This window comes from Capsicum annuum, chromosome 1 (genome assembly GCF_002878395.1).
Source record: "Capsicum annuum cultivar UCD-10X-F1 chromosome 1, UCD10Xv1.1, whole genome shotgun sequence".
Taxonomy (NCBI): Eukaryota; Viridiplantae; Streptophyta; class Magnoliopsida; order Solanales; family Solanaceae; genus Capsicum; species Capsicum annuum.
The window spans coordinates 199,291,981-199,356,604 of record NC_061111.1 but is presented as its reverse complement, the minus strand read 5'-3'; the positions used below and the strand labels follow the sequence as shown (position 1 = coordinate 199,356,604).

The window sequence follows — 64,624 nt, the reverse complement described above, 5'->3', positions numbered from 1 at the left end:
AATTTTTTTACATTTCATTTATTCGTAGACAAAATAAAATAAATCAAAGCCTTCATAAATTAGCTGAAATAAGTCAACGAATAAATGAAATGTAAAAAAATTATTATGGGTACAGATCTCAATAAATACATCAATAAAAATTTAAGTATATTGCCAATGATTTATTTAACAGGCTCAAGCTATAAAGATCTACTCAGTATGGACAAGTTGTTCTTCATCCGGTGCTATGGAATTCGGCTTTGCTCATCGTGGATCTTTATTGTCGCTTACGTACGGTTTCTGCGCTTTCTGTTCTTCGTATTTCCATAAAAAGAGTAGCATATTGTCAATGATGTTCAGTAGTAGCTTCTTCTACATTCACCTGGAAAGCCAGAATTGGTCAATGTTAATCACGGAGATATAAAAAAACGGAAAAGGATAACTCATCTCTTCTAGCAAATCAAACAGGTCTTTCTCCCATTTTAAATTGTCCCAAACATATTATATCTCTGTTGCAATAATGAATCAACTGTTGGGACAAATTTCTATATAAGAAAGACCCTGTGTGATAATTTTCAACGGATGAACCATCCGTTGCAACATATGAATCATCTGTTATAGCAGATAGGTCATCTGTTGGTACAAATAAAAGCGGTACGAAGAGTTATTTGATTTGCTAAAGCAGACGAGACATATGTTGCACCAGATAAAGTATCTGGTACAATAGGTTAGTTAATTGTTGCAACAGATATATATATTTATTTGATAATTTTCAGTAGATGTGTCATCTGTTGAAATAGATATATGTTTGTTTGTTTTGTCAGTTGGAAGACATATAATATATTCACCTTCTTTAGCTCGTGCTGCTCTTCTTTGGACATTGTACGTTGCTCAGTGCAACACACAGACAGAGGAGTTACAGTTTTGTTTTTTTGGATGCTTGATAATGCCTTGAAAATCACTCTCCTTCTCTTCTTAGCCCTAATCTCTAATGGAGCAGATAGAAATAAAATCCTCTTTGATGGAATGATAACCCTCTTAGATGTCAATTCCTTTACAGAAGTAGTTAATGCATTAATAGCATTAATCACTACATCATATTTCGTCCTGCAGTCTTGACATTTGTATGCAGAACATTCGCTGGGAGAGGCAAAATCTGTATAACCAGTATGATCATACTCATATTGGTTTGCTTTAACCACGAAATCACCCGTTAAATTTGTGGCACCATCGCACTGCATTCTCACAGGATAACGATCAATGTTGAAGGCTTTAACCAGCTCTTTAGTGGAAAGGCTATTAGCATCTGCATTATCTCTTTTGAAATATCCCTCCTCCCCGTGTTCATCATATATTGCTTTCGATTGAGATAACGCTTGTAAAGCAAGCTCATAGAGTGGTGGATGTAGCCTAGCTGCTTCACTTGTTTCTTTACTTGGACTTGATTCGATTTCTATTCTTTTGGGAACCATATTATCTAAAATTAACAGGAACATAAAATAATATATTATTGTTGATTAATACATCGTTAAAAAAGGATAACAGTAAATCAAACAAGCAAAATAGTAAAATAACAGTTGCAACAGATCATCGAGCTGTTGCACCAGGTAGTATATCTGTTGCAGCATATAACCAAACTATTGCAGTGGATGAGTAATCTGTTGCAATAATACAAAACATATCACTCATCTTTTAAGATAGATGAATGGTCTGTTCAACAGATCACATAACTGTCGTGACATCATCTATTGTAATATATGAGTGATCTGTTGGAACAGTTAAATAATCTGTTTGATAATACAAAATATATCACTTATCTGTTGAGAAAGATGAATGGTTTATACAACAGATCACACATCTGTTGCAACATATGAGTGATCTGTTAGAGCAGTTAACTAACCTGCAGCAACGACTGAGTAGTCTGTTGCGACAATACAAAATATATCACTCATCTATTGAGAAAGACGAATGGTTTGTGCAACAGGTCACACATATGTTGTAACACATGAGTGATTTATTGGAACAGTTATCAACAGTCAATATTATTTAGATTTTTTCTAACATAGGGTTCTCTATCGCGGCAGATGAATGATCAGTTGGAAAAATCAAGTCTTGAACATTTCCTGTAGGAAGAGTTGATAGGATTTTATCCAACAGGAGATTCATCTGTTGCATCAGATCATTAATTTGATGGTTCTACCATTGCACCAGATGGTTAATTAGTTGTATCAAATTTTTTATTCGATGCTTAATCTGTTGCAACATATGGTAAAACTGTTGCATCAGATCATTAATCTGATGGTTCTACCATTGCACCAGATGGTTAATTAGTTACATCAAATTTTTTATTCGATGCTTAATCTGTTGCAACATATGGTAAAACTGTTGCATCAAATAGTTAATATGTTGCATCAGATTATTAATCTGTTGTATCAGAATTATAATCTAATGGTTCCTCTGGTGCATCAGATGGTTGATCTGTTGCATCATATGATAAATCTGTTGCATCAGATAGTTAATATGTTGCACCAGATGGGTAATCTGTCGGAAGAAACAAAAAACAGTAGCACGATTTTGTTCGACAAAAAATAGCAATTTCACCATTTTTACCAAGAACAAGAATAGAACAAATCAAACCAAATTATCATTTTATTTTTATAAACACAAACAATAAAAATCAAACTTCAAAAAAATGCAACAAATAACAAAATATCATAATTTACTTCGAAAAGAGAAGAGAAGAAATACCAAAAATTAGGATTTTATTCAGACCGCATTTCAAATTAGTGCAACAAATATTGAAATTGTTAACCAATACTATAAAAGAAGTTGGCTCAAGTTCCTCGTTTTCTTCAAAACTAAAAAGGCCATAAATTTTTACCTGTGAAAGAAGAAAAGGAACGATGAAAAATTCGAAGTTGTTGTGGCTGGAGAGCAAGACTATCACGTCGATTGAAGGTTGAAGTCGAAAAGAAACTCGAAGCCCAACTATTTGTAGTCGGATGTTGAAGTCGCCGAGGATTAAAATGAGAAATTTGCAGAACAGTTGGTTGGGAGAGAGTTGAGAGAAGCTGTCGAGAGAGGGATGCGAGATAGGTTGATTGAATTGAAGAAGGGAACTCGAAGCCCAACTATTTATCGCCGGAGGTAGAAGTCGCCAGGGGTTGAAGGGAGAAAAGAGGGGAACTCAAAGCTCAACTATTTGTCACCGGAGGTAGAAGTCGTCGGTGGTTGAAGGAAGAAATTTTGCAGAACTGTTGGTTGGGAGAGAGTTGAGAGAAACTGTCGAGAGAGATGAGAGAATGGTTGATTTGGATTGAAGAGAAGTGTGGGTTGGGTTGATTTGTATTTTTGAAAAGATTAAAAAGTTTTGAAAATATTAATCAAGTCTACAATTAACTTAATCAAGTTTCCTAATGATGTTTGACCCTATCTGTTGGTAAATGTCACCAATCCTTCATTCAAAACTTAAAAGACACTTTTCCTTCAATTTTCTCCAATATCTCACACCTTTATACAATATATATCTGTACATTTTTTTTTGCATATCTAAATAATTTCAATTGCACTTCTCCATCTCATCCTTGAGGCAACTCCTGTCTTATTCTGAGTATATTTATTTTAAATTTCTTAATCTCTCTTAATATTTCATACGTCTACATCAAAATCCTCATTTTACATACCTTTCTAATCAAACGTAAATATTTATAAGACACAATATATAAATATGTCCTTTAACTTGACTTTAGATTATATCTATAACTTCCAATTTTGAATACGCATAAATATACACTTAAACTTATATAACATTGAACAAATAGACACATATGTCCTATATAGTATTCTATATGGTCAATTCTCGTCTTACATCATGTTTTGAGTATATTATACTTCCTCCGTTTAAAAAAGAATGACTTATTTTTCTTTTTAATTCGTTTTAAAAAAATGATTCCTTTTCTTTTTTAGTAATACTTTAATTTCAACTTTTCACGTGATATGTTTAAAACCACAAGATTAAAAGATATTTTGCTAATTTAACACAACTTTAATTTAAAATCACAAGATTAAATTTTTATTTTATTTTATTAAACTTTGTATCAAGTTAAAATAAATTATTTTTTTTTAAAATAGAAAAAATAACAAATAAAATATATATATTTACTTATTTAATTTTATATAAATTTAAATATCTACCTGTATACGTTTAAAATTAAAGATCATGGGATGTAATTTTAAACCAATTTAAAAGGACACGTATGTATATTCATAATTAACCAACATTGTCATTTTGGCTCCTGCCACAGAGCCGATCTAACCGCCGGAAAAACTTACCTTTCCCCAACATTCCAAATAGTTCCAAATAAGACCGCTCCTTATACTGTTGTTCGTCTTTGGTTTGTATAATACACACTCTACTTCGATGGTTTCATACAATAAGCTTTCTGCTTGTTGTATATCTCACGAGTTCTACAAAGTTGCTACGAACAGCCCAAACAAAATTGCTGTTATTCAAGCTTGTGGGGGCCTCAAATTCGCCAAAGAATTTCAACTTTTTTGCAACGAAAATGGCGATGAAGAGACCATGGAGAAGTTCAAAGAGTATATTTCCTCTAAAAGAACGTCGATTAATCCTCCGGTTTATGAAGGTGATCAGTGCTTCACGTTTTCTGATGTTCTATCCGCCGTTGATTCTCTCAGTTCACGGCTACGACGCATTCTTGATGGTCATGATGATGACCCCAATCTTGTGAAGCCTTCTTCAGGTATGTATATATATATATTTATTTGATGAAGAAAAAATGGTGTAATATGTGTGTGTGTTGGTAACAGAAGTTTGTGACTTTGTGGGGGTATTAATGAATTAGTTTCTATTTTGTTTTTGTTACTGTTTCCTTATTAGTTGCCATGTTTCCTTCACTGTCGTTTTCCCTTTTCATATCTACTTTGCGTAGCTGTATTTGAGCCTGAGGGAGTGAGGGTCCTCTGGAAACGGCCTCTACCTCCATGAGATAGGGGAAAGGTCTGCGTACACTTTAGTCTCGCGAGAGCCCACTCGTGGAATTTCACTGGATATGTTGTTGTTGTTGTTGTGGGGTGTTAATGAATTAGTTGCTATTTTGTTGTTGTCTTCTGTTTTCTTATTAGTTGCTATGTTTTCGTCACTGTCGTTTTCCCTTTTTGTTCCTACTTTGATTTGCTGTATTTGCGCTGTGTCCTCCAAAAACAGCCTCTCTACCTCCACGAGGTAGGGGAAAGGTCTGCGTACACTTTACTCTCTCTCGAGCCCACTTGTGGAATTTCACTGTGTATGTTGTTGTTGTTGTTGTGGAGTGTTAATGAATTGGTTGCCATTTTTTTGTTGTTACTGTTTTCTTATTAGTTGCTTTCTTCACTGTCGGTTTCCCTTTTTGTTCCTACTTTGGTTTGCTGTATTTGAGCTGAGTTCTTTCGGAAACAGCCTTTCAACCTCCACGAGGTAGGGGTAAGGTGTGTGTACACTCTACCCTCTCTAGACCCCACTTGTGAGATTTCACTGGGTATGTTGTTGTGGGGTATTAATAAATTAATGTAAAGATTTGTTGAACTAGTATCCATGGAATAAAAATCAAGTCTTTCGTTCTCTAGTAGTTTTTGAACTATTTTTATAGACTGATTCTTCTTTTCTGATATTCTTTCTATATGATGAAGGAAAGACAGTGTTAATTTGTGTGTTAGCGTTTGAAATTTGTGATTAACTGCGGTTTTACTGAATTAAGATATAAAGATTTTTTATTTCCTGTTTATTTATGGAGTATCGTTCTTATTTCGGTAGTAATCTGTGTACATCTGCATTTTGTTAGTTTGGATAATAGTTCTTACTTAATTGTTTCCTTCCCTACCATCTCAATAGGTGAACATGAATATCTTGTGAATGTTGCTGCTGTGCTTTCTTGAATTTTTTGGTCTTTCTAATTTTCCTTTAGAATAAGGTCTGTGCTATCTGAAATTGAGCAACTTTTCCAAAAGTTTAACATGGTCCTATCTTATTTGTCATCTGGAAAAAAGTCTCTTTTTGCCCTTGGCTTTTGGCAGAGCTCAAATCCGAGGGTAATTTTAGACAACACTCAGTTCTCGAAGAGTTTGGACACGCTGAGTCCACCCATTTTACGAAGGAGTACTCGTTAAGGGCTAGGGAAAATACGAGAGAAATTTGCCAACGACAAGGGGTATGACTGGACCAAAAGTATAATGGAGGGAAAATTAAGCAACATCAGATAGCACTACGACAAATTTGGACCTTTTTCCTTAATCTATGTTTTCTAAGATTTGTAAACAAATATGAAATTTTATACCCTTTTCCGTGAAATCTTTTGGTTTTCTATTGTTAGCTATACAATCCTTCCAGATGTTGTTGAGCACTTTATGAGTAAACTAATTATGCATTACATCTTTTCCTGGCTAGTAGTTAATATGCATCAAACTGCAAATAACTGCAGTTCTAAGGACCAGATAGTCGCGGGATCTTCCAATCAAGGTTCAGAGCAGTATACACAGCTCCATAAAACATATAACCCAAAAATAGTTGGAATATATATGGAACCGTCAGTTGAGTACATTGTTTCTGTTCTATCCGTTTTGAGGTGCGGAGAAGCGTTTCTGCCATTAGATCCTTCTTGGCCAAACGAAAGGATATTATCAGTAATATCTTCTTCAAAATCTGATCTTATTGTGGGTTATGGAGCTTCAGTTGACAGAACTTGTCATCAACTTGATAAATTACAGAGGCTCATTCATAAAGGTTGTTATTCTGTTTTTTATATGTCAATGGAGGATTTCAATCAAAACAAATCTGACTCATTGTTAGTCTGGCCTTGTGAAAGCGAAAGGTCGAGATCATTCTGCTACTTGATGTACACATCTGGATCCACTGGAAAACCTAAGGGGGTATGTGGTACTGAAGTAGGTGAGTTGTACTTCTTTGAGAATGTTTAACCGTTTGTCATCAATTTATATTCACCATACAAAATTCTGTTTTGATCGTTCAGTTCACTTTACCGAGGCATTAGTTCAATTTATTTTATCATACACTTGCAGGTCTTTTGAACCGCTTTTTGTGGATGCAAGGATCATATCCCTTTGAAAGAGAAGAAATCCTTCTTTTCAAAACATCCATAAGCTTCATTGACCATCTGCAAGAATTTTTAGGAGCTATGCTTGCTAATTGTACGTTAGTCATACCTCCTTTCAATCAGCTGAAGGAAAATATATTTTATGTAGTCAATCTCTTACAGGTATATGCGAAGGGTTTATTTACCCTTTGATTTCTGTTTACTTGGAGGTGTATTTCAAAGGGTGTGCATTCTTTTCTCATTTGATTGCCAACAATAGTAAGGCTTTCCTATCCATTAGCCGATTGCAAACTGAAAATTGAGCCACCATTTTTTTTCCCGTGATGTAGAGGAAAATTTTGCCATAACGGGAAAAGGGTCCGATTTGCTGTTGTATTATTTAAAATTGAGCAACTTCCCTCAGTTATACTTCGGGTATAATTTTATACCCCCTAGAAAAGTCTCGTTTTTTCCCTTGACAGGTAGCTCCAACTTGTATCTAAATGAAAACATAGTATCTAAATGAAAACATAGTCGAAAGGGGTAAATTTGGACTTTCACTTATAGTATCTTGGCACATGGTGTCCACCCATTTTCATGCTAGAGCTTCACTAATGGCAAGGGAAACTACGAAATGATTTGCTAACAAGGGTGTTAATGGACCCAAGGTATGACGGAGGATCAGATTGAGAAATTTCGGGTAGTGTAGGGGCAAATTTGGACCTTATCCCTTTTCTCTGTTCTTTTCCATTCTCTGAGAGCATCACATCTTTAAAAGATTCCATTATTTATCTTCAGGACTATTCTATTAGCAGGCTCGTGGCAGTTCCATCTCTTATAAGGGCGATTCTTCCTGCTCTGCAGAGCATGTATTCTTCTACAACTCAGATTTCCTTAAAACTTCTAATGCTTAGTGGTGAAATTTTTGATATGTCGCTGTGGAAGTTGCTTGCCAAGTTGCTACCCCAGACTTCTGTTCTTAATATATATGGAAGCACAGAGGTAGATTTCTGTCACAGTGATTTACTTTTGAGTTAGTTATATCCTTGCAAGTTCTAATATTGAAACGATTGGTAGGGAAAAGATTCTGTCCATCTTTGTGAGTTACTTTTTGGACACTTATGTTCTTGTAAGTTCTAATGTTTGGACTGTTTGAAAAGAGAATCTTCCAAGTAATGCTTTCTCATATCAAACAAGATGCCAATTTTAAGATTGCTCTTAACAAAAAGGTAGCTTACATCACCTATCATTTTAATTCACTATCTTCTCTGAAGTCTTAATTAGAACTTTTGATGTTTGAAATAGGTTTCCGGTGACTGCACATATTTTGACTGCAAGTGGTTGCCCACAATGCTGAAACAAGATGCTCTGTGCAGTGTTCCAATAGGCATTCCTATTGACAGTTGTGATGTGGTTCTTGTTGGAGAAAATTCTCCTGATGAGGGAGAGATATGTGTCGGTGGAAGTTGTGTAGCTTCTGGATACTTTAGTCATCCTTCTATTTTGCCATTGGATAATGTGGTATTATTTGAAGAAATAGCTGATGCTAAGAACACTGAAAATGAAGCGAAGTGTTACTCTAGAACCGGGGATTTTGGCAGAAAGCTTTCAGATGGAAACCTGGTTTATATTGGGAGAAATGATCGTACTGTAAAGATCAGTGGCCAGCGTATTGCTTTAGAGGAGGTTGAAAGCGTTCTGAGGGAACACCCACAAGTAGCTGACTCTGCTGTGGTTTCTCGTTGTGTTCAAGGAGATATTTTACTTGTTGAAGCATATTTACTGCTCAAGCAAAAGGAAAACAACCTTGAGGTCTTCAGGTCCTCAATTAGATGCTGGATGGCCAGCAAACTTCCCCCAGCTATGGTTCCTGCACATTTCTACTTTGTTGAATCTTTTCCAATGTCTTCTTCAGGGAAAGTGGATTACAAGATGTTGACTACTTCTGTAGCGTCTGAGGCAGGCAACCATATTGAGATTGAAGAAACTCAAGATATCGATCTCATTAATGTTATACAAAAGGTATTTAACTAGACTTCAGTTTGATTAAGGGTTGTGATTCTGTTATGAAATGGGCTTAGCAATCTTGGCTTCGATTTTCATTCAGTGCAATGTTTTCCATGATTAATGTGAATTTTTTAGTTAAATATAATAAGATGTATTTAAGCAGTGCCCTAATCTCCATCATGCATTCTTTGAAACCATATGCAATATGAAGGAAAATCACGCGCAGTCTTTTAGAGTTCATTGCTGCATATATAAGTGGGTAAAAGTTGTTAGGTTGTCTTTGGTATTCCGGATCCATATGCTTCTTGCTTATGGGAATTCATTCCCTTTTGAGCAATTTATTAGCCAATGTCGCAAGAAGGAAATTGGGCCGCCTAAACTGAGACCTAGGGACTTGGGAGTGTTATGTAGTTTGGCATAGTCTTGGGGTTGGAGAAACTTATCAGTGAAACAACTATACAGTTAGTGAAGATATTTTTCTACAAAAAATTGTTAGCTTGGTACAAGGGTGTATCCAAAAGAGTAAATGAAAAGGTGTTACATATCAGTGAAACTTTTTGTTTTTCAGACATTTTTGGGCACTTATGATATTTCAGTTAGTATAGGTAATGCTCTTTTTGGAGAACTACCTTTTGTATAAACTTCTGTACCTTTTGTATGCAACCTGTCGTGCTGGGGTTTCTTAGCATGTTAACTGGATGACGTTTTTTATTATTGATTTATACTCTTGCAACAAGCACTGGGTATGCTGTTGTTGATACTCTTGCAACAAGAGAGCTGGCTTGCAATATGGTAGCTGGCTTGCGGCAAGGTATTTCGAATATAATTTCTTATTTGGCGAAGACTAGCTTCCAATCTCTTGATAGCATAATGTTACGATGCGTACAATGTTTTTGAAATTCCTTTTGTTATATTTATAAAACTTCATTTGTTGATATCTGTTAAGCATGTAAACATGGCAAGTATCTTTAGATAAGGGTAAATATGGCAAGTATCTTTAGATAAGGGTAAATATGGGCAAGTATCCTTATATTGTAATAAGTCGAGGACTCTGAATGCCCAATTTTGTAACGGGAAGGATACCAAAATAAAAATAAAATATAAAAAGTACATGAGGGAATATCAGGTTGTGTATTCACAGAAAATCTGTTCTTTATCCATTTTCTACATCACTCCGAGGTTGTGTCGAAAATATACACAAGATGTGCAAATGGATTAACCACATATATCTATCTAGGTGTCCGAATTGTCTATGTTTCCATTACTGCCAAAAAAAATAAACAAAAAAGATGTCTTTTACTCCCTACTTCTCATTGCTTTCATGGGAAAATGAACTGTAAATCCTCTTTCGCTAATTTGAAGTTATTCCTGCTGTTTGGCTAATATATGGTAAAGCTGGAGAGATCTGACAGCTGATTTATCTGCTGGGAAAAGGGTGGTATAGAATTTATCTTATCCAAAGAAAAGGGTGGCGGAGGCTTCATATATGCCTTGAGGGTGTTCTAGACTCAAACTGGGATGCCGCAGTGAACGTATCATGCCTGACAACAACAACAACAACAACAACAATAGCAACAAACCCAGTACATTCCCACATCATGGGGTCTGGGAAGAGTAGAATATACACAGTCCATATCACTACCTTTAAGGAAGTAGAGAGGCTGTTTCCGATAGACCCTGGCTCAAGACAAAGGACAATAAACAAAAAACATCAAAAGCATGGGACATGATAAAATAACATAGGCACGACATCCACGAAAATATTGTACATTGCCAAACAAATGACACCAAAGCCCTCCTAACTACGGACTACGACTCACCCACACACCTTAGCCCTCTATTCTAATGTTTTTCCTCCATACCTTCCTATTTAGGGTCATGTCCTCAATCAGCTGTAACTGCTCTATGTCACGTTTAATCACTTCCCTCCAGTATTTCTTCGGTCTACCCCTACCCCGCTTGAAACCATCCAAGGCCAACCTCTCACACCTATGAACCGGGGCATCCGTACCCCTCCTCATCACATGCCGAAACCATCTCAACCTCACTTCTCGTATTTTATCCTCCACCGACACCACACCCACCTTCTCTCGAATAATCTCATTCCTAACCCTGTCAGCCCTGGTAAATCCACACATCCAACGCAACATCCTCATTTCCGCCACCTTCAACTTTTGAATATGAGAATTCTTAAGCGGCCAACATTCCGCTCCATATAACATAGCCGGCCGGACTGCGACTTTATAGAATTTGCCTTTCAGCTTGGGGGCACCTTCTTATCTCATAAAATCCCCGAAGTGAGCCTCCATTTCATCCAACCTACCCCAATACGGTGAGAGACATCCTCATCTATCTCTCCATTCCCCTGAATCGTGGACCCAAGATACATAAAACTATTCCTCTTGCAAACCTCTTGGAAATACAACTTCACTACCACCTCCTCATCTTTCCTTGAGTTACTAAACTTGCACTCCAAGTACTTCGTCTTGGTCCTACTCAACCGGAAACCTTTAGACTTCAGGGTTTGTCTCCAAATCTCCAGCTTATCATTAACACCTTATCGCGACTCATCAATCAAAACTACCTCATCCGTAAAAAGCATACACCAAGGCACCTCGCCTTGTATACTCCGTGTCAACACATCCATCACCAAGGCGAATAAAAACGGACTAAGAGTTGATCCCTGGTGCAATCCTGTCAAGGCCGGGAAATGCTCGGAATCTCCTCCCACTGTCCTTACCCGAGTCTTCGCTCCCTCATACATGTCCCTAATTACTCTGCTGTACGTCACAGGGACCCCCTTCGCCTCCAAGCATCTCCATAGAACCTCCCTAGGGACCTTGTCCTACGCCTTTTCCAAGTCAATAAACACCATATGTAGATCCCTCTTCCTCTCTCTATACTGCTCTACCAGTCTCCGCACTAGATGAATTGCCTCAGTCGTGGAGCGACCAGGCATAAATCCAAATTGATTCTCTGAAATAGACACAATCTTCCTCAACCTCCGCTCCACCACCCTCTCCCAAATCTTCATCGTGTGACTCAACAACTTAATACCCCGGTAGTTGTTGCAACTCTGAATGTCACCCTTGTTCTTATATAAAGGAATCATCGTGCTCCATCTCCACGCCTCGGGCATCTTTGCGGACTTGAAAATGTTGTTAAACAAGTTGGTCAGCCACCTCAACCCTGCCCCGCTAGAAAACTTTCAAAAATCTATCGGGATCTCGTCGGGCCCTGTCGCCCTGCCCCTTCAGATCTTGCGAATAGCCTCACTGACCTCCTCTACCTTAAAACGCCGACAATAACCGAAATCGCGACACTCCCCGTAGTGCTCCAACTCCGCTAGCACAACACCTCTGTCCCCCCTCCCCATTCAAGAGCCTATGAAAATACGACTGCCATCTCTTCTTAATGTGGGCGTCTTCAACCAATACTCTGCCATCTCTTCTTAATGTGGGCGTCTTCAACCAATACTCTGCCATCCTCCCCCTTAATGCACTTCACCTGATCCAGATCCCGCCCCTTCCGCTCCCTAACCTTGGCAAGCCTAAACAACCTCTTTTCCCCGCCTTTATCCTCTAACCCCTTATACAAACTCTCAAAAGCTGTTGTCTTAGCAGCCGTAACCGCTAACTTAGCCTCCTTCTTAGCTAACTTGCATTCCTCCCTGCTCACCCGCTTCTCCTCTTCATCCTTACTCTCAACCAACTTAGCATAAGCCACCTTCTTCGTCTCCACCTTCTTCTTAACATCTTCATTCCACCACCAATCCCCCCGATACCGGCAAGACCAGCCCCTCGATACACCCAACACCTCTCTAGCAGACTCCTTGATGCAACCAACAACCTTATCCCACATACTATCCACGTCTCCCCTACACTCCCACACCCCCATCCCCTCCAACTTCGCCCATATCTCCAAAGCACTAATCGGAGTCAGGCCGCCCCACCTAACTCTAGGTGGACCCTTCCTACCCCGCCTCTTCTTGCCCTTCTTGATAGCCAAGTCCATCACCAGGAGTCTATGCTGGGTCGCAAGATTCTCACTCGGGATTACCTTACAATCCTTACACAAAGCTCTATCCCCATTCCTAAGCAGCAAAAAGTCAATCTGAATCTTGGCTAACCTACTACGGAAAGTAACCAGATGCTCCTCCTTCTTCGGAAAACTGGAATTCACTACCACTAACCCGAAGGCCCTCACAAATTCCAAAAGAGCAGCTCCCTCATCATTCCTAACCTCGAACCCAAAGCCTCTATGCACATCATCATACCCTAACGACAATGACCCGATGTGCCCATTAAAATCCCCTCCTATAAAAATATTCTCTGAACTAAGCACGCCTCTAACCACCTCGTCTAAAACCTCCTAAAAACTCTTCTTCTCCTCCTCGTCCAGACCTACCTGTGGCGCATACGCACTGCAGATGTTCAAAGTAAACCCTCCAAAGACCAACTTGATAGTCATCACCCTATCACTAACCCTTTTAACCTTTACTACCTTCCCCCTAAGCTCCTCGTCCACTAAGATACCTACGTCATTCCTACGCCTCTCACTACCAGAGTACCACAACTTGTACCCATCAACATCCCTAGCCTTAGAACTTACCCACTTGGTCTCCTGGACATACGCAATATTAATCTTTCTCTTCCTAAGAATCTTAACCAGTTCTATCGACTTCCCCTGCAGGGTCCCTATATTCCACGACCCTACCCTCAACCTATCAACTTTCTTATCCCCTCCCTTAATACCTCGCACTCCGTAAGACAAACCTAACCCAACACCAACCCCCGAACCCACTCCTAGCGCCTCAAGACATGACCCTATTCCACCATGAGTCACCCCAGCCACTACTCCACAAAAGGCACAGCAAAGGGTAAACACAGCAGTAACTATAGAAGGTACACTCAAAGCACAAAATGCAATCAAGATTTCAAGAGCAACAGACGCTAGACACCAATACTCAGAACAAACAGCCCACAACAAATTAACCCACACAAATTATAAACAGTGAAGATATCGGAAAAAGTGCGGTACAATAAAGTGCGATAAAATAAAGTTCAGGGGTTAGAAGTCACCGGGATACTTCTGCATGTTGTTGGTTCCAACACTTTTGATGTCGAAATAGGTTGCCGATGCGTCGTCGGAAATGTCGCCGGGGCTTCGTCTGGTTATTGCCGGAATCTGGACGACGGAATCTATACGCCGGTGTCTTTGTATCAACTTGTTACCGGTGCGTCTGTTATTGTAGTCACCGGAATATTATCACTGGAGTTTCGCCTGGGGGACGCTGGGCCGGTTGTGGACAGAATCTACTGCTCCCTATGGACGGCGCGGTTCACTGTCTTCCCGTCGCCGGAGTCAGACGGTGGTAGCCTGCCCTCGCCGGCGAGATAGATGGGACGGCGGTATGGGGAGAGAGCAAGACGGGAAGGAAGAGAGAGACCCAAGAGACAGGCCAAAGGAGAGAGAAGGGGATGGCTTACTTACCTGCCGCCGGCGGTGTTAAGCTGCCGGCGTTTGTGTCACTGGAGAAGGGCTTGTCACGTCAAAGGAGACGTTACAATGAGCAGACGTACGTTGGAGAGAGAGAGTGTATTTTGGGGAGAAGCGAACATATCATGCCTGACAGACTCCAAAATGTCTAGCCTTCAAGTTACTCTTGAAACATGGCCCAGAATCTACTCATGGAGTGTGCTTTGATGATGTTGTAACTTAGCTAGGTGTACAAATAATGAAACTAATTTATGGGAAGGACGAGTGGATAGTAGACTTCTAATAATACTGTGAGTTGACTGTTACTCTTGAACATTACTTACATGCTTGTCGCTAAAGTTGACCAGTAACAGACTCATCATTGTTAAGTTTAGTTGTTGAACTGTGAATGATTTTATGCATACGTGCTGTCATATTGTCGTGGGTCACTTGCTCTCTAGTCAATGTTGTGCTTTCTTACTTTATTTAACTTTTATTGCGCAGGCTTTTTCTGATGCTCTGATGGTTGTTGACAAGATCTACCTTGATGATGACTTCTTTGAGATGGGCGGCAATTCTCTATTAGCAGCTCATGTCTCCTATAATCTAGGAATTAATATGAAGGACTTGTATGCTTTTCCAACTCCATTAAAACTTCACAAGGCCATTCGATATAAAAAAGTGTCCTCTAGCAATGAACTTATAGCTGATGCTTTAGTGGGAGGGAAATTGCAAGTGCTAGAAAAAAACAAGCTTCCTTCTAATAAATCTTGGATATTTGGTCTAGATAGCAGAACCTCTTTGAGTTTAACCAGTGATTATACCGTTAAACGTTTGAAAACGGATCCAGATTTGGATCTTTATCCCAATGATGTTAATGGAAGAGATATGCATAATTCAACTTCACCACAGGTTTCATGTTCTTACAGCCGATGCAACAAAGTAAGGCATGATGCTGGTTGTAAGGGTTACAATTGCCGTTCGGTGTTGTCTTGGGAAGTTCCACATGATAAAAGAGGTTTCATGCGAGAACAGTGGATGGTCTACCTGGAGTCTTGTGTTGATGCATCACCACTAGTTGTATTTAAAGAAAGACGTGTTTATCTGTTTATTGGAGCTCACTCCCACAAATTCTTTTGCATTGATGCAACAAGGTAATGCCACATGTTTGTCTATGGTGAATGTAATTGTGAAAAATAAGAAAAGATAAAGAAAAGCGTGCTAAGGACAAATTTCTTACACTTTTGAGTCCTACATCCACTTGGTTTAGCTGAGGATGGGATTTGCTGTGCAATCAGTAACCATCCACTGTTATCTGGGCTGTGACCCAAAATAGTCCTCTTTGGATTGGAATGTCCGAATATGAATTCATAGACGAAACTTGTAGGTCGGACTGTGGAAAATTTTTTGCTGTACAAGTCAGATCGCTGCAATTTTTCGGTAGTATTACACTTGCCAGGATAGAATACATCTTCTGATATTGGATAATCGATGTACTTCTTTATATTACACAAATTTAGTTTGCTTAAATAGCTTGTCTAATACTCCCATCCAAGTTGGTGCATATAAATCGTGCATAATTAGGTTGATACATACTTCCGCCATGCCAATAATTGGGATACTTCCTTTTTTGCATCATCCCAAAATGTTTGACACCATTACATATTATGCAACTTTTACAGCTTAAAAGTTAAAGCCATTGAATCATTCAAATTTCTACATGATGTGATGTTTCTTTTATCTGGCTCACTTTTCATCTATTTTTTGATAATGGTAACTTCTTGTTAATAGCAACATAAACAATTACAGACTCAAAGAAAATAGACAATTACACATCTAAACAAAAACTTACAGGGGAGCTATGACTTCGAGCATGGATCTAACTTTTCATCTATTATTTAATGTGGTTCTGGTAGCACTAACATAATAACCTATAAGTCACATTGACATCTTAAACTCTATGTCTAGTTAGTAAGATAGGACAAGGCGATATTTAGGATTTTGAGGGCTGGAGAGGGTGTTGATGATTATATCTCCAAGCTGATCATTTTATTTTATGAATGTTGTGGTGATATCACATGTGAATATATAATAAAGTGACATTTGATTTTTATGTATTTTCTGATATGGGATCAAGCACAATTTTTCAGTAGTAGCTAGTATCAGCCTCTGGAAATATTTTGTTCTACCTACCGTTATATATACTTGGTGTTTTTGTTTATCTTTGCCATTGTTACTTGAGTTGTGAAGTATGTGACTTCCTTGTGGACTAGTCCAAACCAATGCTTACTGGATGGCTGCATTGTTGACTCAGTTTTCTTATTCCTTGAACCTAGCATTCTGTTCTTTATTGATAAACGAGCAATTTTATGCTTAACTTGAGATGGTTTTTAGGCTTCTGTGATGAAAAGTTAACTTCACTGCAATTGTGTTTAGTGGTCTTGTTTTGTGGGAGATCAAATTACAAGGGCGTGTTGAGAGTTCTGCAGCAATTCTAGATGACTTTTCTCAGGTTATAGATAAGTTTTTTCTGTCGTAGTTTTCTAGTTTGTAAGTTTTACATCAGCTGAAAGGGATTTCACCTACAGGTTATTGTTGGATGCTATGACGGAAACATTCATTTTCTGAATTTTTCAAGTGGCATCCCTTGTTGGAAGTTTCAAACTCATGGAGAGGTATGATTTGATTTACTGTGTCAGGAAGTTATACTGTCTTGATTACCTTTTCAGTTGAACTTCTTGATAATGATTAAAAGATACCATAATTAGAGTATTATCAAATAATTTTTCAGACGCTGCCTTTTTCCCGTCTCCAGATAATAGCATGTGATGTTCTCCTGTTTATCAATGTGTAGATCCTTCTACCTTGTTGTTTCCACTCTCTACCATTAAATCTAAGGATAATGGAGAAGTGACAGAAATGGATATGATTGCATATTGTCTAAAGTATTTGTTTCCTTTGAAGTATTTCATGTCCAGGAAGTGTGAAGGGATCAATGAGTTCACTTGCCCTGCCAAATTCATTCATTTTTTTTGTTGAACCTGCCAAATTTGAATTTCTGCACAAAAGATGTGACCTCCACAGGAATAGTCTAAATGTAGTTTTGTGAAGTGGTCTTTGATTTTGAAAAACACTGGCCATAATAAACTGTCTAGACAGATTGTTGTGAAGAATGATTAGCTTTATTAGCAAATATATATATTATAGTGCCAATCATGACAGTCATGGTCCTTGAAGTTTTGTAGGGTTGGAAAATGTAAAATATTTAGTGCCAGTCCATGTAGCTAGTACTACTACAACGACAACATACCCAGTGTATTCCCACAAACTGGCGTTTGGGGGGGGTAAGATGTACGCAGTCCATACCACTACCTCGGATGAAGTAGTAAGGCTGTTTCCGATAGACCCCTGGCGCAGGACAAATAACAACTTAAGGAAAACAACAAACAAAAAGGGATACCGCACCAATAGCAAATAAAAGTAACAGGACACCCGTAGAGTAATGCAATATGCAGTCTATCCAGAAATCCCAAACATCATCAAAACACCATGAGCGAGGAACTACAAGCCAGACGCATGACACTACGACTACATACCTAGAAGCAAACAAAGCACACCTTTCTACTAGCCCGGACACACTCCTAGCCACTAACCTTCTACCCTAATCTGCTCCCTCTACACATTCCTATTTATTGTCATGTCCTCGGTAAGTTGTAGCTGCTCCATGTCATGATTTATCACCTCCGTCTAATATTTCTTTGGCCTATCTCTGCCCCGTCTGAAGCTATCCATAACCAATCTCTCACACCTTCGTACTGGGGCATCCGTACATCGCCTCATCACATGCCCTAACCACCTTCACCGCACTTGCCACTCCACCTTCTCCCAAATACTCTCATTTTGAACCTTATCTCTCTTAGTAAGACCACACATCCGTTGCAACATCCTCATTGTCGCCACCTTCAACTTTTGTATGTGGGATGCCTTGACTTGCCAACACTCCACTCCATACAACATAGCCGGATGAACTGCTACTCTGTAAAACTTGCCTTTCAATTTAGGAGGCACCTTCTTAGCGCACAAGACTCCCGAAGCGAGCCTCCATTTCAACCACCCTACACCAATATGGTATGTGACATCCTCGTCAATCTTTCCACTCCCCTGAATCATAGATTCAAGATACATGAAACTATCTCTCTTCCGAATGGCCTGGGAATCCAGCTCCACTACCACGTTAGCCTCATGCATCAAGTCATTGAACTTGCAGTCCAAGTATTCCATCTTGGTCCTGCTCAACTGAAACCTTATAGCTTTAGGGTTTGTCTCCAAACCTCCAACCTATCCTTAACTCCTTCTCGGGTCTCGTCAATTATAACTACATCATCAATAAATAACGTACACCAAGTTATCTCCCTCTAATATGCCGCGTCAAAACATCCATCATCAAGGCGAATAAAAGCGGACTAAGCATCGATCCTGGTGCAACCCTAATTAAAAAAGTGCTTCGAATCTCCTCCCACCGTCCTCACATGGGTCTTCGCCCCGTCATACATGTCCTGGATTGATCTTGTGTACGCCATTGGAACACCTCTAGCCTCTAAGCACCTCCACAGAACCTCCGTGGGGACTTTGTCACGCGCTTTCTCAAGATCGATAAACACCATGTGCAAATCTTTCTCCCCCTCATGTAGCTAGTACTAGTATAAATAATTTTAAATGGTAGAAAATGCATTTTTATTACCTAGTTTATAGGGGTCATGACTTTATTTTCTTCTTTTTTTGAGTTGTGCACTTAATACACTAACTTTAAGAGCCCGCTTGTGATTGCTATTAGAAAACTGCTTATTTGAGAATCACTTTTATAGAATAGTTTTTCAGAAAAGTGCTTTTTAAATAAAGCAAGTTGTGTTCGGTAAATTCATTTGAAAAGTGTTTTTGATAAACAAATTGTGTTTGGATAATCTTTTTCAAGAAGTGCTTTTTTGAGACGGATGACCAAAAAGGATATGTATTAATAGACTTTTACTACTAAAATCAATTTATAGAGGAAATTTATTTTAAATATCTATTATGATATTTTTAATTAAAATTTTAATTTTTATTTAATTAAAAAATACGTACTCTAAAATTTTTTAATTAAGATTTATATACATAAATTCATTAAAAATATTAAATAATGATATATTGCTTAAATAATTTAAATATTAATTAAAAACATCAAACAAAAATGAATATAAAAGTTTTCATAAATTAAATCACTACATATGAAAAGAATTAACGACAAAAATAATTAGTCTTTCATACATCATAAAAATTCTCAACAATTTCATCCCTAATTTTATCACGTAATGTCTCCATATTAGTAGAAGATCTGACTTGTATTTCTGAAGGTATACCAGAAGGTTGATCTCCTTCTTCGATCTTTGTGATGATGTCTTCATTAGCATAATAGTTAAAGCCTTTATCAGTAGTAGAGCGCTGTCGTATGGAATTATGTATAGTCCTAGTAGTTGTAACAAAATGAACTTGAGTGTTAAATTTAAAAGATGGCATTGAGCGTAAGAGAGCAAATCTATTTTTTCAAACTCCAAATGTTCTTTCAATTGTACATCTCAAACTGGAGTGAAAGAAATTGAAAGTTTCATTTGAATTTCTGAAGTTAGAATTACGTCTGAAATCAGAGAGATGATAACGCTCTCCTTTATGTGATCCTAATAAATAACCAATCGTTGTTGGATAATCCGAGTCTACTAAATAATATTTTTTAACACCACTATAAAGAAAATTAATTAATTAATATAAAAATAATATAATTTATAAAATAATATATATTGAAGTGTCAAACTCAAATGGTTGCTCAGATTGAAACCATCTACTCCCTTGTATACCATCTGGTAACACTCCAGATGATGGTGCCCACACATGTTCGCCAGTAGCAACATTCTTAAAACATATCTCCATTTGAGTTCGATATTGTAAACCTTTTTCTTTAAATTTCTCTATATCTGGAGTTTCCTATAATGATAAGAAGAAATAAGATATATTATTAGTGACCAAAATAACATAATAACTTATCAAGCTTAAGTGAATAATAAGTAATAAGATTAAAAGTACCTTTATTTTTTCGTCCACCATTCGGCACTCGCTTGAATGGTTTTCTTCTCGCTATCCCATCCTAAATCAATTTCCATTCCAACTAACACATCCCATTTTTTCCAAGTGGTTTTAAAAGTATCCCATTTATTCTTCAATTTGAGTTTATCATACTTTTTTTCGGTTCTAGCATTGAACTTAGTCACCAAATTAGCCCTTCCAGTTTTATTGAAGAGAGTACCCTGACGATTTCCGGAGATAACTTCATCCACACATAAATTTAAAAAGAACTCTATGTTCTTTGTACTCTATTTAGCCTTCTCAACATTACTCATTTTCTATGCATTAGAGATATATGGTTAATAATAATAACATTACACAAAATAGTGAAAAAAAAATATTATTGCCAAGATAAAAATTAAAAGAAAAACTAAGAATTTCTTAAACAACGATATTATCACATTTGCTCTTATACGTATGCACATAAAAAATCTAGTTATATCATGTCAATTATTAAAAAAGGCATACCTTAAAGTGAGAAAGTAATCTTCATTCAAAACGCAACTTATTAATAATAGAGATGACTTTATATTTTAGAGAGCAGTAAAGTATATGTATATATGAGAAATATTACTTATATTTATAGATAAAGGAGTAGAAGTGCAGTATGATAGACTCGTTAAATAAATAGAGGCTTGAAGAAAACATCAAAAAAATATTTAAAATTAGATTCTATCTGTTATTTGTTACCTTATTTTTTTGGATACATTTTACTATGTCAAAAATATCTAAACTAGATTATATCTATTATTTGTTACCTTTTCTTTTGGATATATTTTTACTGTGTCAATACTAAAATTAAACAACCACATTCATACACGTAAATTACATGATAACAAATATTTAAAATAAGATTCTATCTGTTATTTTTTTTTTTTTTTGGATATGTTTTTATTGTGTCAAAATTTATTAAGAATAAGCAATCATCATATTCTATATGTACACTACATGGTAACAAATATGTCATTTCATGAATTATTTATTTAAAATTGAATATTCGAGAAAAAATTTACAAGTACTGCCAAAATATCATTTAATCTTGTAACAAGATTCATCCATCATTTATTATCATTAATAATAAAAAGTAAAAAGTTATATATTCTTTGGTGATCATCATCAATGATATTTTCAAATTTATTTAAAGCAAATGAGTGAAAATGAATTAATAATAATATATAAATCATAAAATAAAATAAAGAATTATGATGTAACTATGAAATATAAAATTTTAAAGGGAAAAGACATCGTTTCCACCCCAAACTATACAACAAAAGTCGAGGTCACACCTAAACTATAATAGTGACTTATTACCCACCTAAACTATCAAAAAGTGATATTTTTTAACCCCTAGATTTGACGTGGGAAAAACATAATTAATTAAATAAAAAAAGCCGCGTCTACATTAAAAATTAATGCAAAAAAAAAATAAAAAAAAAAATACTCACTCTACCCAACCCCCAACATCCATCTCCCCTCCCCCACCCTCAAACCATTATCTTCTTCATCACCCCCACCCCCAAACCATCATCTTCTTCATCATCCCCTACCCCCAAACTCCAACCCCACCGAATTGATGTCAATTTCACTAATTTCAAAATCTCGAAATGAAATTTGAATCACTAATTTTTAACTAAGCTTAAACAAGCTCGCCAAAAGTCAAATTGAATTTGTTGTTTTCACTTCGATAACGTTCCGACGAATGCAAACGGTGACGAATATTGACAGATGGAATTTTGGGATTTAAGTGATATACCGAGTCAGTGGTGATATCACTAGAACGACAGCGACGACGATAGAGGTTAGTTCGCCGGAGGAAGTATTTCTAAGCATGACTTGCAACCTGTGTTGGTGTGCGAGTCTTGACAAGTTTCTAGAGATTTCTCTCTAGTCCCCTTTTTACCTACTTTCTCCAATCCTAGCTTGTGCTCCTCCTCCGTCCATGCAACCCCTAAATACTGAAATCCAAAAGACAACCAAATTGATCAACAAAAACAGTACTACTATAACAACATAGAACATCAACATAAAACTTTAAAATATGATCGATTAACACATTGATTTTCAAAACAATCAATAGACAGAAATATGAGAGAAACAGTTATTCCATAATCCATATGAACAAAGAAATAGAGCAAAATAATTAGAGATCTGATAAGGGTGCTGGTACCACCATCACTATTCCTTCTTCCTCATCGTTGCCAACGAACGTCATCACCACAGAACTTAGCAATTCAATTCCAAATATCCAATCAAAAATCACAAAACCCAGATGGGTTTTCTCTAATTACTAAACAAATTGATCACAATTTCAAGCAAACTAACAAAATTCAGATGAATTTTTCTTAATTACCCAACAATTTGATTACAATTTCAATCAAAAATCACAAAACCCAGATTGATTTTCCTTAATTACTCAACAAATTGATCTCAATTCCAAGCAAAAATCTCAAAATTAAGAATTTGATTACAATTTCAATCAAAATCACAAAGCTCGGATGAGAAAACCCAAAAATAATCGTTAAATATAGGAAAACATAATAATTCAAGCCTTAACAAAGGTGAATTGAGGAAAAATTAAAGTGATTTTGATGAGTGAATGATGAAGAAGAAGAGAAATAAATTGGATGTTGATGAGTGAATGATGAAGAAGAATAGAGAAAAATGATAGATGACAAAATTAAAAATAATAAGGGGTTTTTGATATTTTTTATTAATTTTTTTGTATTATGCTGACGTGGCAAGCACGTGTAATACACCACACCACATGCAAGTGGTATAATGCTTTACATGGTGTAAAAAGTATCACTTTTTTTTAGTTTAGGTGTGTAATAGGTCACTAGTATAATTTAGGTGTGACCTAGACTTTTCTTGTATAGTTTGGGGTGAAAACGATGTCTTTTTCCAATTTTAAAATTAAACTTTAATCAAACTTATAAGATATGTTAGTTAATTAATAAGGGATATATGTGTGTGTGTGTGTGAGAGAGAGAGTGTAAGTGTGAGTAATAGGGATATTTTTGTTATGAAAGTTTTTTTTTTTTGCTTCTACTTTTTTTGAAAAGTAGAAATTTTCTGCTTCTTCCCAGAAGCAGAAAAGTTGCTTCTGCTTCTTTTTAAAAGCATTTTCGAAAGTTTACCAAACACCCTTCTTTTAAAAACAAGTGCTCTTTTTTTTTTTTTCAAAATAAGTGTTTATTATGGGAAATAAGCAAATCCCAAAAGGCACTAAGTCTTCAACATTACATGCAAAAATGTGGAGTTAATAACTTAAATGGTCACTCAACTTTGAATTTTACTCAGAAAATCATTCAATTTTAAATGTTTTACTCAAAAAGTCACTCAACCCATTTTATTATTTTTTAAACAAAATTTTGCTTATGTGGATTTTATTTTAGTAACAAAATTCTAAAAAATACAAAATATCCACTTAATGACCCTTTTATCCTTTCCTTCATTCCTCTAAATTATCACCACTTCTTTAGTTCTTTCTCATATTTTGCTTCTCCTTCTATTGTTGTTTCAACCATTTTTGTTCCATATACACCATTATCCAAAGTATTGACTCATGAATTTGTAGCTTTATTCGTCACTTGATAAAAAATAATCTATAAATTACTATTCAAATGTCACTGAATAATCAATATCCTTTTAACAAAAAATACTACTTATAAGATAACACATGCAACTAATGAGTAAAGGTCATACGAAAACAAATTTTTACAAAATAAGCAAAATTAAGTGATTTGATTTTTGTATTTTGTACTAGTACGTTATTCGTGTTTTTTTCAATGTTCAAAACTGAGATTATTCGAAGTTGAAGAAACTCAATTTCCTTATTATTATACAACTCGGATCACTGATTCCTTTTGTCTTCTACTATGAAAATATAAGAACATAGTAATGTTCTCTGTATTTTGTAATATACTATTATTAATGAAATAGTTTTTAGTTAACTATGATTTTGATTAACACCTATAAATATTTATATAATGAAGTGATTTGTCTTTTGTATTTTGTACTAGCATCAGTAATTTTTATCATCCTCTATATTACCCTCCATATTACTTTGGACAACTCCTAATACATTATCGCTTAAATTTAGAACATTACCATCCTGAACTTCTTCGGCTAGCACCATGCTTAAAATTTTTTATACAGGAATCAATATTTTGGATAAACAGTTGAAATACTTGTTACGTTTAGCTAGCAAGAAGGAGAAGCAAAATGTGTAAAAAAGATGGTAAAGATAATTTAGGAGAATGAAGAAAAGGGTATAGGGGTCATAAAGTGGATATTTTATATTTTTCAGAATTTTGTTATTAAAAAAATTTCATTTAAGCAAAATTTAGTTTAAAAAATAATAAAATGAGTTGAGTGACTTTTTGAGTAAAAGATCTTAAGTTGAGTGACTTTCTGAGTAAAGTCCAAAGTTAAGTGACTTTCTAGGATAAAAGTTTAAAGTTAAGTGACCTTTTAAGTTATTAACTCCAAAATGTGCTATCATCTTAATGATTGCTAACTTTTGGATGAAAAAAGAGAACTAATCTATTTGTTAATTTTTCAATCTGTTTTCACTTATACAATCATTTTTGGAGTCATCAATTAACGCCAAACCTCTGATATGCATACAGTTCCTCTTAGCATATTATTATACATTAGGTTGTGGTCTTCATATATTCACAATATATATCTTTTTAAATGTTCTCTTATATAAAGTAAAATTCTATCTCGACAATAGAAGTCTTTAATTTCAATTGAATATTAATCACAAACCTGTAGAACTTTTCTCTGTTATTTAAGAGATGTGTTATCATTTTATTATGATACAATTTTGATTAAATAGCACAAAGTTTTACAAGAATGAGATTTTACTGATTTCTTCTCGGGTATTTAGTCATTATTTAAATTTTTAAAAGGTTTCACTTAATTGAGATAGGATATCTTGTTACATTAAAATTAATTTTATCGTAAATAATGTAAAATAAGACTAAGGTTTAGTAGAAGGTTAAGGGGATTATTTGCATTATTAGAGGTTTAACATTAATTGAGTGGTGTTCACAACATAAAAGATAAGTAATTCAACAACCTTTGAATGCTTTAAAAGGTTAACAAATGAGGTCCCTAGGGCTTGTTCAAGTAGCAATGATTGAGGTACGTGTGACTTAGGTCATAGGTTTGAGTTCTGCACCGTGCTAATTAAGCCTGGTATTTCAATGCACAATTGTTGAGTCCCACATCTTTGGGATGTGGATTTTCTGGCCTCCTCATATGCTCTTGGACAATTCTCACCTCTAGAGCTAGATTTTGTGGTTGAGTTAGGCCCAAAGTCGATTTTTAACATGGCAACAGAGCCAAACCCATCCCAATTTGCTTACCTGACGTTGGGCTCCATCTTGTATCGTCCACGCTCCTTCACTTCTAGGGCAAGCTTTCGGGGTTGAGTTGGCCCAAGCTCTATTTTCAACACCTACACACTAAAGATGCAACTTTCCTTTAAAGTACATTGGACACTTGGTGTTATTACAGGAGATGACTCTTGATCATCCAGTGGTGTTTGTAGCCCAATTGAAGATTAGTTAAACTAGGTAGTTGATTGTAGTCTGCTGGAAATTGGCCTTCTTTCCTATTTACTAGAGTTTTCTATTTTGACTGTTGTTTGACATTTATTTTTGTGCTCAATCTCTGGATTTAAGGTCAAATCACAGCCAGTCATTGACAAAGAGAGGCACTTGGTCTGGTAATTTCTTTTCTTTATCTATTGTTGTTTCATGCAGGAAATTACCTAACTGGTTGATAAAACTTGTCAATTTTCTCTGTATTTGAAGCTTGTCTATTTCTTCTCTGCTTTTGGAATGTCAGTGCATATATTTATCTGTTATTTAAAAATCTTTGGCGAGGGGGCTTGGGAAGGGAAACCACAGTTAAATACAGGTAAAAGGATGCGTATCATTACATTGGCTTCTTCCTTACACTTTTTGGAGATCTCATTTAATTCTATATTTCATGAAATGCCTCATGTGATATGTGTTCTTACAATGTCCCAATGATCTCATCTTCCAAATTCATTTTGTTTTATCAGCAACTGAGTGCCACTACCCATCACAGGAAAGATGGGTAGAACCAGCTGGGTTCCATTGTTTCTGATCAGCCCATGATTGCTCTGTTCAATGGTCTTAAGTGCCAGTTAACTTCATAGAATTACTGAGAGCCCCTGGTGCTTTTATAATGAAGTGTTTGAACTGTCGAAGTGCTAATTGACTACACAATTACGGAGAGCTTGTGTTGAGATGAGGTTTTTTAGTAGTCCAGTACCCGTTGACATTGTAGAATTACACAAGAGCTCATTAGTCTGCGTACACTTACCCTCCCTGGATCTCACTTTGTGGGAATATACTGTGTATGTTGTTGTTGTTATTTTCTGAAGCAGTGTTGAAGATGGCCTAGCAAAGCTGTACAGTCTGTTATTGCTCATCTTTGCTGCTGCTTTTTTTTTTTTTCCTTGTTGCTGATAAGTATGGTTTATCAATTTCTTCGTTTTCCTTTTGTCAACCACTTAAGTATTATTGTTATCTCATTTTTGGTTTTACAAATCACCCTTCTTCGGACAATGATGCTGCAATAAGATTAAAAACTTGATGCATTCTAGTTATTAGCAATTGTTAGAGGTGGTTTGTTTCACAGACAAACTGTGTGTGGATAATACCAGAGGTATAATGTGGTGAATAACAATTACTGATTATTTAGTGCATTTGTATTTGTCGTCTAACATTTGGTTCATCATAATACAAACTTACGACATCTTTGACTTCAAGTGGATAGAAATTTGTTTTCTATTAAGGCAAAAGGTCCAAATGGATAGACCATTTTTGCATAGTTCAGGGGCAAATTTGTCCCTTTTCCCTTGTGAAAAAGGCCCACCTGTTGGGAAGCTTCTATCATTAGAAAAATAATGGCATATCCAGCAATATTGCACCGACATGGTATATTTGACCACTCTTGGAGTATTTACCTTTCTAATAATAAATACTCTTGGAGTATATACCACTCATTTGTTACCAGAACAACTATGCCTAGATAGAACTCTACTAAGAATGTTATAATAACAATTAGGTAAATCTGTTTCCTTGCTAGAAAAACTACCTTTGTGCCCTCATGTTTTTTTTTAAGAAAATGTTCTGGTACCAAAACCAAAAGTTTACTTAAATGATTATTGCACACGTACACATGTTACATTCAGAAATGTTAGAAATCCTTATTATACAACGTTATCATGATTTCATTGGATTCCTTGCATTAAATAAGACAGCTTACTTTTGGGGTGTCTTTTTGTCATTTTAATTGTTTTTCCTATGTCGTGTTAATATGCGTATTCTTAATTTATCTTCTAACACGATCTAAAATTAATTCATCATATCCTGATTATTCCGTTACTATTTATGTGTGATATGGAAATGGTGACGAGAACTTGATTAATAATGCAGAGTATTATATAATGATTATTTTTCTCTAATGGATGTTATGAGACAACCCTTTAGTGTATTTTGAGGATTTGCATGAACATAATCCCTATTTGACAGGAGTATGTCAAGGAAAATGTAGCCATGCAATGTTGTTGCAAACATGGCTTGCTGTGTATGAGACTACGAAGCCTTATATGTTGAAGTTGACGCTCTTTTTCCTTTAGAAAAATATTTATTTAAGTGCTAGATCAAAATTTAAATGCTATATATATAAGAATAAAGGGATACATGTGGTGTGTGATCTAATGGTTTTTGTTGATGTAGTCAAGTTTCTTGCCATCTTGATCAATAGATTTTATTTACTGCAACTATAACTCATTGTATTGTCTTCATATAATTGACTGCAGGTGTGGGTCGCATGATCATAATCTCTATGCCCTTGATTATGAGAATCACTGCTGCATTTATAAAATTCGATGTGGCGGTAGCATATTCGGTGCTCCTGCACTTGATGAGGTGGTTCTGAGTGACCTTCTTTGTGGATAGACTTGCCCTTCTGGAAAATTTTGGCATTTTTAAAATGTTAAAGAGTTTGGCTGTACATTTCTATAAGGGCTAATTAGCATACCTTCCTTGAGATCCATGAGACTGAGCTTCAGTTTTGCCCCTCATCTTATGAGTTCCATGTCAATAAAATTGTACACAGCGAAAGCAATTTTTATCAGATATCTGATCGGAGATTACCGTATATTGCATGTTTTTTTTTTTTTTGAGCTAAAGGTAACTACCATATATTGCATGTTATTATATGCTTTTGCCGTGTACTACATTGCTTTGGAAAAATTATCCTTATCAATTCTAACATCTTAGTTCCAGTCATGGATATTCTGCCTTGTTTAAGCAACCTTTCTCTTCTAATATTCTTAACCTTTTTCTTTAAAAAACTTTTTAGGTACATGAAAAACTCTATGTAGCATCCACTAGTGGCAGAGTAACAGCACTATTTATTGGGGTAAGGAGTTGTATTTATATTTCTTTGAAGTACATTTTTCTACTTTTCTTATGGAATGTAATAATGATGGACCAAGTGGAAGAAAAGTTATTCGGGACCCTCCTCATGTCACAACTCATACCTCGTGAAACAATTTGCATGTTTAGTAGATCTATAGGCAAATGTGTTTCTTGACATTAATCTTCTTTCCTGTTGGTGGTTAGAGTTCTCCTTATCTTCCACTAGTGCTAGCAACCTTTTTCTGTGTCCAGAAATCTCATACTATCATCTTAGCTCCATACAAGTTCATACGGTCTTATATGACACTGAGTAGTTACTTGTTTTTGCCAACAAAGTAGGGAGTATATATAACATGTCAAAGCAGATAGTTAATGCTAGTTTTAAGCTGTACAAAGAAACGGAATATTATGCTGGCTGCATTTTTGGCGTCTGATCTCTGTGTTACAATTGGTATCTAATTAAGATGTGAGTTAAGACCTTACCAGAATAATGTCATCATTATGTGAGGCATTTTGTTTTTTGGCTCTTGGCAGAGTCTGGGCTAATGTGATTTATCATTATATCACTGAAAGCAATCAGTATGGAGATATAGCTTTTCTCTTTCCTTTATAATTAAATTTTCAGCGGAAAAGGGGATACTAATTTTATCCTAGTCAAACATGTAGATTGTTAAGAATCTGAAGATATTGTAAAAATCTCTTAAGAATCTGTGATTGTGATAGAAGTTTATGTAGTTGTAAAGCATATGTAAAAGGTAGAATCGTGATAGCATCTGAATAGGACAAAGCTTTTACATTTAATCAATTTTCTTGTTTCTTCATTATGCAACAGACGAGTTTCTCGTTTGTTTCTTTATCAGATCAAACCCCATTTCCCCTTCCTTCACATTTGTTTAGGTGACCAACTTTGTTCAGAATCTCAACTGGGGAAGCTATTGTTTCAAAATTTTGAGAACATGTTTGTTTATGAATTACCAGAAAGGCAGCGTTTGTTTCAAAAATTTGAAGAACTTGTTTTGGAATAGTTTTTCAATCTTTTGCAAAAACTACTTTTTAACCGAACACCAGGAAAGAATAGTTATTATAGCTTTTTCTTTTCTTTAAAAACTGAAACTCTTAATTTTTTGCTGTTTGGTTGAGAGATATTTTCTGGAAAAAAGAAAAGAATGAATATTTGGTTGAAAATTCAAACTTCTCTTCAAAAATTTGAAGCAAACACTTACTAATCCCAAAATTTATCAAAAATTGTTTTCCCTTGGACGTTGTCTCCAGAAAAGTTACAAATGTTGTGACCCGTTACAGATGAATATTTTATTTTAGTGATAGTTTCTTCAGCTTGTGTCTTATGTGACCTTCATATCTCACCAAATTCACTAAATGGAACTGCCATATATCACTCTCTCCATTGCTTTACAAAAATTAATCAATGCACTCCCAAATGATTATTTTACTTGTAGTTGCTTGAGTTATCACCACGTCATCACATTTCCCTCAAAAATTTATCCATTATCTCAAATTCTCAATACAAACTGTTACAAAAACAGCAGCTCAGTACCATTCTCTACATAGTAATGGTATCCAAGAGATAACTCATTTACCATATGTTGAATCTAAAGTTGGATGTTGTTAAATGTTTACTGCTAATTATCACAAGACAACAAGATTGGTCGTATTACAGCTCCGCTGGTTACTAAAAGAGTTACAGATATGTATGTCTTAAATATTATGGGACCTTTTGATTATCAAAAAAAATAAATTATGGTACCTTTATCAACTGCCTATTTATCTCTATGGCATACTAGGCCAGTACATAATAGAATTCGTCATAGAATATCTCTTTAATCCTAATACTTTCTTGCCGTCTTTGGTAATCTTTTCTTTGCCAACCCTCCACTCAAGGAGAGAGATGGAATGATATGTGTTGCTCCATGGTATCAACAGCATACACGTACTTTTGTTTAATGTGTCAAAGCATTACCTTCTTGTACTTTGCAGTATTGTCAATATTTGCTTCTTTGCAATCCTGCTAAACAAATTTTGATCTGCAGGCTCTGCCATTTGGTCAACTATGGGCACACGAGTTTGGAGTTCCTATTTTTGGGTCACTTTCAATCAATCCATCATCTGGAAATGGTACTTGTTGTAGCTTGCTATCTTTTTGTCCGTGACTAGATATTAGGCTGACTTTTAGCCTGCAGGTGTTGATATACCACATTCCATATTCACGCGTGAGGGCTTTCATAGTGCAACACTTGGCTAGTCCATTTTCTCACCCGTAGGTTGACTTTTCGCCTGCATGTGAACCCTACATTGTGTTACCTGTGGTGGAGGGTGTTAGAGATACACAAAATATAGGTGTATAAAGGCATCTAGAGCAGTGTCTAAAGGTCTAGGACTACAACGATTGTCTTAAAATTTTGATTGGACCCTCAGATTTTCATATTTCTTATGTTTTTTTTTATGATGTTATGGACCGTTGTCCAAATTTTAGATGGTTGGTAGTATGTGCTGTTATGGTGTGTTTTTTTTCAGATGTCAATTTCAACATAGCTTGTGGTGTTGCAGTTATATGTTGCATGGTGGATGGAAGTGCTGTTACGCTGGATACTGAGGGATCTGTCATTTGGAAGGTAGAACATTAATTTTATTGAATTCCATGTATTCCACCTTGTTATTTGGATATAAGGAGGGTATTTTTCGGTGGTAAAACTGAAATTCTTAGAAGCTGCATGGAAGAGGCAAATCCAAATATAGAAGAACGAACTCCTCCACTTGACCAAAACACAATTGGACGAATATTCACATTTTGACTCACCAAAAAACACAACTTATCATTATATAGTTACTTTCAAATTCAATAACTCTGTAGAATAATTTTTTTTTTAACAAGGTTAACATTTGTATTGATGCAGTATTTAGTACTGTAGTACTGAAAGCCCATATTTACAAGGAAATAATTGCAAAATCTACCAATAGAGAGTCAGACCTAAATGGTGCTTAAGACATCTAAGATTGCTTCAGTGTCACTAGAATACAATTTGGTACACCAAAAATAGAATAGCAAAATAAAGTTAAGTTTAATACTTTGAACAGAATTTCTTCTATCTTCAAAGCATCTATCATTTCTTTCCTTCTAGATGGTCCACCATATATATGATGGAATAATCCTCCATCTCTCTTTATTCCCTGCACCACTTCCTGCCTCCTCCCAGCTAAAAAGAGTGTCAGCAATTTTGCTGGGCATTATCCATGCTATGCCTCTGAGATTGATGAAAATCTTCCATAGTTGGTCTGTTATGCTGCAGTGTAGGAACAGATGGTTAATTGTCTCCAATTCTTTTTCGCGGAGGAAACATCTAGAGCACAAAACAATATTCCTTTTGACCAGATTTTCATGTGTTAAAACTTCTTTAGCAAGAAGCCAGGTGAAACAAGATACTTCGTAAGGTATCTTGATTTTCCAGATGTGTTTCCAAGGCTAGTAATTGAGTTGTGGCTCAATCTGATTCAAGATCTGGTAGCCATAACTAACCTTGTATATTCCACTTGTGTTTTCGCTCCACCGTAGGCGATCAACTCCGTTTTGTGTCCCCTGAAATTTTTTCAGCTGATTAAATAGTTCCAGAAGTCTAGGTATCTCCCAGTCATTTAAATTTCTTCTGAACCTCAAGTCCAACCATGTTGTGTCCACATCTCACCTACTGTTCTTTGTCGATCTAGAGCCAAGACAAACAAATCTGGGAACAGGTCTATGAGACACCTTGTTCCAATCCATTTGTCTTTCCAAAACTTGGTCCTGTTTCCGTTAAACACTCTAATGTGAGAATGATCTTTGAGAAAGGGCCAAAAACATCTTATGGACCTCCAGAGAATGATTCCATATGGAGTGGTGACCTCCTTGGAAACTCAACTGTCTTCCTTCCCCATATTTGCTCTTAGTGACTCTGCTCCATTAAGTTTGAGGTTTATGTGAATATCTCCAAAGCCATTTAAGCTTCAAAGCTTTGCTTTGATGCTTCAAATTTCTGATGCCAAGTCCTCCTTGTCTCTTGCTTAGGCGATCTCAGGTTACCGACTCTCCGGCCTCGTGGTGATATCTTTCCATTTGACTAGGTGAGAAGCTCTTTTTTCTTTGTTCCCTTGTCTCTTGCTTGTGGTGATATCTTTCCATTTGACTAGGTGAGCAGCTCTTTTTTCTTTGTTCCCTTGTCAGAGGAAAGTTGTCCTGATTTTGTCCAGCCTTTGAGCGATTCCAGATGGGATTGGGAAAAGGGAAAGCATGTAGGTAGGCAAAGCATCCAGGATAGCATTAATTAAAGTGAACCTACCCCAAGGACAAGTATTGTGATTTCCACCTTGACAATTTCTTCTCACACTTCTCCAAAATAGAATCCCAAATTCCGTTGGACTTTGATTTGGCTCCCAGAGGCATGCCAAAGTAAACAGTAGGTAAATTGCCCACTTCACCTCCTAGAATTGTAGCCAAAAGCTCTATATCAGGTACCTGATTTATGGGAGATCTTCTTCCCATTGATGTGAAGACCTGAAATAGCCTCAAACAAAATTAGGATCACTCTCAAAAACTTTAATTGCTCCTCTTCTGCTCCGCAAAATATTAGAGTATCATCAGCACACTGGAGGTGAGTGATTTCCATTCTTTGATTATTGTTCCTAGCCACTTCAAAACCTTGGACCCAGCCATTAGTACTCGCCACCTGTATCATGCTATTAAGCCCTTCCATGGCTAAAATGAACAGGAATGGGGACATGGGATTCCCCTGTCTGATCCCTTTCTGAGAGTTGAAGAAACCTTCAGGCTACCATTGACTAAAATTGGAAACTTCACTGTGGTTATACAAAACTTTATCCTGTTAACCCATTTGTTACCAAAGCCTATCTGTCTAAGGATTTCCAGGATAAAATCCCAGTTGACATTATCATATGCTTTCTCAATGTCGAGTTTGCATAGAATACCATGTTTTCTTGGGAGATTCTAGAGTCTACTGCCTCATTAGCTATCAACACAGCATCCATAATTTGTCTGCCTTTTATAAAGGCCATTTGTTGAGAGTCTACCAGGTTTTCCACCACTTTTTCAACCTATCTGTCAAGACTTTAGAGATTAGTTTGTAGAAACTCCCTACCAAACTAATTGGTCTAAAATCTTTCAGCTCCTTTGCCCCCTTCTTCTTTGGAATCAAAGCTATGTAAGTAGCATTGAAACTTTTTTCAAACACTTCCTGGGAATAGAAGTTGTGCAAAGCTTCCATGATGTCATGCTTCATAATTTCCCAACACTTGATGTAGAACCCCAACGTGTAACCATCTGGTCCTGGAGCTTTATCTTCTGCACACATCTTGAGGCAATTATATACTTCCTGCTCTTCAAAGTCACCCTGCAAAAATTCTTTTTCAGCTTCTGTAATGGTTGGAAAGTTTCTGATATTCACGGTTGGTCTCCATTCTTCCTGCTCTGTATATAGATTACTGTAAAATTTAACTATCTCTTCCTTTATTTTTTATGGTTCCATTATATTTTTCCCTTGCACCACTAGTTTATCAATGTGATTGTACCTCTTGTGGGCATTTGCTACTTGATGAAAAAACTTAGTGTGTTTATCCCCTCCTTGAGCCATAGTGCTCTAGATTTTTGTCTCCATGCACTTTTCTCATTCCTGAGGACTTCTTTAAGATCCAAAAATAAGCCAGCTTTTTCAGCCACTTCTTCCTCTGTAAGGATCCTAGTTTCCAAGATAAAGTCCAGTGCTTCCATTTGACTATGCAATCTTGACTTTTGTAGATTTAGATTTGTTGTATCACTCCTACTCTGTTCCTTGAGCTTCCCTTTGAGGGCTTTGAGCTTGGAGGCTAAAATGTAATCAGGTCTTCCAGAAAATTCAAAAGAGTTCTACCAATTTCTAACTTTATCCACAAAACCCTCTTTCGACAACCATCAGTTCTGAATTTGAAATACGATTTTGGAGCCTCCCAAGTGCCACAATGAAGAGCAATAGGAACATGATCAGAAACCAATCTCTGCAGAGACCAATCTCTGCAGAATAATTTTTCAGTGAAAATATTTTGTATCTTTGTAGATTAACTTTTGTACTATGAATTTATGCTAGCATTTAAGTTTTTAAAGGCATGGTGTGTTACTCCTCTTGAGCTAATGTGGGTTATTTGGAAAGAGAGGAATGAGAGAGCTTTTGACGGGGTGGAGATGAGCTTTACTAAGCAGTCTTCGATCCCTTATTTTCTTTTGGTGCACCCATGCAGTTCTTGTTTGTGTAGAGGATTGTGTGTCTTTTGGAGAGAACCATATTTTATGGATTTCTCTTTTTTGGTATACCTCTTGTATACGGCCATGTTGGCCTTGTTATTATCAATGAAATCTTTTACGTGATTAAAAAAAAGCATTTAAGTTTTCCTTGTTGAAAGAACATACCAACACTTCACTCTTTAGCTTCTTGGGTCCATTCTTTTGTCTGTTATGCATTTATTGAAGATTGAGTATAATGTTCTTATCTCATTACGAGGATGCTTTTTTAGCTAGCTCTACATATGTATCCCATAATCACTTGCTCTCTTCTTCTCCTTGCTTAGTTCAAGTCTGCACATGGTCTCAACTATAATCTGCTTCGGACCTTGCTTCTTTTTCAAGTATCACCTTTACTCATTTGATCGTATTGAAAGTCAAGTTGTGCGTTTAAATTTAGCCCATGAGTCAATAAATAATGGTTGTAGCACCTTTCCATAATTGTTGCATACTCTCCAACACTTCTTCCTTCATTGGAAAATCCCCGTCAATTTTGCAACCTGGTTTTCAATGTTTTGAGCATTAAATTTTGCATGCAAGAAATTTTTTAGAGACCTGCTTGCTTGCTTGACGGTAGGAAAAGAGTTCCTAAACCTTCCCTTCCTACCTGGAACACTATTTCCGTCACTATATGCTGGATCACTTGGAAAGAAAGAACTGCTAGAACTTCTAATTTATTTTTTTCAAGAATGACATTGTACTTTTTTTTTATAACCGTAGTGTCTAGACCAGCTTGCGCGCACCTCGACTAATTCCAGGGATACTTGCCACCAGCAACAGATGCCAGGCAACTCTGCCCACCAAGGCTAGAACAGATGGGAAGAAATCACCTAATGTTTGTCTCTGTTGGGAATTGAAACTGAGACCTCATGGTGTTCAACTTAACTTCATTGAACCACTAGGTCACACCCTTGGGTGCAGAATGACTTTGTACTAAGCTCACGTAAATTTATATTCTGCTTAGTTTTTGGTGCAACGCTGGTGGTGAATTTGTTAAGAGCCTAAAGCTATGTTTTACACTATGTGTTCATTACATTCTATGTGATTCACATATTTTCTGATGTACTATTTCAACCGTCAGCTGGCTTACATCAATAAATTTGACCTTATCAGGAACAAACTCGCAATTCCTTTCCTCTGAAACATTCTCCCCTTTCAGGGTTAATTTTCCTGAAATAACCTAACCTCTTACACGATCTGAAAGCCAAACCTTTAGTGCTGAGATAAAACCATTTTCTGATTGCCATGGTTGTAAATTTGAACATCTGTAAATAGGATGATGTGGTTGTAAAACAATTGGTGTTGTTGAAGTGTGTGACCATCTCATCTAAAAGCATAAGTTGTTAGAGTGTATACACATTTATGTACATTATATTATATCTCAACATGCCCCCTCACATATTCTTTTTGTCTTTATGAGCCAAGCACGGGAAAATTCCTTTTTTTGATAATGGGTGGCAGTAAGACTTGGAACTTAGACTGCTTGCCCGCTCTGATACTATGTCAAAGTGTGTGACCATCTCATCGAAAAACTTAAGCGGTTATAGAGAGCACAGGTTTATGTATGCAATTGTATTATGTCTCAATAAGCGCAAAAATTTACTAAAGCATTAATACAGTCTGGTTGATTGAATAAGACTATATTCAATACCAAATGAAATTGGGCATCCGATCTCTAAGTTGATGCACATCTGTCCATTTCTTGTGAGATGTCTTTTTTTTTCCCCGATTTTCATCAATTATTTATTTATTTATGTTTTTATTTTTTTGTGAAATAGGTGAGTACAACTGGCCCAATATTTGCTGGGCCCTGCATATCTCGTGCACTACCTGCACAGGTGATTATTTCTCTCAATAATATCTTCTATATTTATAAATTGCATCCAACCACACTTCTATTTTAAGGTAACCATTCACAAGGAAGCTAAAACACATGCTGGGATCACACAGCCTACTTTCTTTATTCTGCGTAGCTGAGATGTACCGAACTTTTTTGGTGACAGGAACAAGCATGAAAGTCGTGATGTTGTAGATTTTAAGGGCTTATGCGATATTCCTTTCCTTTATGAGGGTGAGGACGTAGAGTTTTAGGTACCAAAAGTCACATTTGAATTTCCCTTGATGGCTTTCCTGCTTCCTGCCCAAAGTTCTGCTTCAAATTAGTAGTAGGGTGTCTACCTGTAAGTGTAGACCTTAGTTTGTGAACCATAGTCCGATTTCTTGATGACTCTGCCAACCTTTTTGACCTACTTTTGTTTTTGACATTCATCTATACTTTCAGTTTATTGTCTGCTTCTATTTTCAACAACAACAACAACAAGAAGCCCTGTGTATTCCCACACAGTGGAGTCTGGGGAGGGTAAAATGTACGCAGTCCATACCGCTACCCCCGAAGAAGTAGAGAGGCTGTTTCTGATAGACCCCCGGCTCAAGATAAAAAATTGTAAACAAAAGTCGTAATGAAACGTGAAGCAGGATGAGTGGCTTAACAGGAGTAAAGGAGTAAAGAATCAGAAATAGTAAAATAGAACTCAGAGCAATACAGGATAGGGGAACTAAGAGCCATAAGAAATAAGAAAAACGAAATCTGGAATAGGGTACCCGCCTAGTAGTAACCTACACTCACAGACCAAAGCCACCCACCACACCCAGTCTCTCCTGACTAGTGGCTCCTACCTATCGACACAGTCCTACGATTACTGCAGTTAGCGTAAAAGTTTCACCATACAAGTAAGATATCAGCTTAAGTAGGCCTTTCACAAGTTTATTTTTGCTGTCCTTACTATTCCATTCTTTGCATTCCCAAAGCCTTTCTAATTTTTTAGTAAGTAGTATCTCAATATCCAAATGCTCGCGAGTATGAATATTCTCCTTTTTAAATCTCTACAGGTAATTGTTTGCTCAAGAGATGGCAGTGTCTACTCCTTTGATTCGGTAAAGGTCTTGAACTTCAGTTGTTCTTGTGCAGCATATGATTATGACATTAATGATTATTGACTAGCTTAAAGAACATACTAAGCTAATGGTGCATTCTCCGTACACGATCCGAGATTCCAAGCATACTAAGCTAATGGTGCATTCTTATTACCAATGTGTACACAATCTGGAAGAAGTTTTCCTCAATCTTTTAAGGAGCTTAGAGCAAATTTTGGCTGTTCTGTCTGACCGTCGGAACAAGCTTTTTAATCTGTCTCTTTTCTTCATTAGGCTCCTCTTGCTCCAAAATCACCTGCACATAGGCTCCTCTTGAATTTTATTCTTGTTACAAAAATAAATGTATTCTCCTTTCAACCTTAAGCTTCATTTTTGGATACTTTTGGACTGTTGAGTTCATACAACAAAAGTGGCTTTCTTGTTTACTTGATTGATGTTAAGATGCATTAGTCCAACAGGAAAGAAGGTAGGTCAGCCTCGGAAGAGCACATGTAGAACTTCCTACTTGTTATTTTCTGTCATAATGGACTCCAACTCAAATGCTAGTCAAACATGCGTCTGATGTTGGATACTATGTTGTTTCCTGCTTCTTTCTTCGACATGTGAATCATGAATCTCCAAATGAATAATATTGGTCTTTTATACAAGCAAGAAACTTGTAGACAACGAAACCTCCTTTTCCGTCTATGCAACCAAGCACTAAATTTTATAGGCACAGGAAATTTTACTGCTAAAGTTGAACATTGCATGTTGTATGCTTTCTTTAAGAACTTCAAATTTTTTCTTAATCAGATGTAGATCTTTAAACCTCTTGTAGTGATTTTTTAATCTATGATCTGTATAACCTATAAAATTGATGAAGTGTGTAATCTGCATTTTTGCTTATAATTATTTTTATATATAAGAGCTATTTTGCATTCTATCTGTGTCATGCATGCCAAATTGTCAGTCATTTTTTCAGCTTTTCTCTCCTTGCCCATGCTCAATACAAGGTTCTGGCTGTGTCTACACTACATAATTATCATGCTCCAAGATTGATACAGTTATTATACTAAAATGAGTCCCTAGTAGATGATAATAGTGTTATTATTGTATGTCGCTGTTCTTCCCTTCTTTTTTCCTTTTGATGTAGTATATTGTACTTTTTTGAAAGCTATTTTCGTTAATCCTAGACGTCCTACGTGTTGTTGGATTCACTAGTCGTCCTACGTGTTGTAAGATTCACTTAAGAAAAAAGTGTGTCAAAATGACCTTGACTCGAAAACGTGTATTATTAGAGAGATTTTTGTTGTTTTGAGAATATAAGATAAATGAAATATTTTCTTTAATTGATGCCAAATACAAATTACAATATTTAGAGACAATTGTCCTTCTTGATAAGTTATGAATTTCTACTAAATGGAAAGGATCTTGCTTATCTCCAGCGATCTCTCTATTTTGAAGTTGGAATTTACAAGATAAAGAATCTATTTTATTTTTCAAAATTCAGTGATAAATTCTAACCAATAATTCCTAAATCAAAACCGCCCCTCTAATTGGTATCATTAATCATGTCCAACGTGCTGATAAGATTCTCTTAGTTAGGCTTAAGAATATTTGCTATTTGTTGTGATATAGGAACAAATGACATACAAAAAGATTCAGATTCTACCTTCTCTGTTATAAAATTCTGTCAATATCGATATGCTTCACTTTGTGATGTTGAATTAGAGTGTATGTGATACTAATGACTGTCTTCTTGTCTTAGTACTACTTCATAGGTAATGTCCAAAGGTATTCCTAGTTATTCCAAGAATTGTTTTAGCCATATTATGTCACCAGCACTTCCAGGCTCCAGCTATCTATTTTGAATTACTGTGAGATTTATTGCTTTGCCATGTTACTATATGGCCCCATACAAATGTTCAGTACCTTGATGTTGAATTCCTGTCAATAATGGATCCTCCTCAGTCTGCTTCTGTATACATTCCTCTTTTTTCTTTTCAAGAAATCCTTACCCTACAGAGATCTTTACATATCTTATAATGCAATGGACTGTTTCAAGATTCTCTTTTCGAGGAGAATGCATGCAAATGCAATAGTAGGTCGTTTGTGTGACAAGTAAATTAGCTTACCTAGATGTGTTTACTGGTCCTCTCTTATTCTCTGTGAAATTGTGTGATCATCTCATATAAGTAAACCACATGTTTTGTTGGCTTGGTGTGTTATCAAATCAAATAAGGATATAGGAAAATAGAGCCGAACAATCCCTCGGAGCAACACTGATAATAACGAAGTAGAAGAAGTCCTTGGGGTAAAAGCAAATTGAAGGTCAACAAATCAAGGCTAAATTGCTAACCTCCCGTCTTTTTCTTAATTCTAAGATGTTAAATCATGGAAGCAATATAGGCATTGAGCCATGGCATCATCCCCTTTATTTTTGATATTCAAAGAGCTCTTATAAAGTCTGATGCCTCTTTTTCTTGTGATCTCTTGATGCTGAATAAAACAAAAGTCTGTAATTTAATTATGTTAAGTCTCTGGGTATCATATTTTCTAAAGCTTCTGACTATGGATTGATAATGCACATCATTCAAGTTGTACCATACACAAGATTATCTTAACTATTATTACAGATGCCGGGCTGACATTCCCCATGTGAAAGATTGAGATACATTTATATAATATTGGCACATCAATGCATCAAATCTTTGATCATGTTGATGTGGTTTCATGTTCTGTTAGGAAAAAGGTGATTTATTCTGGAAGCATGATATTGGACATCCAATTACTTCGTCTGCCTATGTTGATGAACACTTGTTATTGGCATGTATTGATTCTTCTCTTTCTCATAGGTGATCTATTGTAGTTCTATCATGCAATGAATTATTCTATGGAGCTTATAATAAGTAAATAAGAAACTTAATCCATGTGTGTATATATGACATTGCCAGGTTACTCTGTGTTTGCTCCAGTTCTGGAAGTTTACATGTTCTTCAAGTCAGCTTGAATTCTGACGTTTCAAATCAACCATGTAATACGGTGCGGGAATTTGCGAAGTTTGAACTTGGAGGAGACATCTTCTCCTCCCCGGTGATGATAGGTGGGGAAATATTTGTTGGTTGCAGGGATGACTATGTGCACTGTATTAGACTCCAGGAAGAAATACCAATATGATCTATTACATCTTATCTTTTACATGCTCGATCTGTGGGTATACAAACTCCTCATTATCAAATCAAATATTGGGAAAGATGACATGCGAATTATCTGAGGGTTGGACGATGGAAGAATCAAGATCATGAGGAAACCACGAGCATCCTTCTGATGCAGGAAATGCTATGGTGAACTTGAGAAAAGATCTGATGAAGTGTGCTTCTTGGTGCACATTAGGTGCCCTATGAGATTTTGTCGAACGTTTTGCATAGAGAACGGATGGCTCACACCCAGAAAGAGAAAAGGGGTCGGTGTTTCCTCGGTGAAAGGAATGGTTAGTTTTTATATATCACCAACAATTTGAATTGAAGGAGATACTCGGTGCAATATCATGAAGATTGTTTGGAAGGACTAAGTAATGAATCAAGTCTCTTTCCATCGTTGTCGCAACACTCATTGGTCTTCACCTCAAGTGCTTTCTTCAATGAATCCAAGTCTACATTCGCGGATAAGAAATCAAGGACTTGTCAGTAGTTTCAGCTAATGTGCTCACCGTCCAGCTTCATTATGACAGAAAGGTGCTCCACTTAAATCCTGATGGATGTTGCTGCCACAAGGCAATTTCATTGTTCTGAGATAACAATCAAGTCTTTTTCCAACTAATGTGCTCACCACCCAGCTCCATGATGATCAAAAAGGGGCTTCACTTAATAGCCAGATGGTTGACATTCTGCTCGTCTTTTGGTTAAGAAGTTCCAAAAGCTAGCTCATGAGGTAGCAATTGTCCCAGATCATAAAAGTAGATGATAACTCAATTCTCTGAACCAATGTGGAACATACTAATAGCTTCTCCTTCGGCCCGGGGCTGGACCGCTGGAACGTAAACAATATTACACGGGGATCCAGCATTAGGTAAACTAAGAAAGGGATGGTTCTTGCTTCTATCATTTCAACAAAATGGATAGTGGACCCAACTCAATCTCAAAATTAGCTTACAAGGTGAGAATTGTAACATACTAATACTTCCAATTCATGCTTAACATATTCCTGTTTTGAGATGATTTATACCTCAATGCTTCTTGATAACACTTGGCCTCATGCATCAGATAGAATGGACCATGTGTGACAACCACATTAATACACTAATTTTTTTTCTCTAGAATGTTGTTGAGTGAATCAATTTTAGAGGTAAGTGTTTCCTCTTGATAACCTATTTTCTTTTAGAAAATCAACTTTATCAGTTGATTCTTTTTGTAATTAGCGGCTTGTTCAGACAGCTTCTTTTTTAGTTTTCATTTCCTTTTTTGTTTTGAGTTTTGTGATACTAATTCTTAAAGGAACCTAAAAGATTTGGCTTCTGACTAAGCAATTTTAATTAAACACTCCATCTTCGTCAAGAAACTGTTGTGTCTGTGATTTTGGTTCAATTTTTAGCATACGTTTACAGCTGGCCTTTTTGGAATCACGGGTGATTTTGGTTCAGTTTGGTTATATTGGCGGATTTAACTTATATTTATCAATAATGCAATGAACTAATCACATCAAATCGTAACTAATTTGCAATTGAAGTTTACTGTGTACTCTTATTATGGATGGTTACATGCAATCAACAGTGATTTTAAGCAATGTAACGTTTGTTTGCATCAAATTTTATGACTTTAACTTGATTTTTCACTTCAATTCATAATCTAAACCGATATATGAGTGACGTCCATTTGCATCTAGACTTATCACTTTAATTATCAATTACATTTCAATTTATCACTTTATCATAGTTGTAAAACAGCAATTCAGTGTAATCGTGAGGTCTAGAGATGGTGGTGTGTGCACTATATTATTTTTATTTTGTGAAGGTAGAGAGACTGTTTTTGATAGATTATCGGTTCAAATAAAACATATCAAACTCAAGTATGGAAAAAAAATTACAGTAATGAAGGAAAGAACAATACCAAAATGACAAACAAGGCCTAACTAAAGAAAACAATAGGTGATAAAAATTGGTAAGATAGTGGTAGTGCAAATTAACTAAATTAACTAAACAACGCTCAAATGACGTTCTACCTTAATTTGTGCCTTTATACCTTTCTAACTAGGATCATGTCGTAGGTAAACTGCAATTATGACATATTTTGTCTAATCTTTTCTCCTCACTACTTATCCGGCCTACCATTAGCTCTCCTCATAGGCTATAAGATGTGCCTGAATCGTCTCAACTTCCGCTATCTCATTTTGTCCATCACAAGGGCTACTCTTACCTTAGCTTGTCCCAAATATCTTTGTTCATAATTCTGTCTCTCCTACTATGTACACACGTCCATTTCAACTACTTCCGTTACTTTCGTCTTTTGGACGTGTGAGTTCTTGACTGGCCAACATTTCGATCAATATACAATCATTTTACAAAACTTATCTTTAAGTCTTGATGACACATTCCTATCACATAAAAAAAAATTGAATGTGAGCCTCCACCTCATTTACCCGGCTATGTGTAACATAATCGTCAATCTCTCTATTTTCATGGAAAAAAATATACTTTTTTTCTTATCCCTTCCTAGGAGTTCCCACCTTTTTGCTCCCTTGATAATTCAAACTCACAATCTCAGAGTTGGAAGTAGACGGTGCTTACTATCCAAGCAACTGCTCTTGTCAACCCCATTTCCTTGAATCATAGAACAAAGATACTTCAAATTTTCATTCCTGTTTATGACTTGAGAATCGATCCTCATTTCTGTATCTGCTATGTGTGTAACGTTAATGAACTTGTATTTAAGTTCTGTATCTTAGTCCTGTTCAATGTGAACCCTAAAGACTAACTTCAAGGTCTATTTCCAAACCTCTATCCTATTATTAAATCGATTTAATATTTTGTCAATCAATATTATATCATCTATAAATACTGTATATCAAGATAATTCATCTTGAATATGTCAGTATCAGTACATCCTTCACCAAATCAAAAAATCAATGAACTAAAGATCAAGAGAAGCGCTTCAGAGTTTTCTCCACTCCCATCCCTTATTGACCTTTGACTCTTGACTCCCTCGTACATTGGTAGTAACTAAAATATTTAATATGGTTTGGTATAAGGTGCAAATAAATATTTTCTGGTAAAGTTTGAAAATTACTAGTGTAGAAGCAAAAACTGTTGGCCAATAAATTAGGTGCAGTTGCTTGCCAAGTAGGTTTACAGAAACTGTTGCCATTATTTTCTGCCAAAATTTAGAAAAATTATGTAAACCCCACTAAAGTTCTTAACTTCTGAGCTCCCACTCCTCAAGATTCACAAATTACAAAAGTTTCCTAATTTGAATTGCTGCTAGCTTGTTTGGCCAAAACTCCTCCAAAATTGGAAGCACTTAGTTTTGGATTTTTCCCTAAAAAGATATGCTTGGTTGTCCCTCCTTAATCTTTATACAGGGGAAGCTGGACCATGGCATAGTTCAATTTATGGGAAGTGGTAAATATTTAGACTGTATTTAGGATACTGTTTCAAAAAATTAGGAAAAGTAGTTAATTATATTTTGAATTTTATATTAAATACACGATAGACATGTACGGTGAGTATAATTCTTTTGTGCGGTTTTAATTGAAACATATGCTTTGATATAATTGGTACCTGTCTAATGCAACTAATATCAATCACTGGGATACAACTGATACACTTGATGTCCGTTTGATACAGCCGCGCTCTAGTTTCGATTCATGAATATGCAAATTGTAGCTATATCTATAAAAGAGATAAGAATCCAGTACACCTCCGAACTATGGCTAAAGTTGCTATGACATACTCCAATTTCATAGGAATATACAAATCGTAACTATGTATATATAAATGTCAATTCTTCTTTGATGTATGTTTTTGTGTATTATTTGGATGCTTCAATAGTAATCCATTCCCACAGAAAGAAAAAGACTAGTTGATCTTTTCCATCACCATAATATTTTATTATTATTTAAAAGAAGATGCCAAAACTATTAAGTGTTCCATACAAAATTGCCAGGCTAGTCAAAGAATGCCACATAACACATAGGTATTTCCAGATAACATGAAGAACTACTGGGTCCAAGACAACCACAAAAAAGGCAAATAGAGCAAAGCCTACAAATCAACCCAATTAGGCGGCTGTAGATAGCAACACAACAACAAATTGGCACATTCTAAAAACATTTGGCTTGGCCCCATTTTAACACCAGACAATTTCACATACAATTAGAATAAAAGTGTTATCATCTAACAATTAAATATTCATATAGAAGATAAAGCTTGAGTCACAGGCTCTTGTTTTGTAGTGGTTCATATGCGTCCGCCCAACATATTCAATAACAACGTATCCAGTGAAGTCTCGCAAGTGAGATCCGAAGAAAATAGAGCGTACGGACATCTTACTTCTACCTAATGGAGGTAGAGAAATTGTGTATGGAAATCAAAATAGGTGTGAAAGGAGAAAAAACGATTGTGAAGAAAACATAGCCATTAGTTAAGGAAACAGTAACAACGACAAAAGTGTTATACAATCGAAAACAATGAATATGGACGATCATAGAAATCAACAGTGATTCACAATAAGAATAAGGCTAATACTATGACGACAACACTTCGCTACCTACTAACCTTCTACCATAATCCGCGATTTTCACACCCTCCTATATAAAATTTGAACTATTTTCTAGTGAAGGAATGTCGATTTGATTATTCTTACTCGTGAAATATTGTCCATCTAGTGGTTTGGTTAAAGGGGAAGGAAGGAATTGATCAAGAAATTAAAATGAGGACTGTGTGAAAAAAATTATGATTGAGTAAAGTTAGATGACACTTTAGAGTAAAGCATCTAGATTATCATTTTTTGTTTGTTTGCTTAATTATCTAGCCGCCTAATTTAGATTTTCTGTGCTTATTTCAATGAAAAATATTTTTTATCAGAAATTTCTTTATTTTTTAAACTCGATCCTAAAATATCTAATTAAGGGCGAAAAAATCTCATTCATCTCGCATTATATTATATGTACCCTCATTGTGGTTTACAATCTTTTGATGATGATTGAGATTTGAAATAGAGTGAGTTTTACTTGCTAAAAATTAAAGTACAGCTTATGTTTGTACATATGTTAATCAAAAAGGAACTCGTGAACTTACACCTACTATAATTTAATTTATCTATTCTAAACAGAAGAAACACAAAAATTAATTACACTATCAGAGGAAAGAAAAAATTCTTGTTTAATTTATATATAAATATTTAGTATTCCCCTAAAGATTAAAGTCAATTTAATTTATCTTGTCTAACTTTTTTATTGTGCTAGAGATAAAAGATAACAATCATTGAATTTGTGTACTTTGATTATGCTTCTATTAATTAAATATAATATGGCTATACTATTTAAATTTATTAAAAAAAAAAAAGATGATAGGTATCCTATTCTTTCTTTGCATTATGAATGATGATGAGTGAACCAATATGGACACAGTTGTTCAGGTTGGTATAACCACTTTAGAAAGACAACATAAAATTATCTGGCACATATCTTTCCATTTTCCACTTAATTAGTACTTTAAACAATTTAAAGTGAGGAAAAGGTTCCTTCTTAAATAAGTAATGAGATAACAATTAATATATAATCTGTGAGGATTGAAAGATTAGTTCAGCAGAGATTTGTTTAATTTGCACTTGTTGAATAGTCCCACGTATTATGATGGGTGGGTGGTTTTGTTTTTGGACAATTCTCTCGTCACACCAATCTATTTTTTGACGTTTAGTTAGAATCAAGATTTGTTTTTTCATATGATATCAAAGCATGACTTATCTTAATTATTATGCACTGAAGCGAGTCCTAATATTAAATTGACCACACACCAAATCCTTGGCGTGAGTTGAGTGGTCTCAATATATATATATATATATATATATATATATATATATATATTTGGACAATTCCTTTCTGATGAATTAACTTTTGGATTAAGTTGGGCTCCTAATTATTCATTTCTTCAATGTTCGACTTCCCTTTAATTAATTAATATACCATTATTATTATTACTTTTGCTCCCTTTTATTCTAAGCCTCTTCCATTACCATCACCCCACAAATACAAAATCATAATTTATAGTGTCATTAAACACTTATCAAGCGGAAATTAATCATATTATTTAAGTTAATGTCCCATATATATCACTAATAAAAAATAACATCCATTTGACCTTTTTTTTTAACATTGTCAATTGGACTCTAAATCTCTAATACAGTGGAGGAATACATAGCTCTATGTTTATTATATTGTTAAAAACTATATATAAATCATAAATTATTTGACTATTGTAAATTAAATTCTAAAAATTACGATTTAATTTTCCTTAAGAATATTGAACAAATTCCTGTTATAGTAAGAGTTTACCTTTCTAAGTTTGAATAATCATGTCTCGTTAATACATATATTTACTTTAATTATTTCCAAATTGTCTTGCTCACAAAACAGTACTCATTCCACCTTCAATACAATTATATTCAAATAAAATTAATTTCACATGGCTACTTTGATATAACATATTGTTTCGTGCTATATCTAAGATAACATGCTCCAAGAGCTAAGTCGGAATATTTTAATAATATTAATTGAACATCATAACACGAGTCTGTCATCACTTTAAACATACATAGAAGGTACAAATATATTACAAATTCTATGTTGGATTGGATGGAGTTCATGTTATGCTGGTATTCATGACCAGTGGCGGAGTCACGGTCAACGAAGAGTGGCCAGATGAACATCCTTTATTAATTTATTTTTTTTAAAGTATATAGGTTAAATATAGATATTTATGGTTATATATATATTATTGCACACCTTTGACAAGCTAGAGAAACATAGTCTAGTGATCAAGAGTGTGTATTTTCACATCAATAACTCGGATTTAAACTTTTGCAGGTGCAGTAGTGCTTCAAACTTACAAAGTATAATTACTCATTTATATAAAGAACTTCTTTTGTAAGTATTTAAAAAAGAACTTATTTTTGGAGCACTATTATTTCTATTAATTTAATTTATTATAAACAACTTGAAAGAGGGATTCTTCTAGATCATTTTCACTTTGTGGTCCTATATGTTGCTGTTCAAAGATGAAAAAGCCAAGTTTAGTCGATGCTTTTGGAATTCCATTTCTATTTTTATCAAAATAATTTTATTTTTTTATTTTGACCTTATTATAATAAACTGGTTTTTCGTTTTCAATAATTCTGACCTTTCTTTCTTTGTCCTAAAATTATACAACTGTCACTAAAAGGATTGAATTTTAACAACGCCCAATCAAGTGGCTTCTTTTAAAAAAAAAATATCTTAACAACGACCAAAATTCCAACAATTTTTAGCTAATATTTTCAATGATTGGAAAAAAAAAAAGAAAAAAAAAAAGAACATTTTCTGGCATATGAAATCCAGTGACAAGTTGCATGTAAGTTGATTGTCTGGACACGTGGACAGACTGTTCTCGTACTCATAATGAACTTTAGAACTTAGAAGTCAGAGTTAATTATTTCATTTTTAAATATCATATATTTAAGGCCGTTTTTTCCCTTTAATTAAGAAAAGATTAGTTCACCCTATAACTAATTCCATTAATATTAGGCTTTTGAGACCTAATCTCACATGTTAAGTTCATGGGCAAAATCGTCAGCTTAAAATACAGCAAGGTATATAGGACTTGCTTTACTTCTATTCTAGGTTATCATAAAAAAATAAATTATTTAAAAATAATACATAGAAAAAATTGTCTTCCAATATTGTGTAATATAGGACCCGTTTGGCCATTGAAAGAATCATTTTATTTATAAATTACTATTGATGTTAGAGTTTTAAATACAAAAATTGTATTACAATATTTAAAATATTCAAAATCTTGTTTTCGCTTTCATTTGTAATTAAATTAAACTTTTTTTTTTGAATTTATCCTAAATTTTCTTATTTTTATAAAATAACCTCATTTAAATTATTTTTTTTAATCATATTTCATGTTTTTTAAAAGTAGATCAAATTTTAGATACTTATTTCAAAAAATATGACCAAACACAACTTCAACTACAACGAATTCAACTTTAAAAATTTCAAATAAAGTGACTTTTTTTTTATTTTCATGTCCAAATGCTCACTTAATTTAAAGGTGTGGTTACAGTTACAATATTGTATTTGTATTAAAAAAAATCGTTTAATTAAAGGTGTGGTTACAATTACAATATTGTATTTGTATTAAAAAAAATTGTTATTAAACGAAAAAGATAAAGAATTAATTAGCCTAGATAGTCATACACTCAACCGTTTAAACTAAAAATAATTTCATCTGTAAATATAGTAATACCAATTGGAAAAAATAAACACTAAATCCGATCAACCATTTGTATAAAAATTCATATTAATGATTAATGCAAACCCAATAACTAGCATCCTTAAGACTATAATTACAATAAATAACAACACTTTTTCAAAATTACAACTTATAGCAAAAGTAGCAATATTTTACCCACTTCATAGTAATAGAAGAATATGTATTTTTCAGTTGTGCATATGTATTTATGAGTAATACATATATATTTGTATATGTATTTATATAGCAACATTTTACTTAAATACAAATACAATTTGCTATTTTTCGTAATTATGAAACTGTTGCTATAAAAGTTATAATTAAGGCTACAGAGTTGTTATTTCTGAAATTTTCCCTAACTAAAATAAGTGATTATTGTTGAAAAGACAGCGATTACCATTCTCAATTTAATCTCTCACCCTTAACGTAAACACAAATTATTATAATGAAGAAAGAAAAAATGATGGAGCAATTAAATAATTATTGTCATCATTGTATTAAAGAAAAAGAAGAAGAAGAAATCAAAAGATAAAAAAAGAAAAGGAAAAGGATAAGCAACAAAATGATTTCCATTTTAATATAAGAAATCATAACAAATAGACTAAGCCTAGTAGGTTGTAGCACTTAATTTGTTTTTATATTAAATATAAGTATAATCTTAATCTTGTTAAGCCTATGAGTTTGTTGAGATTGTAACATCAACATTTCAAATAGATATCATAGTGATATGTGACGTATTATTATACACTTGTAAAAGGCATAATGAGCCTAACAAATTTATTTTCATGTAGCCTTTTTTTATTAATAAATTAAAAATAATGCATTTCAATATCTTGCTGGAAAAGCAACTAATAACTATAAATCGAAAATGCATTAAATAAATGTAATCCAAATATAGAATAAGTTCCCGTGTAATCATAGACATTTTTCTCAGGAAAACTGTTTGAATATAGAATAGTTATAATTTTTCGAAATACAGGTTATAGTTGAATTCTAGAATTTAAAAAACTCCAAAAATATTATTTTTATAATTTTCATTTCAAATCACTCACAAAATTCAGAAACAACTCCAATATGTGTTCATATTTAAACACAATTTTAATTTTCTAATATCATTTTTCAACTTTTTCCCAAATAGTACTCCGTTTTTTTTTTTTTTTCAAAATTCATAATTTTTATGTCAAATACCCACTGAGTTTTATCCTATAGACTCAATAATAAATACTCAGTGTAGTTACATAAATGTTACTCCTACCTTAGAAGCGGTCGCGGCGGAGCCAAAAATATTCATTAAGGTAGTTTAAAATCAGAAAAAGTAAACATACAAACTAATTGAAGGGGCTCAACATCTACTATACATACATAATAAATAACTTTAATCATATATAAATAGTAATATAATTTTCCGACAAAGGAGATTCGGATAAGTGTGAATCCAAACCCCTTAAGATAAAAGTGAATCTGCCCCGTTTAAAAGTAAGGAGTAAACAGATTGTTTTCGATAGACCCTCACAACCGAGAAGGTACCACTAAGTTTAATAGACTCAATATAATCAAAATCTATTTTCTCCTTTTAAATATTTATTTCCATAACTACCCCTCCAAACTTTCTCCATAACGTAACCAACCATATAAATATAAAAACAATTTATCCAAAACTACTACCCCCACAGCCGCACCACCCACCCACACCAAACCCACCCTCCTTCTCTCCAAGCACATATAAAAACACATAGTGGCCTCATAAAAAACAGAAAACAAAACAAAAAAAAATAAAATGGATTTCATCAGAATGAAAATATGTCTGTCTGTCTTGTTGTTTCTAAATGTCTGGTTTTGTACAGCCTTTGATGTCTCCACAATTCCTTTTAACAAAGGATTTAGCCATCTCTTTGGTGATGCAAATATTCTTCATGCTACTGATGATAACAGCCTTCAACTTCATCTCAACCAAAACACAGGTAACATATATACATACTAATTTTAATTTTCATCGTGTTTGATACGACAGAAGTCATCATGAAAAAGAATCATCAAGAACGTAGTTAACTTCATCTAATTTGCTTTTGTATTATTTAATATTGTTACAGGTTCAGGGTTCAAGTCATCTGACCTCTACAACCATGGTTTATTCAGTGCTAAAATAAAATTGCCGTCAGATTACACTGCAGGAATCGTTGTTGCCTTCTATGTATGTATCGTTGTTATTAATTCCTTCTTATGATTTTCATTGTAGTTTTAATAAGATCACACAGTTGCAAATCCTTTCATTAAAATACTAGTACTGTATGTAATTTTTTTAGTGAAGATTCTGACTCTGTCATCTATTTTTTTGGCGCAGACAACGAACCAAGATGTATTTAAGAAGACACATGATGAATTGGATTTTGAATTTTTGGGAAATATAAAAGGAAAAGCATGGAGATTTCAGACAAACATGTATGGAAATGGAAGCACACATAGAGGAAGAGAAGAAAGATATACTCTTTGGTTCGACCCTTCTAAAGAGTTTCATCGTTATACCATCTTGTGGACCAACAAAAACATCATGTGAGTTTTTTAGTTTTTCACTTTTTTATTCATTTTAAAAAATAAAATAAAATAATTGATAATTTTTTGAAATTTAAGAAAAGTACAAGCATCATAATTCATATATCATCATTTTAATAACACGCGGATTCGTTGAATTTTTTCTCATATTTTGCGGCTGCTTTTTGTTATTTGACCTTTTCAAAACACGGTTATTACTGTTACTGCAACTGTCAAGTATCACATTCTAAATAGTATTCTTCTGTTCCCATTTGTGATAAAAAATTTATTTTGATGGAATTGATTTAAATTTTTTTAGAGATAAATTTTATATGTATGAAAACAACGAAAAAAGAAATAAACTATAATTAATTAATATTAACTTAAAAAGTTAAGAGGCATATAATTTAAGAATCCCGATAAAAAAAACATATTTAATTTTAAAAATCTTTATTGTGTCATATAAATTGAAACGAAAGAGTCTTCTAAAAATATTTTTTTATGCTATTAGGGAATTGTAGGAGGGATTAATGCTCTATTTTTTAATTATCCATATCATGTCACTTTTGATACTATAGGTTTTCCTTACACAGTTTAACTAGTTACAACAAGTTATTGCTTTGTTCTTCGATCAGTTTTTCATGTTATCAATCAAGCATGATATATGAAGAGTTTAGTCTTGTTAGGTTAATTTAACCTTATAAAAATATAAATCTTCAACACGTAAAACTTAATAAACTCTTGCAGGTAATTAATCCCATAACAATATAATGATAAAGTAATTAACCTTATATAACATATTAGAGTTTATTAAATAGTTCAAAATCATGGCGCTGGTAGTGAATATGTATATTGCTATAGTGCATGATTAGAAATTAGAAATTAGAAAATATAGAGATATAATATGATAACTAAATAATTATTTTGGTATTTGCATATTGAAAACGTAAGGTAGGATGAGTTCTTTTCTTTTACGTTATAAATTAGTACTTACTTGACTGGTTCAAAGAATCTATTTATTAGTCACATTTTCTATCTGATTTAATCAAAAGACGACGACGTATAACTAATTTTTTTTTGAAAAAAAAGTCTGAAGTTCCGTGATGAAATTGTTGATAACCATAACCATTAATATCTCCATTAAAGTAACTCATTGACAAAATGACAATTATGTCTTAATTCATGATTTGACAAATTAATTTTAATTTTCCCTTTATATGTGGGTGAGAACAGTTTGTTTAGTGACATATAAATTATGGCCATAATTTTTGTTAAGAAGATAAATTCGATGAGGATTCCAGTATTTGCTTTCTAGAACTTATTAGTCGAGTAAAGTTTGCGTACACATTCTTTCTAAGACCCTACTCGTGGGATTACATTGGGTATAACGGAGTAGTTGTTGTTGTTAACCTATTAAAGTACCTCTTTTAATTTCAATTACTATGCTGTTAATATAGTTTAACCACTTTGCATTACATTGAATTAACTAACTTAATTATCACAACAAGAGAGAGAGAGAGAGAAATAGAATATACAGTGTAACCACTTTGTATTACGTACATTGAATTGACTAACATGAATTATTACTCATTAGAAAAAGTTACACATAACTTAATCCACATTAAATTACTTAAATGATAGCTACTATCTTTCAATATTAATTAAACCACTCAATTATTGACAATATTTTTTATTAATTTCTTTCAATTTTGACAACGTACAGATTTTATATAGATGATGTTCCAATTAGAGAAATTGTACGTAACGATACAATGGGAGGAGACTACCCATCAAAGCCAATGGGCCTATATGCAACCATTTGGGATGCTTCAGATTGGGCTACTTCAGGTGGAAAATACAAAACAAATTACAAATATGCACCATTTATAGCTGAATTTACTGATTTAGTACTTAATGGATGTGCAATGGACCCATTGGAACAAGTTGTAAACCCTAATAATTGTGATGAGAAAGATGTTGAACTCCAAAAGGCTGTTTTTTCAAGGATAACACCAAGACAAAGAATGGCCATGAAAAGATTCAGGGCCAAGTATATGTATTACTCTTACTGTTACGATTCTTTGAGGTATTCAGTGCCACCAACTGAGTGCGAGATAGATCCAGTTGAACAACGGCGATTTAAAGAGACCGGGAGATTGAAGTTTAACAAGCACCACGGACACGGTCATCGCCATCCGAAGATCAGATCAACAAGTCAAGTACTTGATGCTAGGATTTCTGAAAATGAAGATGAAGATTGAAGAGCGATTAAATTTTTGTTTATAATAGTGTTGTTGATGTATGTATAGACTATAGATCATAAAAGGAGGGAAGAGTGATTTTTTTTTTTTAATTTTTCTTGGATTTTAGATTTTGTTATAGGAAATATTGCCAGAGTGAAGGGGTGGAAAATTGATGATATATACATTACATATATATTGTATGCAATACATTGATTGAGCTATATATTTTTGTATATAAATAAAGAGGTCAAATTATGCATATTAAATACAAACAAATGTTCCCTAATTTTTTTCCCTTCAAATTAATCATATATGATCCCAAAGTTAGGCCTATCATTAGTGTTGGCATGTTTTGTTATAGAGAAGATATTATAGTGCTTTTACTTGTTATAGTTTTTTTCTTAAGGTAGTAAATCGAAATAGAGTGGTAATTGTTAAGTAATTACTGTTGTAATAGTATTCTATTCGTCTCATTTTATTATGTGGCACCATTTGAATTGATATGGTGTTTTAAAGAAAAGAAAATCTTTAAAAATTTGTGGTCAAAAATAATTATTAGATATTTGCGTGGCTATAAATCACTTTATTTAAGATAAATGATAATTCTAAAATTGAATTATTGATTTTTTTCAAATTATAAATGATATATTTTTTTTAGATGGATTAAAAAAAAAGGATGTCGCACATTTTTCATACTTCTAGTTCTGCGATTACAAAAACGGTGATTATACTTTGCTTTAAACATGACACTAACTATTGAAATTATGAAAGAACATTATGAGAATGATCAATGATCTTGGAAGAGGTTGTGTAGTTACAATCATTTTTGGGTTGTAGGGGATTTATCTACAACATCCACAAGAACAAATATCTATAACATTCTTTTGAGTGTGTTCTCTCTCTCTATATATATATATGAGTCAGATATGTATTTCTGTAAATACATATATAGAGTATTGTTGATTTATGTATAGATAAAAGGAGCGAAGAGTGATTTTTTTTAATTTTCTTGGACTTTAGGTTTCGTTATAGGAAATATTGGCAGAGTGAAGGGGCGGAAAATTGATGATATATACATACATATTGTATGAAACATTGATTGAGCTATATATTTTTGTATATAAATAAATAAAAAGGTTAAATTATGCATATTAAATACAAATAATTTTTTTTCCTTCAAATTAATCATATACGATCCGAAAGTTAGGCCCTTGTTCATTTTCAAACATCATTGGTGTTGGCATGTTTTGTCATAGAAAAAAAATTATAGTGCTTATAATTACTTATTGTAGTTTTTTTCTTAAGCTCGTAAATCGAAATAGAGTGATAATTGTTAAGAAGTTACTGTTGTAATAGTATTTTGTTCGTCCCATTTTATGTAGAACTATTTGACTTGACATGATGTTTTTTTTTAAAAAAGAAAGTCGTTAATAATTTGTGGTCCAAAACAATTATTAGATATTTGTGTGACTATAAATTGCTTTATTAAGGGTAAATGATAATTCTAAAATTAAATTGTTTCAAAATATAAATGATATATTTTTTTTTCAAACGGATAAAAGAAAAGGGTGTCACACATTTTTCATACTTCTATTTCTGCAATTACAAAAACGGTAATTATACTTTGCTTTAATCGCGACACTAATTATTGAGCAAATCGCGACACTAATTATTGAGATTATGAACCAACATTATGAGAATGATCAATTATCTTGAAAGAGGTTTAGTTACAATCATATTTGGGTCGTAGGGAGTTTATCCACACAAACAAAAAGAGTGGTGAACATACACAATAACAAATATCTATAACATTTTTTTGGATGTTAAATAACTGATAATTTATTTCGTTACAATCTTACTAAGAAAAAATTATGTCGATAAGAAATTTTAGAAAAAGAAAATTATACATATCTTATAATATGCATTATCCCATGCATGTTAAAATTTAGTTAAGAAAAAAATAGAAAAGTACAATGCATATTTCATTCCTAATAAAAACATCATTTTATTTCTTTTAAATTATGTGCATTCCAATCTTGTGTACTAACTTTTTAAATGTTGGCGGAGAAAATAATGTCAAATATTGTATGCAATTTTTGTATATTGTACATATACATATTTGATAGAATTATATAATTTCTATACATATATCTTATATAGATTCATATTCTATTTAATAATTATATCGTTTTTATATAATTTAATTATTATTTCTAAAGAATAAAAAAAATCAGAATATTTGATCAATTTAAAAATTTACAGTAAAAAAAAAATTAAAATATTTTTAAAAGGGCCGAATTGCCCAAGTTGAATATTATATCAGTATTGTATATAGACTGTATCAGTATCGTGTATGGACTACATGGATCAAAATGACCCGAATTGGGGAAGATTAGGAAATGGCCATAAAATGACAGCCGACCGGACATTATTTGTCCAAATGCCAAACTTGGGCTATAATTGGGCTATTATTTTTTAAAAAGGTCATAGAATGTCCTTTTCCCGAGAAAATAATGTCAAATGATTTGGGCTGGGCGTTCACCTTCCTGCCATCAACTTGACCTAAACATATATTTTTCATATTGGGCCTTCAACCCAAATTAGTGGAGGTCGGTAATATTTAAGTGAACAGATTTATTAAAATCGAATTTGTTGGATATCTATTTTATTGTCCTTTTTCGAATCACGAGTAAAAAAAAAGCTCATGAAATGTGTTTTATTATGTCTTCTCTGATACATCGTTCTTTCAATTGAGTTATATATGCCAAATTATATTCATACAATGTATTTGAAATATTTTTTTAAAAAAAAACACATATCTCCTCGATGTCTTAAATCAATAATCTAAGGCAAACAAACTCTTGACTTTTTTCTTGATTGACTTTTATTAGTTATGAATGATTTCAATAAGTAGAAGTTACAATCTATTTTGTTGAATATTGTGATGTAGTTGTATTTCCACATATAAATAAATAGTTTGACATATTTGAGATGGATCTTTATAACGATCAAACAAGTATCAAATATTTGCATAATGAATTAATCGTAACTTTGATTTATGAATAGCATCAGAATAATTATATTTTTAAACTGCTCAAAATATAATATTCACTAAATGTATGCTTTGTATATTAAGTATATATATAAGCATTATATGCATAAAATATACATATTATATACACAAATTTACATATTAACGGAGCCATATATAAAAGAATGTCAATAAAATATAGTCACGTACCTACAGTTCCTTAGGTATCGTTTGATTGGAAACAAGTTATCTCGGGATAATTAATCTCAGAATTAGCCATTCCGTCGTGTGTATGAAATAACTTATTCCATCACTATGGTATAAATAGTGGGGTAAATAATTTCAGGACTAACTAATACTTCCAATCAAATGCTAGATAAAATAATCTAACATTTTATCACGGAAGCATTATACCTTCTACCTCACACCAAATGACTCCTTATAGGAAAAAAAAAAACATGCTTCATACCATTTCAATGCCTTTGTGTTTGAGAAAATACCAAATTTTGCCAATTCTTATAGAAAAAAAGTTATGTTTCATATTGTATTATTGCAAAAATACATTAATGCTTTAATTATATTAAGATATGATATTTATATATTAATGAAGTTTTTCGTCATTTACATGAGATCAAATGAACGATCTTTATTTTAATATCAACTATTGTAGTGCTAAATGATTGTGTCCACATAAAATCGTCAAGATCTATTTAATATATTAGAGTATTAAATAACTGTATCTACTCAAATCGTTTTAAGACTTTTAGTTAGTGTTGACTGATGGATAAAGATTTTCTTTGTCAAATACTCAATTTTTAAGCTGAAATGATATTTTATCATTCAAATCTTTTATATCATTTCTTAGAATATTATATTAGTTCTAAAAGTTTTTCATCAGTTGAAGCAATACAAAAATCATCAATATGTATGATTATTATGATCAGATAAGGCCAAATACTCTATATAACAATATAAGGATAAAGTATTCATCATTTCTAACATACTCAACACAGACTTGATATTTTATTATTTTAGTAAATTTTACATATATACCGATATGTTTATCATTAATTACTAAAAATTCGAATATCTTTCAAAATCTCCTAAAATTCTAACATTTGACCTCTGATGATACAAGTTAATTACATTAGATACATACTACTGATACATGTATTAATTAATTAAATCAGCATGTTTTAAGGAATGTAACAGATAACTTTGCATTAAATCAACATTTAAGCTAACTAATTAAGGTAAAAACAAAATCAAATCCCACAATTAATGGGATTCCGTTTATTACTTCTCTTCGTTAAAACGTAAACGTTGTTTTAATATATTTTTGAAATTGAAAAATATTCTTTCTTCTTGTTCAGATTAAACACACCAATTTTTTTTATTTGATTTGTTAATTTCGCTTGTTTGATATGAATATTTCGGTGCTTTTACATCATTTCGGTGTTTGGATCAACGAAATCGAGTATGTTGGTTATAAGAGTGATGGAATTGTGGTCAGTGAACATGTTACTTACGAAAAACTGATTTCTACAATTGCGGGAGAACTGAAAATCGATAAAACAAGGAAAAAAATTGAAGCTCGTTACATTGTTGAAGGAAATTCTTGTCCGTTGCTCATTCGTAACGAAATGAGTGTGAAGCTGTATGTTGAAATTAAAAAAACAGAGCGTGGATTTGGAACGTATCCTCTTATCATCATTACGTTAGATAAGTCTGATAGCGAAATGCTTTTTGATAGGAAAATTGGTGTTGTAATGTATTTGGAAAGTCCATCTGAAATAGTTGAAGAAATAATTAGTTATAAATCTAATTCTACTTCTCCTATGCCTTTGTTGGATAGCAAAGGGAACAAGATCATTACTGATGGCAAGCATAGTGATGTTAAGGTTGGACAAATATACAAGAACAAGTGTACTCTCATTTCGGTTATGGTGCGATTTGCAATTTGGCATTCCTTTAATTACTATGCCAAAATATCGGACAAGAAAATGTATGTTATGTTTTTTTTTGGTAGCAGGTGTTGGTAATTTTGTATACGTTAATTTAAATTTGTATTCAATGTTTGGTTGATGATTATTTTACAGATTGTTTTTTGTATTTTTATGTTATTAATGCCGAGATACATTTTGTTATGAAAATGATACATTTTGCTAATCTTGTATCTCATTTTATGAAGTTACGATTAATTATATTTCTTGTTGTGTGTTATAAGAAATGTTGTAGATACATATAAATATCCTAGATACATGTTGTAAATTTACAAGATACATGTTGAGCAAGTTTCAAGCCGAGATACATTTTGTTATGAAAATAATACATTTTGCTCATCTTGTATCTCAGTTTATAGAGTTATGTTTAATTATATTTCTCGATGTGTTTTATTTTCTCATATATATCAGAAATGTCTTAAATACATATTAATGGCATAGATACATGTTGTAAAATTTCTACATACATGTTATACAAGTAGTCAATGATGTTAATGAATATAGAAATCTGTTTTTTCTATATTTATTAAGAAGAATAATTTGAACTTTTGTTTTCATTGATTTAGCTATGTCCTACAATGCCGTTCGGAGAATTGTGTTTGGATCTTTAAAGCATCATGTCGTCGGGGTACAAAACTATTTAAAGTTAGTTTTGCTGCACCAAAACTTGTCAACTATAAGAGAATACACACCCCGAATGATATAATCGAAGATATTAAAAATACTTTCGGTATAGACATTAACTATCAGAAGGCTTGGAGGGCTAAAGAACGTGCGATTGAGATGTTAAGGGAGAAATCTGTGGATGGTTATCGACAAATGGCTCGATATGTATACATGTTAAATTTCATATATCCAGGTTTACATATTAGAATGCATAAATTCGAGGATAATAAATTTATGTTTTTGTTTGTTGCATTGCAACCTTTGAAGAGTGGATTCGAGTATTGCAAGCCTGTAGTTGTGGTTGATGGTGCGCATTTGAGTGGAGCATATAAAGGTACATTTATTTCCGCAAACACTCTTGATGGAGCAGGTAATTTACATTTATTTGTATGTATATTTATTTTTGTGATGTAATTAAGATCATAATTTTTGTTAAATTATTTTTTTAGTTTGAGAAATCGTTTACTTGTATCTAATTAATTAATTTTTTATATTATGAAAATTGTAGGACGCATTCTGCCGATTGCGTATGGTGTTGTTGATAGTGAAAATGATAATTCGTGGACTTGATTTTTTGAGAACTTCAGAATTGCTTTTGAAGAGGGCGATAGTATGTGTGTTGTATCCAACCGTCATGAAAACATAATAAAGAATGTGAGTGTTGTATATCTGAATGTGCCGCATCTCGCATGCATTTGGCACTTGTGGAAGAATGTTTGCACAAACTTCAGGAAGAGTAAAGATAAACTTAGCGATATTTACTATGCTATGTCCAAGGCTTACTGCAAAGATGAGTTTGATTTTTTTTGGAATCAAGTTAGGAAGATTGATAAGAGGGTAAAGTCTTATTTTGAGGATGCTGGATTTGAAAAGTGGGCACGCATGTATGCATCTGTTAATCGCGGTAGAATGATGACTTCAAATATAGCGGAGTGCATAAATGGTAAATTAAAGCTAGCACGTGAGTTACCGATAATAGAATTTTTGGAGCAGGCTAGGAAATTATTTGGAAAGTGGAATTACAAGAATAGAGAAAGAGCATCGTATGCAAACATGTCACTTGATAGTAGATTTAAAGGAATTCTTCAACTAAATACTTCAAAATCTACAAGGCTTAAGTTTAGTTTTGATATTTTGTTTTGTTTTACATATTATAGAATGCTTGATTCATAATACAGGATACTAGTTGCTTTAAAAATGTTGTTTTGGAAAATGTTACAGTAACTTAATCAATCTTTTTATTGAATTTAAACAAAATATTCTATAAAAAAACAATGTGTATTTATGTATAAACATATTATGACTAATCTTGTAGGTTAGTGCGTCATCAACATATGTATATTCTGTTTATAATGACGGGAGGAAGTATATAGTATGTCTTGATAAGAGGACTTGCTCTTGTGGTAGATTTCAATTGGATGAGATAACATGTGAACACGTGATTGCAGTACTAAAAAGCAAGCATGTAGTTGATATGAAGCCTTATTGTTCAAAGTTTTATTATCCTGAAACATTAAGGAAGACGTATGAAGAATCTATGTTTTCAATGACCGATAAGAAGGACTGGATTGTGCCACATAAAGTTATGAACGAAGTTGTGCTACCATCAAAATACAAACGTCAACCCTAAAGGCCAAAGAAAAACAGGCACAAGAAATCAAGTGAAACTATGACATCGAGTAGTAATTGTTGCGGGAGATGTGGTTATGCAGGTCACAACAGGCGTACTTGTAACTTCTTTCCAAAGGAGGACTGACCATGCAGTTGACTAATTATTAATGTGGAATAATTTGTTATCTTCTAGTTGAATTTCTTTCCTTTTTAATGCGAAGTTTTAATTGATGACATTGTTGTTTTGTAAGAATATTAAGAAAAATAGTTTCAGTAATAAACAGTTATTTTCGCTCCTTGTTAATTATTTACCCTTATTTTTTGGAGATTGAAATTGTCGTGAAACTTCATTTAGAAATTAAGATAATATTGAACTAATAATGTTATTGTAGTTGCTATACTGTAGTAAAAGATTGTACAGATTTATACTTTTATATGATGTATCTTTCATAAATTTGTAGATACAAGTTTGCACAATTTGTAATAATTGTAAAATATAATTGTATCATGTAGGACTATAAGTTTTGATATAATATGTTAGTCAGGTTGAAGGCAAACATGTATTCTGAGTAATTAAAATTGGCTATAGAAACATAATAATGTAATGTTTTGTTATTTACATTTATTCTATAGTAAAATATGTATTTTTGGTACTAGATACATATAATTTAATAAGATGTTTCTCATTTAATTTTATAGATACAAGATTAAATTTTTACTTCTATAGTATAATGTCATTAGTTTTTTGATATAGTACCATTAAGTTGTGCTATAATTTGTTATGCATTTTAGAGACAACAGGTATTAATTGGAACCAAAAACTGTTGTAGATACTAAATAATGTAATATTGTCAAGGTTAATACCATTATATTCTAACTTATGTTTCATTATATTAGATACATATGATTGTAAAATGTTATAAAATATTTTTCTAATACTATGTCTTTATAAAGTGCTAGAACAACGTAGTTCGATACATAAATATATATGAAATGCTTTAGCATTGCATTATAATGGATATCAAAATAAAACAATTTAATCATTAAAAAAACATAATGTATCAGTACCTAACATTACCAACATCATCAAAAAATCATTAATGTTTCTATCAACTTCCTAGTTTTGTAATATCCAACAAGCAAATAAATAAACAACTATTTAATATGGAAAACACTGTCTGTTTTTTTTTTTGTGCGAACTTGCTCCTTGACCTTGGTGGATCGTCATTCTCACTAAAGTATTCGTTTTCTGCCTTTTCAGATCCATACTTGCACAAAAGAGAAGCATATCTCAGATGATGGTATTGAGCGTCAATACCCGAACATGAAATGCCTAATCCCTCACTCAGATACTCGGCATAAATAGCCACAAATACACCACAATCTCTGCATTTCAAAAAATAATTAAGTTAAAAACATTAATATACATGAGTATAAAAACATTAATATACATGAGTACGGTAATGAAAACAAACAAAAAGGTAATGTAATACGTACAAGATTCCACTATCTTGTTGTGCTATCTCAGATACATATTCCACTTGAAATGGATCCCGTTCGGACTTTTTCTTGTATGATTTCAGTGCAGTCCAGTCAGTGGGTACCTTGTGCTAAAAAAACTTATTGTACTGAAGGTAAGTCGGAATCATTATAGCCAACTTTTCAATCTCACTTGTTTGTTTTCTTTTTCGTGAAGAGGCCATTGAATCATACACACGAATGCATCGATCATTTAAAGCAATGAATGTTAATACCTATTGAAAGGCGCCGTCACAGTTAATTGGGACAAATACCTCATTAACCATATGCTAAGGCTGACCTGCGCACGTACTCAATCCTTTGATTGTGTTAATCAGTGACTTCTCCATATCAGCAACCTCATCAATTCTGGCAGATGTATCTTGAGTTGCAAGATCCTTAGCAATGTCTGAATTGTAGTAATTCACATATTCCTTATCGATGTACACTTTAAAAAAATAATCTGTGGTAGTGTATGTGCTGATTGAAAAATTCGTGTTCTTGTACTTCTTCCTCAAGTAGTACATAATAAAATCCAGATGCTGTTCAAATTGTAATAAAGTGGTAGGTTATAGCAATCAACTGTAATAAGTAGTAATTAGATACAAATTATTGATTATGTATCTAATGTAATAACTTTATAAATACTGGTAACTGTAAGATCAACAAATGAACAACATATATATTCATATAGAACGAAACATTTTTTGTTATTATGTATCAAATATAAATTACTTTCGGCTAAAAAATTTCAATTATCTTTACTAACAGTAAAGATGCAAATATTACAAAAATAAGTTTCGTTAGCACGATATTTAGCTTAAACAATTATTATAACTTTTGCAGTCAATGTAACTCATGTAATAGACTTTTAATACTTCATCATAGAAATCACACAATACAAAAACTATTTACTATTGAAAATCTGCTTAAATAAAGTTTTAAGAAAAAATGAAGGTAATACCTCATCATTCCAGCACTTGTTCTGTTGATACACCAGTAAAATCAATTCTTGGATTTTGGAAAAGCAACTACGAAATCTAGTTGACAAAATTCAAGTTTTGAATAATTAATCTTGTAGTGATCTTCATCATCTTTCCTGTAACATAAAA

At 33.8% G+C, this 64,624-nt stretch overlaps 3 protein-coding genes across 12 annotated transcripts; all 3 read left to right on the top strand.

Moving 5' to 3' along the window:
• Nucleotides 1-4,256: 4,256 nt before the first annotated feature.
• Nucleotides 4,257-42,871, top strand: LOC107843870 (putative acyl-activating enzyme 19). 10 transcript variants are annotated; one of them, XM_047399978.1, is made up of 17 exons: nt 4,257-4,742; nt 6,425-6,922; nt 7,054-7,250; nt 7,866-8,069; nt 8,373-9,089; nt 15,057-15,706; nt 16,989-17,064; nt 17,141-17,227; nt 26,399-26,442; nt 28,573-28,681; nt 29,118-29,177; nt 31,225-31,309; nt 31,742-31,806; nt 37,271-37,330; nt 38,382-38,426; nt 41,151-41,260; nt 41,360-42,871. In XM_047399978.1, exons 1-17 carry the CDS (start codon nt 4,400-4,402, stop codon nt 41,580-41,582), a joined length of 3,573 nt encoding a protein of 1,190 aa, XP_047255934.1. In that variant the 5' UTR covers nt 4,257-4,399; the 3' UTR covers nt 41,583-42,871. The 10 variants fall into 10 exon arrangements, with proteins under 10 accessions (XP_047255934.1, XP_047255925.1, XP_016543778.2 ...); XM_047399969.1 differs by having other exon boundaries at nt 31,709-31,806; XM_016688292.2 differs by having other exon boundaries at nt 6,422-6,922.
• An 8,670-nt stretch (nt 42,872-51,541) lies between these two features.
• LOC107843860 (probable xyloglucan endotransglucosylase/hydrolase protein 30) lies at nt 51,542-54,969 on the top strand. Its single transcript, XM_016688265.2, has 4 exons — nt 51,542-51,872; nt 52,002-52,102; nt 52,253-52,461; nt 54,164-54,969. The coding sequence occupies exons 1-4, from the start codon at nt 51,689-51,691 to the stop codon at nt 54,699-54,701; spliced, it is 1,032 nt and encodes a 343-aa protein (XP_016543751.2). The 5' UTR covers nt 51,542-51,688; the 3' UTR covers nt 54,702-54,969.
• A 6,026-nt stretch (nt 54,970-60,995) lies between these two features.
• On the top strand, nt 60,996-62,013 carry LOC124898700. The gene is made up of 2 exons (XM_047412525.1): nt 60,996-61,376; nt 61,699-62,013. The coding sequence occupies exons 1-2, from the start codon at nt 60,996-60,998 to the stop codon at nt 62,011-62,013; spliced, it is 696 nt and encodes a 231-aa protein (XP_047268481.1).
• Nucleotides 62,014-64,624: the final 2,611 nt, after the last annotated feature.

Excerpts from the sequence above, each read along its gene's own strand:
- LOC124898700 (XM_047412525.1), top strand. The coding sequence starts at position 60,996 with ATGTGTGTTGTATCCAACCGTCATGAAAACATAATAAAGAATGTGAGT. Across the intron at positions 61,377-61,698 it reads TAATAGAATTTTTGGAGCAG|GTTAGTGCGTCATCAACATA; the intron begins GCTAGGAAATTA and ends CTAATCTTGTAG.
- LOC107843870 (XM_047399961.1), top strand. The coding sequence starts at position 4,400 with ATGGTTTCATACAATAAGCTTTCTGCTTGTTGTATATCTCACGAGTTC. Across the intron at positions 15,707-16,988 it reads TTTTGCATTGATGCAACAAG|TGGTCTTGTTTTGTGGGAGA; the intron begins GTAATGCCACAT and ends AATTGTGTTTAG. Across the intron at positions 26,443-28,572 it reads AAAGAGAGGCACTTGGTCTG|GTGTGGGTCGCATGATCATA; the intron begins GTAATTTCTTTT and ends AATTGACTGCAG.
- LOC107843860 (XM_016688265.2), top strand. The coding sequence starts at position 51,689 with ATGGATTTCATCAGAATGAAAATATGTCTGTCTGTCTTGTTGTTTCTA. Across the intron at positions 52,103-52,252 it reads GAATCGTTGTTGCCTTCTAT|ACAACGAACCAAGATGTATT; the intron begins GTATGTATCGTT and ends TTTTTGGCGCAG. Across the intron at positions 52,462-54,163 it reads TGGACCAACAAAAACATCAT|ATTTTATATAGATGATGTTC; the intron begins GTGAGTTTTTTA and ends GACAACGTACAG.